At 43.6% G+C, this 60,948-nt stretch overlaps 2 protein-coding genes across 2 annotated transcripts; one reads left to right on the top strand and one right to left on the bottom strand.

Moving 5' to 3' along the window:
* Positions 1-6,214: 6,214 nt before the first annotated feature.
* LOC136652386 (vomeronasal type-2 receptor 26-like) lies at positions 6,215-28,613 on the top strand. The gene is made up of 11 exons (XM_066629322.1): positions 6,215-6,240; positions 8,120-8,411; positions 12,663-12,875; positions 14,366-14,492; positions 14,816-15,100; positions 20,594-20,750; positions 21,264-21,555; positions 24,807-25,043; positions 26,047-26,115; positions 26,772-26,826; positions 27,709-28,613. The coding sequence occupies exons 1-11, from the start codon at positions 6,215-6,217 to the stop codon at positions 28,611-28,613; spliced, it is 2,658 nt and encodes an 885-aa protein (XP_066485419.1).
* Positions 28,614-35,008: 6,395 nt separating this feature from the next.
* LOC136652385 (vomeronasal type-2 receptor 26-like) lies at positions 35,009-43,871 on the bottom strand. The gene is made up of 5 exons (XM_066629321.1): positions 43,732-43,871; positions 42,348-42,639; positions 39,461-39,673; positions 37,301-37,427; positions 35,009-35,910 (listed from the first exon to the last, which is right to left on the bottom strand). Exons 1-5 carry the CDS (start codon positions 43,869-43,871, stop codon positions 35,009-35,011), a joined length of 1,674 nt encoding a protein of 557 aa, XP_066485418.1.
* Positions 43,872-60,948: the final 17,077 nt, after the last annotated feature.

Raw genomic sequence — 60,948 nt, 5'->3', positions numbered from 1 at the left:
CTTGGGGATCATTTTGGTTTCTGTTGTTTTGTCCTTTACTGTGACCACAGGTTTGGTGATACTAAACATTCTGAAGAACTGGAACACCCCCATTGTCAAAGCCAACAACCAAAGTCTCAGCTGCATTCTTCTCAGCTCCATCCTGCTTTGCTAACTTTCTTCCCTGCTCTTCATTGGCAAGCATGGCAAGGTGTCCTGCCTCCTCCGGCAAATGGCTTTTGGCATTATTTTCTCTCTTGCTGTTTCTTCTGTGTTGGCCAAAACCATCATAGTCATTCTGGCCTTCATGGCCACACAGCCAGGCAGCAACATGAGGAAATGGCTGGGGAAAAATGTGGCCAACTCCATTGTTCTTTCCTGCTCCCTCATCCAATGGGGGATTTGCACTGCATGGCTGTCAACCTCTCCTCCATTTCCAGACACTGACATGCACTCCCATTCTGGGCAAATCATCATGGAATGAAATGAAGGGTCCATCATCATGTTCTACTGTGTAGTGGACTATGTTGGTATTCTGGCCATCACCAGCTTCTCTGTGGCTTTCTTTGCCAGAAAACTACCTAACACTTTCAATGAAGCCAAACTGATCACCTTCAGCATGTTGGTCTTTTGCAGTGTGTGGATCTTCTTCATTCCTGCTTACCTCAGCACCAAGGGGAAATATGTAGTGGCTGTGGAGGTCTTTGCCATCTTGGCCTCCAACACTGGCCTCCTGACTTGCATTTTTCTCCCCAAATGTTACATTCTTGTTCTACGAGCAGATCTCAGCTCCAAGAATCTGGTAACAGAGAAAAGAAGTTCTTACATGTGATTGTAATTGTATATAGATGCTTTGCATGTTTTTTTCCTCATTAGCATTTAAACTGCATTATTAGTAGAGCAAAAGGCTACATTTTTTAAAACTAAGTCTGGGTTCATTATGTGGAAGTGTCCATGGTGGGGTTTAGAAATCATGCCAGCAGCAATAGTTGCATCTCATATTTGGCTCCCCAGATATAATGTTAAGAATATAATAGGGACCTGGGACACAGAAGTGTGATGTTGAAGCATTGGGAGATACATCAGAGGCAGGATGGTCAGGCAACTTCAGGGTCACTTCAAAGGTACCCACAATCCTTCCTCCAGAAGAGACAGCTTCTTCTTGCAGGGGAAACAAAATCTCTCTCTTCATGTATGCGACTGAAATATAAAAGCTATGTTGATACTGTTGTAGGCATAGACATTTCTCCTTGAATGACTGGCATCAGATTCTTGTTCTGTGCCTCACTGTCAGATATGTCACAGATCTTGGAATTATCATACCAGTGGAACACAACATTTAATAACGCAGATTGCAGTGTTAGAAGATGGGGAGTGTATAGTCAGGAACATCAAATTCTGATGGAGGAGACCAACAGACCAATGTTATCATCAACCAAACTTGCTTTTCAGCTGCACAGCCCAACTTATGGAGTTATGAATATAAAAGACATACTTCTTGTCAAACTCCCTGATCTCGCCAGTGTCTCCCTTATTATGTCACCAGAGGTTCTGCCTCCCTGGAAGTGTATCAGCAGAAACATGGGAGTAGGCAATTCTTTGGAAGCAATTCAAGGTATTGTGTGACCATTTTAGAAACTCTCCCTGATGCCTTAGACCAATCAGGAGGAGTTTTGTAACATTCCTCCTGATTGGTCTAAGGCAATTCAGTGGTCTAAGGCAATTCAGGTCTAAGGGTTCAGTGACGGGGTGGGAAGTTTCAGCCAACGGGTGCTACTTTCCCCTCCTGGGGAAATGGGGTGTCATGTGACATCTCTAGGATCTCCCCCAATGCCTTGGACCAATCTGGAGGCGTTTCAGAATGGATGGGGTGGGAGGTTTTGACCAATGGGTGCTACTTTCCCCTCCTGATTTGTGGTGACATGCGACATCTCTAGGAAATTCCCCAATGCCCTGCACCAATAGGAATAGGTTTTGGACCCCTGTGTAAGATTCACTAGTCTATCAATCCCTGGGCAAAACTCTGCTCTGGATAACCCTACCAACACTTGGGGTTAGGCTGGCTGTGCAAAGGTAAAAATTTCCCTTTGCAGCACCACTCTAAGTGTAGCAGCGTGACAAAGGAGCAATGTTCCTGAAAAGATAAACTACTACAGGCAGAAAGAGAGCACACCTTCAGCTCACACTTCGGTGGGCTAAATTGTCCCTCAATGACTTTATAGCCACCACCAGGAGAATAGGCAGGCAGAAAGGTGCTCCTGGACACCAGGTGCCTCAAAGCCCCAACCTAAATTCCAATGCGGTAGCGGCATTTCAGCGACAAGTCTGGGCTTAGCCAGTCCTCAGTTTCTCAACACTCAACCAATATTTCAGGGAACATAAAAGTTTATTTAGGACCATAAAGTATGACTACATTCCATGAAAGGCTTAGGGCCCAATCCTATCCAACTTTCCAGTGCCAGTGCAGCTTCAATGCAGTCTGCGGAGAGAGAACGAACATTCCCTTACCCGGAGGGGGCCTCCGTGGCTGTCCCCCTACCACAGGATGCAGCGCATATCTCATTGGCATGGCTGCACCAGTGCTGGAAAGTGGGATCGGATTTGGCCCTTAGGCAGCAATAAAGGCATACTAAAGGACCGACATGACACAGTACAAAATAACAAACTTAAAACTCCTAACCTTAGTTGGTCTAACTTTTACAATTACTCTCAGATGGAACAAAGCCTTAAGCAAGCCAGCAGCAGTCCATCACAAACACTCTCCCATGGTGGAACAGCATAGATCCAAATACTGAGCAAGAAACCTAAGTTCAGATGTTTCACTTCTCTGCTCATTAATCTGCCAAGCCAGAGATCAGGCCTGCAGCTCTTGGTCAGGTGATATAATGCCCAGATTCACCAAACAATACCCTCTCTCAGTTGTATTACATCTTAAATTGGTGTCCTTCAGCTGGTTCAACCGTGAGGTAACTAAATGACTTCACATACCAATCTCAGGGCCCAATCCTATCCAACTTTCCTGCTCCTGTGGTGTAGCCACAATGCAGCTCCTTGGTAAGAGATCACATGTTCCCATACCTTGAGAAGGCCCCAGTGACTGCCCCTCCACCACAGGATGCAGTGCACACCCCACTGACACAACTACACCAGCACTGGAAAATTGGATAGGATTGGGCCCTCACTCTACTCCCTTGGCATACCTCTGGCCAAAAAGTTTGCAAACAGGGCAAAGTGCTTTCTATTTTCCTAAGTCAGGGTGATTTCTCACCTCTACATTCCCCATCTCAATTAACTCTTTAAAGTGAAAGCTGCCCCCCCTTCCCAAGATGGAATCAACCCTAATCTGGCCTTGCTCATTACATCCTGGAATTGATGAAGTGGCAGAGGGGCTCTTCTAAGAAGCTGGAAGGTATTTAAACAGCAGGGAAGGGCAAAACCCCCACTTCTTGAGTCAGCCCAAAATGGAAATAACCCAGGAGACTACAAATGGACAGTGTTTTGGAACAACCATCATTTTTTATAACCAGACACCAGGCAAAACGGAGCAATGCAGTGTGACTCTGGAATGGATGACTTAACTGAAAATGTGCCGAAGAGCTGGAAGAAGTGGCAATCATCATTCCAACTACTATGCAAGACATTTGTACCATGGACAGTAGTGGGATGAAGCTTCTTCCCTGAATTTTATCAGATTTTTTTAAGGGTTGCCCCATTTTGAGCACCAGGGGTGCAAAGTTAACTGTTTTGGATTTCTGTAGCTTTATCACTTTGGGCATTCACTGTTCCCCTCACCACTGAAATTAAAAATCCAAGTTTGGCATATTTTGAAAGATCAGGGACTAGACTTCATAATGTACTTTGATTCAAACTTCTCCCCAAAAGGTCAATTCCTGTAATCAGCTGTGGAACAAGACTGCTGCATTATGCCACTTTGAGACTTAAACATGTCACACTCAGTGGATTCCTATCCAGGCCTGTGTTCCTCATCTCCTCTTGTTCTTTTGGTCTGCACTGGTTATTATTCACATATACCTGTGTCAGTTGATCCTGGGAGAAGCTCAGGGAAACAGAGGTAACATTCACAGCGAATTCAGTGGAGTGTCACATATTTTGCCATGCAGATGCTGCTCTGCATTTAATTTTGAATATGAACCCCAGGAGTTCATTGATCTTCTAGCAAGGGGCTATTGCCCACCACACTGCCTGATCTCTGTAGACTGAAGTGATATCAGCAGATAAAAAATGTCAAGGTCCGCCCTCTATTCAGTGGAAGACAGTGTAAGCACACAAACCGCTACTCCTCTTGGTCAACTTGCATTTACCCAGGATACACTCCAGCAGCCACACAAAATCTTGCCTACTTTGATTCTCACAAACACTGATTATTTTTTTTCTTTCCAATTGCACTGAGAATCCAGGTCACCAGGGAACTGCTTCTGTACTCTGTAATTATCCAGATCACTGTGATTTTCTTTCTTGTAGAGCTAGTAATGGAAAAAAATAATCCAGATTTAAAACATGGATGGTTTTATTTTGAACTGACTTTTCAGATGAGTTTATTAGAAAACTTGTGTTGATCAGCAGTTCACTACACAGGCAAAGGCTTCTAAGCAGAATCCCTGGGAACATAATCCTGCTGCTTCCATGGGCCTCCTTAGCAGAGTCCTTGCAAGGTGCTTACCATAGAGATTAGTGTGGCAAGAACTGTAGTGAGGATGTGCAGCTGTGACTGGCTTTGGCTCCTCTTTGCAGCCCAGAGGCTCTTTTTGCTCTTCTTGCTGCTTCTTCTGCCTTCAGCTGCATGTTCAGAGGATTGGAATGGTAATTGCAGGATTGAAAATAATCTGCAGCAGTCAGGCGATGCTATAATCAGTGGGGTCCTATCTTTTCTACGTCCCCTAAGGTCTGCCCATGACTTTCAGAGACCACCAACTGTGGAGACAAGATTTCTTCTGTAAGTTCTGTAATCTTTGCTAGCTCTAATGCTGTCTGTCAGATGATGCTGGGGCTTGATAGTATGTGGTGAAATTTTAACCGTAGCAGCTTTTCACATGATGGATCATTTCTGAGAAAGTTGAATTTCTACCTATAATGCAGGTGGTAAAGGAACTGTATCCTCTTCACATCTTTATTGAACTGTGAAGATGACCCTGATCCAAACTCTCTTTGGGAGTATTCAGAAGTAATCTGAATGAAGTAATCAATTTTCAGAGGAAAAAGGCTGCCTATGCATTAAGAACAAAAGAAGGGCCATGCTGGATCAGATCAAAAGCAGTGTCCTCTTTCCCACAGTGATCCTGCATCTGCCCTGGGGGTCCCAGAAGCAGGAGTGAATGGCAGGAGAGACACTGCCCCCCTGGAACTAACCTTCTGAGGCACCCTGCAGCTGCAAATGCAAAGAAGCACATAGACATCGTGACTAACACTCATTCATAGACTCCCTTTCTTAAACCTTCTGCCAATCCATTTCAGTGGACGGCTCCTGGTTCCAGTAGCATGAGGGGGGGGCGGACTTCTCTTTCCTCTCTCTTCACACCTTACAAATGGTACAAGTTTCAATATTTGATCCCCATTCATTGCCCTGTCCCCCATCTGCTATACCCACATCTCTCTGGGCTTTCCTCATAAGGAAGACACTCAAACTCACAGTGCATGTTTATTACCACCATTTGTACCATTTACAGATCTGCAAATCCTTTTGCAGTTTGGTGAGCTAAACTGTACACCAGATATGGATAGTTGTCTGGATTTCCAGTATTCTGGATATGACTGCACCACTGTTTTATTCAGGGTCATTATACAATTGGAGAGACTTGGTCGTCTCTCCTAACGACCCTGTTACACTATCAAAGCACTGCATTTGGGGACTTTAAACACATGCTTCTTGCCCAGGGTACGTACTAGGCTTGCACAGTGCCTATGCAAGGCTTAGATCCTCTTGGGTTACATCGATGGCAATGCAATGTCAAGATTGACTTGATTTGTTCCCACCCACCTTCTACTTTGTTTTCTTGGAGAAGTCGCATAGCAATTTCCAAAGCAGCCACACCTGGCCTGAAGTCATTTTGTCTGCCTTGCAAAGCACTGCCCCAGACCAGGAGGTTCGTGCCCTGCAAGAAAGCAACTCTTTAGGCTTCTGACTCCCTCCACCAACCCTTTCCCAGTCAGGTGCAAAGAATGGACAATGAAGCCCTGAGCTAACCCAGTGTTGTCATTCTCTTGTGACGCATTTGACATGACCCAATCAAGTCTTCCTGGAAGGTGAGAATCCAGTCCTTTTCTTACTGTCCAATGCTCGGAAAACAGAGGATCTTGCAGTGCTTGATGGGGAAGCATCACTTCTGCTGGCACCCTTCCACTTCCACCACCAGAATCTCTGTTCTGTCCAGTGGCGTTGCTAGGGGGTTGTGGGTGGTGTGAGCCACACTGGGTGAACTGCAAGAGGGGTGACACACATTAGGTGGATGATACGATAAAATTGCAGTGGTTAGGAGTAACCCCATCATGTTATATACCGTTGGATGCGGGATTTCCAGCGGAATGAAATGCAAAAATGCAGAGTGAAATATCTCCTTTACTTCAAAAGTTATTGACAAAAAACCGGAAAACAAAAAATGCATGCAGCCCAAAGGAAAGTGAAACTGAGCCGTATCACACGATTACTCATGAGTAGATGAACTTGCCTTAGTTCTTCAGAAAGGGTATGCTGAGAGGAATCCAACAACCCCAAAATGGTCCTGATCCAATGAATGTAGCCCCCAAAAACACCTGAGAAGGAGAAACTAAGCGAAAACTGGAAAGCAAAACTAAGTCACACAGCCGCGTTTACTCGTGAGGAAGCAAACGTGTCTTGGCTGGTGATCAGGCCAGGCAAAGGGGAATGTGAGGCCACCAGAATGGTCCAGATTTGATGCAACTGGAGCTCAACAAATGCTCCAGAAGGCAACCCTCTCCCCCATAAAAAGAATGAAACAGAGGTTTGTCATGGTAAGGTGATTTTTTTCTGTTTTAGGCTGCAATCCTATCCACACTTTCCTGGGAGTAAGCCCCACTGACTATAATGGGACTTACTTCTTGGTAGACAGGCATAGGATTGGCCTCTCAGACTTGTAAAGCCAGGTGGTTCCTGACAGTAATATGCTTGAAATATAAGAACTAAAATTGAACTGGGTACTGGTTAGGGGTGAAAATCTTATTGATCCTTTTTTGGGGAGTGGGTGTTATTGCAGGCAGGCCACAGAGAAAATATACTTGGTGGAACAGGGCTGGCTTCCCTTATTTAATTATTTGTTTTACTTATTATTTATAATTATTTATTTTAATATGCTTTATGATGTGTCCTGGACAGATTGTCATTCTAAAAAGTGGGTCCCAGTGCTAAACATTTGAGAACTGCTCCAATAAGGTGTTACTAAGTTGCCCCCCTGTGAGACAACAACCTCCCCGGGGGGAGGTGACACCACTAGTGACCAAAATCACTAGAATCACAGTTTGTAATGTTATATATCATTCAATGCATAATTTCATGCAGAATGCAATGAAACAAACTGCATTGAAATATCTTTATTCTATCAAAAGGTGCAGCCAAAAAAACCAGTGGGGGCGGGGCAATGGTAGATCACCACGCCCACCACCTGGAGAGTTGCCCCACCCACTGCCTGGTGGGTGACACGTTGGCCTCCCGCACCGGGTGACATGAACCCTAGAGATGACACTACTTCTGTCTATGATGGGGAGAATAGGATTTGAGCCCAAGTGTTTTTGTTTCCCCCTATACAGCTTCTCTACTGTAGTCCATCCTGTTTCACTCTTCATCCCCCTCGCATCATGCTTTCTACTCTTGCTGTACTTTTGAATTTGCACTACTAGGGAAAGTGGATTTACTTTTCACATATCCTAACATGCTAGACCACCACAAAACACTGTGGTATGGTGAAAACTGGAGGCTGTTCAGAATGGAAAACGCCCACCACCTTCAATAATTATTGAGGCATCAGTGAGGTTCTGGAATTCTGGGAAACAACTGCCCCCTATTCTCATTGTGCTAGAGATTTTCTTTACACTGGTATAGGCGGTGCTAGTTTCAATGCAGTAGATATTATCCCTCAGTGCCTGAGCCTCAATGTCAATTTCTTTGCAGAATAGAACCCAAACATTATCAACATCTCTTCTCCTTCATTTTCACCATTGAGGAGATCAATAGGAATCCCAACCTCTTGCCCAATGTGACCCTGGGGTTTAATATCTATGACAACTTCTTCAATCACATGGTAACATACGAGGCCACCCTAGATCTCCTCTTCCAACAGCAAAGGAAGATACCTAACTACAAGTGTGGAAGCAAAGGGAATGTATTGCCTGTCATTGCAGGGCTCACTGTAGACCATGTCATTCAAATGGCCACCATTTTGAGCCTATATAAGAATCCCCAGGTATGTGCATTGGTAATCCTGTATGGATGGAGTATGATGGCTATTCAGGTATCCTTTGAGGCACTTCTAATCACTAGTGAGGGGTGGAGTCAAGGGCCAGACCGCATGGGCTGAGTGCTATGCACAGGAGCATCCACAGTCTCATCAGTGACTGGAGGGTGTTATTGGGGTTCACTGCAGTACTTTGTACCTTGTCAGAGGTGTTTTAAGGAGTTGCCTTGGAATGACAGTCCAGAATGGCGTGAATAACTGCTGGAGTGGTGACCCACCCTATCTCAGGAACCCAGAATACAACAATCAGCTCCAACCCTGAGCCCAAAGTGTGTAACTGCATGCTCTCCATAACTCTATAATCATGTACAGGTTATACACGGATTGTTGTTATACATGGATTTGACACAAAACACGAATGGCCACTGCAAATGAGAAGGAACATGCTGATGCCTGCAGAAGGGGAAAAATGCACCCCTTTACAATCAGTTTAAAAAATTGAACAGTCCTTTAACAATAGCCACCTTAATGAGAGAGAGAGAGAGAGAGGGCAGCTGGCTGACAATCCATCAATCCTTCTCTCTCCAGGTGACCCCTCCCTTCCCCCTGAGCACGTGAAAGAAAGGTGATCACTTTGCTTTGGTGAAGAGAGGGGTTGGGTGAAGCACTTGGAGGATGAATGATTGATGGATTGTCTTCTTAATGACTCCAATCTTACATCACAAAGGTCAGCAAGGCTGTTTTTAAATCACCGGAGCAAAGAAACTTTTTTTTCAAATGGATTTGCTATAGTCCGTTTTTGGCCATCCACGTGAGTGCTTGGAAACCAAACCACGTGATTAATGAGGCTCAACCTGTACTCAGTCTCCAATGGTATGCTTAAATTGTCCTTACCAGGCATCCTTCCCAATTGGTGTAGATTCAAATGAGCCCCGTTTAGAGGGCGCAAATGAGGGTATGGGGTTTGGCATTCATAAAGGTTGTTATGGAGTAGTCTTCCACTGATCTGGGTTCTGGCAGATGTCTTTTATCTTTCTTTCTTTTTCAAATCTGTGCTGCACATGTGCATCCTCTTTCCCCCAGTTTTTGCTATGCCTTTGCATACATGCTACAGCATGCTTTAAAACTGTGCCTACCTTGTGGGGTGATGTGACAAGTGTCTTTCTTCTGATGTCATCTATGCCAGTGTTTCTCCAGGTTTGTCCTCCCTGTACTGCTTTACAAGGTCCACCTATTTGAAGTGCCACTGGAAGTAACTGGCCATGACATCATGGCCAGTTACTTCTGGGTTGGGAGGCCAGATACACTGAACTGCACACCAGTAAGAGGCTCAGAGTGGACAGGAGGGCTTTTTTGTGTGCAGAAAAGCATACTTCGGGGCATTGCCTGCTGACCAAACCTTGTATCACTGTTGTGTCACGTTTGTGGTGTCACCGCTGAGCTGCAGGGGTCCAGCAGTCCTGCAAGTTCCACCAAACACCACCTCAAGTACCACTAGTGGCACATGTAACACTGGTCGAGAAACACTGATCTATGCCTTTCCCAACACAGTTCATACATATATAGGCTAGTTTCTATGGAAAATAAAATGGTAATCTGTATCTGCTGTTGGGAACATCTACATTGATTCTCATGCCTTTCTTTGGAAATACTTGCCTTTAATTTCTGCAGAATTCCAGAAATATTCATATAAGGATAACATTTAATTTATCAAACCCATTTCAAAACTGCAGAACCATTATGATCTTTCTTCTGATACAATCCATACCGTGCCCAATACAGTGGTGCCTCGCATAACGTAATTAATCCATTCCGCGAGTCCTTTCGTTATGCGAGTTTTTCGTTTTGCGAAGCGCGTTTTCCCATAGGAATGCATTGAAATTTAATTAATGCGTTCCTATGGGCAAGAAAAGTCAGAACAAAGTCAAATTTGGTTTACAAAGTGTTTATTAAGTGCTCTTTAAAGGCATACATACTGTACAGAGGATTTCAAAAACGGGGGGGATGCTGAGTGGGGAGCTTGAAGGCTGTAATCCTGTGCACACTTTTCTGGGAGCAAGCACAATGGGACTTACTTCTGAGGAGACACGCACAGGATTGTGCTCTAAGCTGGGGAGGACAGAGCAGCTGCACTCAATTGCTTGCTTTTGCCATGATCATGGGGGGAAACGTGAAGGAAATAGGGCAGTGAGAGGGTGAATGAGTGATGGGGGGGATGCTGAGTGGGGGGTTTGAAGGCTGTAATCCTGTGCACACTTTCCTGAGAGCAAGCACAAGGGGACTTACTTACATAAACTGACATGAAGATCCTCCCCTTACTAGGGTGGACGGGATCATAAACTGACATGAAGATCCTCCCCTTACTAGGGTGGACGGGATCATAAACTGACATGAAGATCCCCCCTTAAGACAAACCAAAGCAAAACAAAAAAAAATTCGTCTTGCGAAGCACGGGTCATAAAAATTCGTTGTGCGAGTTACCAAACTTCGCAAAATGCTTTCGTTCTACGAGTTTTTCGGTGCACGAGGCATTCGTTATGCGAGGTACCACTGTATATTTCTTTAGATACATTAAGTACAGTGAGAAAAAGAGCTCTGTCTGAATCACAAGTATTGCTCGAGTTTGGTGGAAGCCACAGCTTTTGAACCTCATTTATTAACACTTTCATTTGAGAACACTGTAAGTCAAGGATATTTTGCATATCAAGGATATTCAGTAAGCCAAAGGCTGAATCTTTGTGCCAAAGAGATTCTCATTTGTTTGAAAGCTGCAGAAAGTTATTTAGTAACTTTCAAATAGAATCAGTAAGCAAATCTCTGAATCTTACTACTGAAGAGAATTGCATTAGTTTTAAAGTTGCAGGAAGTTTTCCAAGCACTGATGAGTCATATATTTTTCCCATTAGCTCACTTGTGGGGCATATGAGGCTCCACCCACTGAAAAAGAAGTCCCTTCTGTCTACTGGATGGCACCCAAAGAAGGGACTCTGCCAGCAGGAATAGTCTGGCTGCTACTGCATTTTGGGTGGACATGGATTGGCCTCGTTGTTCCAGATGATGATACTGGAGAAAGCTTTCAGCAGAAGCTGGCACCATTATTTGCCCAGAATGGCATTTGTGTGGCTTCCTTGGGAAAAGTTGAAATACGGGATTTGTTTGCTATGGATAAACACATATCTAGTCTACGTAAGATGAATTCAAACCTTTTCTTGACTGAAATTAATGTAATTATTGTCCATGGGATTCCTCAAACATTGTTTGTTGTAATGATAGCCATTTTTGGAAGTGAACTTCAATTCAAGTCCATCATAGGGAAGGTTTGGATCACACCCCCTCAATGGGACTTCAGAGATGGTGCCCCTGGAGATTTCTACCATACAAGGACTTTAAATGGCACTTTATCTTTCTCAGTCTCCACAGATGCAGTTCCCAGATTCAAGAACTTCCACATGAGCTTCAAGCCAGATCCATCACTGGAACACTTTCTCTGTCATTTCTGTCAAATAACATTTAAGAATTGTAAGAGAGGCAGCCTACATGATTGCAAACAGTGTAGAGAAGAGAAGCTGCCTGCATCTTCATTTGAGACAGAAATGAGTTGGCAGAGCTACCAGGTCTACAATGCTCTTTATGCTGTAGCACATGCTTTACATGCCATAGATAGGTCCAGGAAAAGAACAGCGGTAGAGAGAGGCCAATTCAGACATGCAAGTATTGAACCTTGGCAGGTATATTCCTCACTATATTGCAAGATTTTAAGCAATTCCAAATGCTTAGTAGGGAGAAAGCTGTAACTGAGCTCAATGGGTAAAACATCTTCAGTAGTTGTAGTTGTCTGGCTCTGGTCTGTAGGCACTTTTGATGGGCCAGCTGCTCAAGCAAATCTGCATCAAACCATGGCTTGTATTAAAAACCCCTTAGCAAAGCTGTGGCAACTGTGTTTGGTTCCATTGTGGAGGAACAGGGAGATATCAAAGTTTGCTGAATCAAACCATCTACCATGACATGACCATGGACCTTATTGGAACCCTCTGATTGAGTTGGAACAAACTAAAATAATTCATAAAAAATGGAAAATGTCCATTTGCTTTTCAGCAGAGAAGAAGCTGAGAGAAATTGGCTGTACTCATTCTCATAGTTTGTGCATTTCAGTGTTGAAGAGTTTGGGGGAGTTTGGTTGGTAGTATTCTGAATGTGAGAGTATACTGTTTATACTGAAGGATTTGACTGTAAATTCTTCAATATTCTCTCCCAAATTAGTGGCACTCTTTACTCAAACATGTCCGCTTTAACAATGATGCTGGGCAGGAAATCTTGCTTGCGAATGAGGAATTATCCTTTGGATTTGATCTCATCAACTGGATCTTCTTCCCCAATCAATCCTTCCTGGCGGTCCGAGTTGGGAAGATTTCATCAGATCAACACTTTACCATCAGTGAGGAGACCATCATGTGGAATAGCAGATTTCAACAGGTAGCAATAAAATGGACAACTTGAGTTGCAGTTGCTACTACCTAGTGCCTCAGTTTTACCCCTGCTATTGTGCAACCGTGTCATGAAGTCAAGCACTGGATCCAATGATGGCAGAGGGCAATCAGGAGGCCTCCTCAAGTAAGGGAACTGTTTCTTACCTGTGCCTGGCACTGCTGGAATTAATAGCCACTGCTGGAAGTACACCTGTGAGTCCCCACAAGAATGAGTAATGGAGGAACACTCACTGCCTCCATCATGGGCAGATCCCCAATGATACCATATATGCAGCAAAAGGTCGAGATCGAAAAGTGCCTGGAGCACCCCAAGTTCAAGTCCTCTTGTACCATTAATTCTTAATGGGTATATTTTGAAATATGCATTAATACAGGTCATGTCTCATCATCCACTGTGGTTCCGTTAAGGTAAGTCAAAGGAACACTCAGTGGATACAAAATCAGTGGAAAAATAGCTTTAGAAGTCCACTCTCAGGTTTCTTGCTCCTTCAGGATTGCCCCAGAATGCATCAGTAGAGATGCCATACCACATTCAGCCACTAGATGGGATGAATAATGGAATCAAATGGAATGAAATTATTCCCTTTTATTCCATTATTCACCCCATCTGGTTGCTGAATGCGGTATAGTGTCTATAAGTGATGCATTCTGGAGTGACAAACCTGGAAGTGGGTATTTAAAGCTATTTTGCACCCTGAGAAGCTTGCAATCATTGCGGTTTAACAGCGTGAATGTAGGAAACGGGATTTTGGCCCTTTTATTTCTTGTTACAAGACATTTAAAGGTGGACCCCTGGTATTAGTGGTAAGTCAAATAAGTTGATTTGACACGGCCAGTACACTTACCAGGAGTAAAACTTGTGTGCTGGGATCTTGTGTACAGTTGAATCATGGTAGTACAAATAGCACAGTTCAATCATTTAGTAGGAACAAATATGGAAACAAGTGTAAGTGGATCCTTTTGTTATTATGCTAACAAATGGTTCGTTCTCAGTCAGAAAGTTCAAAAGAGGTGGCAGTTCTTCAGCAGGTCAAACGTGTGGTGCAACCAAGGTACGTTCATGGAATGAACATGGAACTGTCCGATAAAGCAAAGCATCTCCTTTCAATACAGGCTGATAGAAGGGTGGTGGTGGTGGTGAGGTTACTACAATTACAAATTAAATCCCACCCCTTTGAACTTGTGGATGTGAGGCCTCTTGTGATAAGTCCTACTTCTGAAACCAAAACACACTGTTCCCATACTTGAATCCAAAATATCCTTTCAGGTAATATCACAGTTATTAATATGCCTTTGCTGAAGGGCAGAAAGAGGGCTGCTTTGGATCCAAGCCAAATACTGATGCATTTGATGTTACATCTGGTCTCTCTTGAACTTTTGGATACAGCTTGATGAACAAGGAATCTTATACAGCTTTGAAGACAGAAATGCTCCAAAGCCAAACTGAACCAAAGTTATCCCATTTTCCATTCTTAGATTCCACCCCATTCAACTTGTGTCGAAAGTTGCCGTGTAGGACAGAGCAAGACAGTTCAAGAGGCCGAACCAGTTTGTTGCTATAAGTGTACTCCATGTCTGGAAGGCATGATAGCAAACCAGACCGGTAAGTCAGAGTGCACAGATCTGTGTGGAAATGTTTGCAAAAGTTTCTTGGTTCAAAGACAAGTCCATGTGCACCACATCTTGTGGCAATGGGGGGGGGGGAGGAAGGAGAGCCCCAGACATTTCTGCTAGGTAAAGGAATATTTACTCTCTTCCCCTGAGGAAGCCTCCATTGCTCTGATTCGTTTAGTTGGAACTATACCATCTTGGTAGTGCAAGTCCAAGTGAACCCAGATGCTGGATCAAGGCTAGGAAGGGGGGGGGTAGGATGTTCGCATGTCTGCTGCCATTGGTGCATGTTGATTCTCTGTTTGGCTCTTTCAGATGCTGCTCAATGTGTCAAATGCCCAGAAGATCAATATCCAAACAAGAACCAAGACCAGTGTATCCCCAAGGTTATCACTTTCCTAAGCTATGGAGAGCCCTTGGGAATGATTTTGGTTTCTGTGGCTTTGTCCTTTACTATAATTACAGTTTTGGTGATACTCATCTTTCTGAAGAACTGGGACACCCCCATTGTCAAAGCCAACAACCAGAGTCTCAGCTGCGTTCTTCTCAGCTCCATCCTGCTTTGCTACCTTTCTTCCCTGCTCTTCATTGGCAAGCTTGGCAAGGTGTCCTGCCTCCTCCGGCAACTGGCTTTTGGCATCCTTTTCTCTCTGGCTGTTTCTTCTGTGTTGGCCAAAACCATCATAGTCATTCTGGCCTTCATGGCCACACAGCCAGGCAGCAACATGAGGAAATGGCTGGGGAAAAAAGTGGCCAACTCCACTGTTCTTTCCTGCTCTCTCATCCAAGTGGGGATTTGCATTGGGTGGCTGTCAACCTCTCCTCCATTTCCAGACACTGACATGCACTCACTTTCTGGGCAAATCATCATGGGATGTAATGAAGGGTCGATCATCATGTTCTACTGTGTACTAGGCTATGTTGGTACATTGGCCATCATCAGCTTCTGTGTGGCCTTCTTTGCTAGAAAATTGCCTGACACTTTTAATGAAGCCAAACTGATCACCTTCAGCATGTTGGTCTTTTGCAGTGTGTGGATCTCCTTCATTCCTGCTTACCTCAGCACCAAGGGCAAAGCTGTGGTGGCCGTGGAGGTCTTTGCCATCTTGGCCTCCAACACTGGCCTCCTGACCTGTGTTTTTCTCCCCAAATGCTACATTATTGTTCTAAGAGCAGATCTCAACTCCAAGAATCTGATAACAGAGAGAAGGAGTCATTAAATGTGATTGTAAGAATCCGAATGTTTTGCATGCTTTTCTCTATATACGTTTATACGGTATTATTACTGGGGCACAAAGCAGCTCTTTTGTATCTCAGTCTGGGTTCATTACTTTGAAATGTGCATGTTGGGGTATAGGAATCACGTCAGAAGTAATAGTACATCTTGGAAACACCCATGGGGAACATGGCGGATTGATAGGCTAAGACAGAAGCTCCCCACAACATCTCTGCCTTGGTGCTGGGGAAGGTGATGAATCTGGGATGGTGGAGAAGCAGGGTATCCAGAAAGGCATCCATTACATCAGTTGGCAGTCAGCTGGAGAGAGGTCAGTTGGCTAGACTGGACAGGGGGTGACACCCACACAACCTGCCCCCCCACAGGCATCCGCAGCCAATGTCTAGTCACCTCTGCCAAGGCTGCACCCCCACAGCTAGCCAGGGACCACCCACAGGCCCCTCCCCCATTTGTTGCATCTGCTGGTTCCACCATGAGGTACCTGCTGCCAAGGCCTGAGGGGAGGCCACCCATGGAGCTTGCTGGGTGTTTGTGCAGCCCTCCCTGTCCCAGTGCTGACCACCAGCTGCTGCCTGGTACCGAAGGGGCTGCTGATCATTTGGGGCTCTTCAGTCTAGAAAAAAGGCACCTGAGGGGAACATACAAAATTATGCAGGGGGTGGATAGAGTGGGCATGAGGAGCCAGGCTGAGCAGGCATGCCTGGAGGCAGGCAGTGTAGCAGGCATGTGGCAGGCAGCTGTGGAAGCCAGCCGTGAGGGGCAATCAGCCAACTTGGTGCAGTGGAACAGCTGGGGCAGAGCAACGAGGCAATGGTCTAGGAGAGGTGCACTGTGTTGGGGCACATGTTAGACCTGCTGGCATCCGTGTGGGGGACCAATCACCTCCTCCCCCTCCAGGAGGCAGTGGCTTCACTTGCTGATGAGGCAGTGACTGCCCAGCCACTCTGTGCCCATGGGTGGCAGCCCTGCAATGCCTATGGACAGCTGTCTGAGCATGCTGGGGGGCAGCAGCCAGAGAGTGCTCGTGGGTGGCAGCCTGCACACACCCGTGAGCATTGGCCTGCATGTACCCACGCCCTCCAGCTGAGACCCTGCCAGAGCCGTGGGGCTAGTGTGTGAAGGTCCCGTGTCAGCTGCTTGCCCAAGCACATGTGGCTGCTGCCTGGGGCACACTATTGGGGTGTATGCTGGGGGCAGGCGGCTAGCCCACTGGCTCTCCATGCCACACACATTCATACCCTCTTCCTGGCAGTGGCACTGCAGGGTGCCAGGGATGCCTGACTTTGCTCACCTGAGGGCACTGCGCAGGCACACCCTGGGCACTATGCTGGTGCCACACCTGTTCCCTCTTTGCCTTTTCCCTCCTTCACCACCCATGTTTGCACCAGCCGGCTGCCTCAGCCCCTTTGAATGCAGTGCAACTGTCAGCTGTGGATGTGGCCTATGCTGTGCCGGCACACCTAGGCCACTACCTTTGGGGTAGGTTAGGATTGCGCTGTATGTGTTCTTGTGTGTGATTTTATATGTGCATTAATATGCTCACATGGAGGAAAACGAAACTTTCTTGTGTGCTGGGGTCTTGTGTAGTGGCCAGTGGTAGAGTTCAGTAGTTCAGTGGGAGCAAATGTGGAGACAAGTATAAATGGATCCTTTAGTTATTAGGCTATTCGCTCTCAGTCAGAGAGTTCCAAAGCAGTGGGAGTTCTTCAATAGGTGAAGAGTCAATGTGTCAATGTGTGGTGCAACTGAAGTGTGTTCATGGAATGAACACGGAACCCCCGCCGCCCTTTGGACCTTGGATCTCAGACCACTTGTCGTAAGCCCTGCTTTGGAATCCAAAATACCCAGCACCCTGTTCCCATAATTAAATCCAAAATATCCCTTCAAGCAATATCACTGTAACATGCACATCCAAGATATACCTTTTCTGAAGAGCATAAAAAGGGCAGCTTTGGATCCAAGTTAAATATTGATGCATTTGATCTTACATCTGGACTCTCTTTTGATCTTTTGGATACTGCTTGATGAACAAGAAATCTTCTTATACAGCTTAGAGGACAGAAATGCTCTAATGCCAAACTGAACCAAAGTTACCCCATTTTCCATTCTTAGATGCTGTCCCATTCAACATGTGTCAAAAGCTGCCATGTGGACAGTGCAAGAGAGTGCAAGAGGGCAAACCAGTTTGTTGCTATGAATGTACTCCACTTCGGGAGTGGATGCACAATGGCAGGTTGATTTAATGGACATGCAACAGTTTTGCATGCAACAGTTCAAATACTACAAGAGTTTCATTTTAACAGTAGTGGACATACTGTCTAAATTTTCTTGGGCTAGAAGCCTAAAAGACAGAACAGGTAGAGGAGTGCCTTCTGCTTTTCCACACATCTTTAAGCAGGGGCACATACTCCGCAAGCTGCAAACAAATTCTGGTAAAGAGTTTCTAAACAACACTGTGAGAGGACTACTAAAAAATACATGGCATCCACCACTTGGTCACCAGTAATGGAGTCAAAACAGTTACTTTGTGGCAATTTAATGAATCTTTGAAAATTAAAAAAAAGATTTCTTAAGGTTATAATGGTGATTGAACAGTAGTGCTCCCCAAAGATAACAGCTTGTTTAACCCTTGATGCATACAGCCTAATCTGCCCTGTCAGTTTTGCGAACCACCAAAAATGGGGTCAAGATCCACAGTTTGGGAACCGCTGCTTTACAGGAACACCTGAGTGGGAAAATGTACTTACTCATTGCACCGATCTGATTTTTGTACCACAGACAGTAGAGGGATGAAGTTTCTTTCCTGAATTTTATCAGATTTTTTGGGTCACCCCATTTTGAGCACCGGGGGGGGGGGCAAAGTTGACTGTTTTGGATTTCTGCAACTCTGTCACTTTGAGCATTCAGTGTCATCGTCCCCCGCCGCTGAAATAAAGAATCCAAATTTGGCATATTTTGAAAGTTCAGGGACTAGACTTTGTAACGTACTTTGATTAGATCATCTCACCGAAAGGTAAATTCCGATAATCAGCTGTGGAACTGTTGCATTTTTGCCACTTTGGGACTTAAACATGTCACACTCCATGGATTCCTATTCAGGCCTGTGTGGAGTGTCACATATTTTGCCATGCAGATGCTGCTATGGATTTAATTTTTCATATGAACCCTGGGAGTTCAGTGATCTTCTAAGAAGGGCCCCACACTGTCTGGTCTAAGTGCTTGGGGTGGTGGTTCTGTTACGTGAAAATCCCCTTTTTCCTTTTAAGTTGTGATCTTTATATCTGGTTATGTATTATGGATGAAAACTCATGTAGGCCAAACCTCAAAACACAGGACACACTTCCCCCAGCACACTTTTCCAAAACCCAGGTAAAAGTCACAAGTTTACACAACCTCTAGCAATGCAAAAGTGCCTCCTGCTCCAATCACGGTTATGCAAACCCATTAAACCTCAACACACAGGACAATCAAGTCAAGTCAAGCTCACAATGATGACAAGGAGTCTGGCATAGCTCCTATAGTTGTAGCTTAATCACTCCGTACTCGAGTGAGTACCGTACTCGAACAGCCAGCTACCCCCTTTCACAGGAAGCCAGCCTTTGCTGATAGCTGATTTCTGGACCCTTCCACTGTTTTACATACTCCACGTGTCCCACTGTGTACTGAGCATGCGCATCTAGGACAGCTCTAGGCCACATCCGGGTCATTCAGGTCAGCAAAAAGCCTTTTAAGAGAGAACTTCACCATGTGCTCTCTCTGGCTGCCCTCCCAAGGCAGAGGTCCTCCATAGGACTCTCCACCCCTCCACCCAACTGCTTCTCAGGACAGGTATCTTGCATCTGGAATCTTTTCCTTCTTTCCCCCTCCCTTTTTTCTCCCCTTCTCTCCCCATCTTAGTTAGCAACTGGGTTAGGCAGATTAGGGACCCCTAAAATCCTTCCCTACAACCTATCCTTTTCTAATTTCTTCGGATGCACCAAATACACGGCACATGCAACCACCATAAAGCTAGGTATACAGGATCCAAGTACTAGGAACCAAGAAACATATACTTACCATCTTCCATGTGCATTATGTATACCTGTGTGTTTTTGCAATAAAAATATAATCCTATTGAAAGTTATCTTTCTCTCAGTCTATTTTCAAGCTAAAAGGGAATTTCTTTGCATTACTCTGTCTTGTTATCTAGCCTGCGATCCTGAAGTTTCCAAAAGGGTAATATAATAATTCCCCTTAAAACATAACAGCCCTTTTTGGTAACAGTTTCAGACAGAAAATGTCTTCCCTCTGTTCAGTGGAGGAGGGTGTAGGTGGACTAATCACCCCCCATTATTGCTCTTGGTCAACTTGCTTTCACCCAGGATGTGCTCTCTCTCTCTCTCTCTCTCTCTCTCTCTCTCTCTCTCTCTCTCTCAACCCCACAACATCTTGGCTACTTTGATTCTCGCAAACATAGATGCTTTTCAAGTTGCACTGAGAATGCAGGTCACCAGGGAACTACTTCTCTACACTGCAATTATCTAGATCACTGTGATTTACTTTCTTGTACAGCAAGTAATGGAAAAATAATCCAGATTTAAAACATGGATGGTTTGTAAGAAGACTAGTGTTGCTCCATTGTGGTTAGGGATGAATCAGGTGTATCGTCTTTAGTTCATCACACAGGCATGTGTGAAAGCAGAATCTCTGGGAACACAATCCTGCTGCTTCTCCTTAGCAGAGTCCTTGCAAGGTGCCTGCCACAGAGAGCAGTGTGGCAGGAACTGTAGTGAGGATGTGCAGCTGTGACTGGCTTAGGCTCCTCTTTGCAGCCCGGTGGCTTTTTCTGCTCTTCGTGCTGCTTCTTCTGCCTTCAGCTGTGTGTTCAGAGGATATGTATGCTGACTGCAAGATTGAATATAATCTGCAGAGGTCAGGCGATGCTATAATTGGTGGGGTCCTATCTTTTCTACATCCTGAAAGGTCTGCCAATGACTTTCAGAGACCACTATCAATAGCGTCAAGAGATTTTATGTAAGTTCTGTAAGCTTTGTAATCTATAATGCTGTTTTTCAGGATTCGGGCCCAAGTGTTTTTGTTCACCCCCTTTGTATAGAGCTTCTCTATTGTAGTCCACCAGTTTTACTCTTCCTCCTTCATTCCCCCTGAACCATGCCTTGTGCTCTTCCTATACATTTCTGGGTTTCCACTACCAGGAAACCCACTACCCACTAAGAATTTCCACTACCAGGGAAAGTGGTTTGACTTGTCACCATATCTTGTCCAACTTTTGAAAGCAGAATTAGATCATCACATAGCACTGGGGTACTGTGAAAATGGGAGGTGGTTCAGAATGGAAAATACTCACTTCCTTCAAGAATTATTGAGGCTTCAGCGTGGAGTGGTTGAGGTTGTGGAATTCTGGGCAACCTCTTCTCATTGTGCTTGAGATTTTCAGTATAAGGTATACTGGTATAGGTTGTGCTATTGCCAATGCAGTAGACATTATCTCTCAGCGCCTTTGCCTCAATGTCAATCTCATTACAGAGTAATGTTTAAAAATTATCAGCATCTTCTCTCCTTCATTTTCACCATTGATGAGATCAATAGGAACCCCAACCTCTTGCCCAATGTGACCCTGGGGTATAATATCTATGACAACTTTTTCAATGAAATGGCAGCATATGAGCCCACCATAGATCTACTATTCAATCAGCAAAGGACTATACCTAACTACAAGTGTGGAAAGAAAGGGAATGTCTTGCCTCTCATTGCAGGGCTCACTGTTGATTACACCATTCAAATGGCCACCTTTTTGAGCCTCTATAAGATTCCACAGGTATGTATAATTGTATTCCTGTAGGGATGGAGTATGACTGCTATTCAGTCATGGGGACTCACACCAGATCTTTGCCCCAGTGCCCCACAAACATGGCATTAGTGAATGGCATTGGTGCATTGCTGCCTGTTAGTTTAATGTGTGAAGACTCTGACAATCACCTTGTCAAAGGTATTTTAAGGTGTTGCCTTGGAATGGCAGTCCAGATGGCTTGAACAACTGCTGGAGTAGTGATCCATCACTTCTCAGGAACCCAGAATACAACTCTCAGCTCCTACCCTCCATCCTGTTCCCAAGGTGTGTAACTGTGTACTCTCTATAATCCTTTATAATTATGAACACAGTCTCTAACAGTGTGCTGAAATTATCCTTACCAACCATTCTTCACAATTAATGCTGATCCAAATGAGCCCCATTTAGAGGGAGCAAAAGAGTGTATGGCATGATCTTTCTTTCTTTCTTTCTTTCTTTCTTTCTTTCTTTCTTTCTTTCTTTCTTTCTTTCTTTCTTTCTAAAATCTGTGCTGCTCCAGTGCAACCTGTTCCCTCCAGTTTTTCCAGTGCTTTTGCAAACATCAGCAGAAGCAGCACTGGGGGTTTTGGGGAAACATTTATCTCATCCGGAAGAGGAGGCCATCCAGATTATGATCCTTTTAACATTCCTGTAGAAGAAATAGTTTTAAAAAAGAAAAAAAAGAAGAAGCTTCTTTTTGGTGTGTAAATTCCGTCCTGCTTAAGAAATGGAGTTTACTCTATGCTTAGTCTCATAAGGGCCCAGGGCTTCAAGATTCATGTGTGTTGGACATAGGTGTCTAAGATTTTTTTGTGTCATTCTTCATCGAGCCAGTTTTCTAACTAGTAAGAAAATGTCCCCTTTACAATCCGTAATTAGGATATTCTAAGCAAATGTACTTAGACTTATCACGACGGACAGAATTCTAAGTACAGGTGTGCACCCCTTAATGATGTTCTGCAGCTGGGACTGCATATCCGGTGACCATGTGTGGTCACTGTCGGGGACATACATCCCAACTCTCTGCTCTGCTCTCCTTGCCCCCGGCGGGTTGTCTGAGCCTCCCAGAGAAAGCACATGTCCGTGTGCTGTCTCTGCAAGGCTCATACTGAGGGAAATCACGTCTCTCAAGCAATTTCTGGCTTCCTCTGTGAAAACGGAAGTCGTGCAAGGGACACAATTTTCATCAGTCTGAGCCTTTCAGAGGCAGTGCACGGACTGAGCTGGGAGGCTCAGACAACCATCCAGAGGGTAGGGGAGAGAAGCGGAGTATTCTCTTCCCTGAGGAGGGTTTGCATTACATCAAGCACTGCTTGACGACATGGATCAAGGTCCCAATCCCTGTCATTAAGCGGTGCACAACTGTGTTGATATGTACCTATTAAAAGGTTCAGGAATGTAAAACTAAGGGGACATTTTACTGGTAGCATGCTACACCATGCTTTCAAACTGTGCAAAGCTTTGCTTGTGGGGTGATGTGACAAGTGTCTTTTGATATGATCTATGCCTTTCCCAACACAGTTAATATGTAGACTAATTTGTATGTCTAGAATAAAAATGGGAATCTGTTGGGAGCATCTACCTTGATTCACATGACTCTGGAAATACTTGCCCTTGCTTGTTGCAAACTTCCAGAAATATCTATACAAAGATAACATTTAAGTTTTCAAACCCATTTCAATACGTAACAGTTATTATCATTCCTTTGATACAATTGCAGCGACTTTAAACTTTTTTTCATCTCATGGCACCCTGAGAAGGCACTAAAATTGTCACGGCACACGATTTGTTTTTCAACAATTGACAAGGCACAATGTGCTGCTGCTGGTGGAGGGTCTCACATCACCCACTGGCCCTACTAATAAATGATTACACCCCAAATTCTCATGGCACACCTGTGGACCATTTGTGGCATGCCAATGTGCCAAGGCATGCTGGTTGAAAATTGCTGCCATCGAGTGTACAAAATAGTTCTTCTGTTGTTGTTGTTACTTGCGTTCAACTCTTTGTGACCCCCTAGACCACAGCACGCCAGGCCCCCCTGCCTACCACTAATTTTCGGAGTGTGTCCAAATTCATGTTCATTGCCCCCGTGACACTATCTAACCATCTCATCCTCTGCCGTCCCCTTCTCCTTTTGCCTTCAATGTTTCCCAGCATCAGGGTCTTTTCTAAAGAGTCCTCCCTTCTCATGAGATGTCCAAAGTATTTAAGCTTCAGCTTCATCACCTGTCCTTGCAATGAACAGTCAGGGTTGATTTCCTGTAGGATCGACTGATTTCATCTCCTTGCAGTGCTGGGGACTCTCAATAGTTTTCTCCAGCACCATAATTCAAAAGCATCTATTCTTCAGCACTCAGCCCTCCTTATGGTCCAACTCTCACAGCAATACTTCTTTCTTTTTCATATTTCTTAGATTTATGAATTGCAGTGGAAAAAACAGCTCTGCCTGAATCACAGGTATTAATCATCAGTAAAACTCAAGTTTGGTTGGGGTTGCAACTTTTCTCCCACATTATTAATGTTTTCAATTGAGAATACTGTATGTCAAAGCACATCTCAATCTTACTAGTGAAGAGAGTTACCTTAGTTTCAAACTTACAGGACGTTTTTCAAGCACTGAAGAGTCATATTTTTTTTCCCATTAGCTCACTTGTGGGACATTTGAGGCTCCACTCATTGGAAAACATGTCCCTTCTGTCTACTGGATGGCACCCAGGGAAGGGACTCTGCATGCAGGAATAGTCTGGCTACTGCTGCATTTCAGATGGACATGGATTGGCCTCATTGTGTCCAATGATGATCCTGGAGAAAGCTTTCTGCAGAAGCTGGCACCACTGCTTGCCCAGAGTGGCATTTGTGTGGCTTTCTTGGAAAGAACTGGAATAATTGATTATTCTGATCTTGATTGCAGTATACATAACATATATTCAAGTGGTTTCTTGAGAGAAGTGAATGTGGTTATTTTCCATGGAGATTATAACTCTTTCCTGGTTTTAATTCTAATCAGTTTTGAAAAGGAACTTCACCTCTGGTCCCATAAAGGGAAAGTTTGGATCACACTCCCTAAATGGGACTTCATCAGTGATCGTGGCCCTGGACCTTCCCACTGTACAGGAATTTTCAATGGCACTTTATCTTTCTCCGTCTCCACAAACGCAGTTCCCAGATTCAAAGACTTCCTCCAGAGCTTCAAGCTGAATCCGTCACTGGCAAATTTTCTCTGCCTTTTCTTTCAGCAAACATTTCAGTGTTGTGGAAATGGAAACGTAGATGATTGTAAACACTGCACAGGAGAAGAGAAGCTGGAGAGCCTGCCTGCATCTTGGTTTGAGATGGAAATGAGTGGCCAGAGCTACCAAGTCTACAATGCTCTTTATGCTGTGGCACATGCTTTACATGCCATCTATATGTCCAGGAAAAGAAGAGTGGTAGACGGAGGAGAATTCAAACATGCAAACGTTGAACCTTGGCAGGTATACTCCGTATAGCATTGCATTGCACTGCATGATTTTTAGGCCATCCCAATTGCTTACTAGCTCAGTGTGTAGGGGCCTTCCCCTGGAGGGGCCTGGAACAGGCTTGTTCCTCCCCAGGGAGGCCTCAGATTGGCTAGAGGGAGAGGGGGTTCCAGCACCCTTGTCCTCCTCCCTAGCAGAGCTGCCAAACCTGGCCTAGGAGCAGGAGCTGTTGACCTCAGAGCTCCCTGCTTCACACTGACTGCCTCTCATCCCTGGCCTCCCTGTTTTATGGAGCAAGCCTGCCCCCTTTGGCCCCTCCCCTTCCTCCAGGTGGGGCAGAAAAGGCCTTTCCTGTTCCTGGCTTGTTTCCTTCTGTGTTCCTTGTTTGCCCTGCCAGCCCCCTCTGACTGGTTGAGGTGAGCCAACCCGCTTTGCCCCCTTTGGGGGCAGTGAAGCCTCCCTACCCTGGGCAGGGGGTGCCTGCTTCCAGGTAAGTCAGGGGGTAGGGCATCTGGGAGGAGCCCCGACACAGTGGCATGACTCAGTGTTACTGAGCACAGTGGCATGACTTTTGGGTTGTTGTACTTCCTCATTGTGATCCGCATGCACATTTGATGGGCTCCTAGCTCTAACTAAGCAAAACTGTCTCTAGCCATGGCTTTAATGGAAAACCTATTAGGAAAGATGTGGGCACAATGTTTGGTTGAATAGTGGAGAAACAGGGAAACATCAAAATTTGTTGAACATCAAACCATTTGTCATTTCATGACCATAAATCTCATTATAACTTTCTATGTAGAGAAACAGAGTGAAAAATTAATTAAAAAAGGGAAATATCTGTTTGCTGGTCAGCTAAGCAGAAGCTGAGAGAAACTGACTGTACTGATTCTCATTGTTTTCTGCACTTTGGTTTTGAAATGTTTGGGGGAGTGGAGTTGATAGTATACTGGATGCTAGAATATAAAATACATACTGAAGGGTTTGACTATAACTTCTTCAATATTCTCTCCCAAATTAGTTGCACCCTTTAATCAAACATGTCTGCTTTAACAATGATGCTGAGGAGGAAGTCTGGTTTGAAAAAGAGGTATTATCATTTGGATAAGATCTCATCAACTGGATCCTTTTCCCTAATCAATCCTTCCTGAAGGTCCGAGTTGGAAAGATTTCATCAGATCAACACTTTACCATCTGTGAGGAGAGCATTGTGTGGAATAGCAGATTTCAGCAGGTAGAAATAAAATACACAACTTGTGTCCCAGGTGCTACTATGTAGTGCCCTAACTTTACCCTGCTATTGGTGCCAATGGGCAGCTGTGTCATGAAGCCTTGCACTGCATCATGAGAGAGGGCAATAAGGAGGCCTCCTCAAGTAAGGGAACTATTCCTTACCTGTGCCTGAGACTGCTGGAACTACCCATGTGAGGGACAACAGGAATGATTAATGGAGGAACACTCACTACCTCCATCCTGGGCAGATGCCCTATGACACAATGCTTGCAGCAAAAGACAGAAAATCACTAGGAACACCCCAAGTTCAAGTTGTCTTATACTGCTAATTGTTCTTGGGTGTGATTTTTAAATATGCATTAATATACTGAGCTAGAGTAAAATTGCCTTGTGTTATGAGGTCCTGTGTTGTGGCCAGTGGTACAGTTCAATCGTTTAGTGGGAATAAACATGGAGACAAGTGTAAACAAATCCTTCTGTTGTTTTGCTAACAAATGATTCGCTCTAATTCAGGAAGTTCCAAAGCAGTGGCAGTTCTTCAGCAGGTCAAATGTGTGGTGCAACGGAGGTGAGTTCATAGAATGAACATGGAATTGTCCAATACAGCAAGACAGTTCCTTTCAAGACAGGCTGATAGAAGGATGATGGTGGTGAGGATGGGTGGTGATGAGGTTACAACACTTACAAATTAAATCCCTCCCCTTTGGACTTGTGGATCTGAGGCCTCTTGTCTTAAGTCCAGCTTCTGAAACCAAAGCACCCTGTTCCCATATTTAAATCCAAAATATCCTTTTAGGCAATATCACAGTAACATACACATCCAAGACATTCCTTTTCTGAAGGGCAGAAAGAGGGCAGATTTGGATTCAAGTCAAATACAAATGAATTTGATCTTACATCTGGGCTCTCTTTTCAACTTTCTTATACGGGTTTGAGGACAGAAATGGTCCAATGCCAAACTGAACCAAAGTTACCCCATTTTTTTCATTCTTAGATTCCGCCCAATTCAACATATGTCCAAAGCTGCCATGTTGGACAGAGCAAGAGAGTTCAAGAGGGCAAACCAATTTGTTGTTATGAGTGTACTCCATGCTCAGAAGACATGATAGCGAACCAGACTGGTAAGCCAGAGGGCACAGATCTGTGTGGAAATGTTTGCAAAAATTTCTTGGGTCAAAGACAAGTCTTCAAGTACACTGCAACTTGTGGCATGGGGGAGGGGAGGGAGGGACGGGACAGCCCCAGATATCTCATCTAGGTAAAAGGTCATTTATGCTTTCCCCTGGTGAAGGATTTGTTGTCCTGATTGGTTTACTTTGACCTACACCATCAATTTTGCTGGTGCAAGTCCAAGTGGACCTCGATGCTGGAACATGGCCAGGAAGGGGGGTAGGACGTGGGCATTCCTGCTGCCACTGATGCATGCTGATTCTTTACTTGGCTCTTTCAGATGCAGTTCAATGTGTCCAATGCCCAGAAGATCAATATCCACACAAAAACCAAGACCAGTGTATCCCCAAGGTCATCACCTTCCTAAACTATGGCGAGCCCTTGGGAATCGTTTTGGTTTCTGTGGCTTTGTCCTTTACTGTGATCACAGGTTTGGTGATAATAATATTTCTAAAGAACTGGAACACCCCCATTGTCAAAGCCAACAACCAGAGTCTCACCTGTGTTCTTCTTGGTGCCATCCTGCTTTGCTACCTTTCCTCCCTACTCTTCATTGGGAAGCCTGACAAGGTGTCCTGCCTTCTTCGGCAATCAGTTTTTCGCATCATTTTTTCTGTGGCTGTTTCTTGTGTGTTGGCCAAAACCATCACTGTAATCTTGGCCTTCATGGCCACTCAACCAGGCAACAACATGAGGAAATGGCTGGGGAAAAAAGTGACCAACTCCATTGTCCTTTCCTGCTCCCTCATTCAAGTGGGGATTTGCATTGGGTGGCTGTCAACCTCCCCTCCATTTCCAGACACTGACATGCGCTCCCATTCTGGGCAAATCATCATGGAATGTAATGAAGGTTCCATCATCATGTTCTACTCTGTTCTGGGCTATGTTGGTATTCTGGCCATCATCAGCTTCTCTGTGGCTTTCTTTGCCAGAAAACTACCTGACACGTTCAATGAAGCCAAACTGATCACCTTCAGCATGTTGGTCTTTTGCAGTGTGTGGATCTCCTTCATTCCTGCTTACCTCAGCACCAAGGGCAAAGCTGTGGTGGCTGTGGGGGTCTTTGCCATCTTGTCCTCCAACACTGGCCTCCTGATCTGTATTTTTCTCCCCAAATGCTCCCTTATTATTCTAAGAGCAGATCTCAACTCCAAGAATCTGCTAAGAGAGAGAAGAAGTTATTAAATGTGATTGTAAGAGTCTAGTTGTTTGTATGTTTTTCTATATATAGGCATGCACAGACTGCATTTATGATGGTGGTCAAAGCACAATAAAGATGCTCTCAATGAGGCAATTGCATCTCCCAGCCTGCTGTTTTCACAGCAGAACTACTGAAATATAAAGGCTACGCTGGTATTGTAGCAAGTACAGATATTGCTCCTTGAATGAGATAAATGTTATGTGTAACATGTAACATGGTAATTGTTGAGATATATGTTATGTGTAAACATAACATTTATCTCAACAATTTAAAAATGAATAACTATAATGATCTTTCATTTGATACAATCCACAGAGTGTGCAGAATATTTATCTTTAGTTATATAAAGTACACTAAAAAAAACTGCACAGTAATACATGTGATTACAGTAATCACATGTATTACTCATTACAGTCAACTCAAGTTGAGTTGAAGCCAGAGCTTTTGTAAGATTGCAACCCTCATTTATACGGATGACATTGTTTTATTATCTTTGAATAGGAAAGGGCTTAAGAGAATCCTAAATAAGCTGCAAGATTTCAGTGATTCGGAGCAATTGAAGGTGATTCAGTGATTCGGAGCAATTGAAGGTGAATTACGCCAAATCCAAAATAGTGGTTTTTGGCAAGCGTTCACCAAAATTTAGTTGGACTTTGGGTGATCGCAAGATTGAACAAGTTCCTGCCTTTAAATATTTGGTGTATTCTTCGACGAAAGAAACAGCTGGAAATTCCAACTTCAGAACATCAAAACATTAGCGCAAAAATCAGGTTATGCCTTATTAAAATTTTTCCATTCTAGAGGAGGCAACTTGGTAATTCCAGCTTTAAAGGTTTTCTCGGGGAGAGTAATTTCCCAGATGTTGTATGGTATAGCGATCTGGGGTATTAAACAGAATAATATATATATCCCAGAAGTGGCTCAGAATAAATTTTTGAGGCACATTTTGGCTGTTCCATCATCTACTCCGGCAGCTTTTCTTAGAATGGAGACAGGTATGGTATCTATAAAGGCCAGGGCTGCCATAGCTATAATTTCTTATTACAAGAGAGTCCTGGACATACTGGACATACTGGAAAATTGTCTTCCTAAACTCTGTTTGGCCAAGCAGTGGAGAAGAGGAGGCTGGGCCACTCTGGTGCAAATGCTCCTAAAATCTAAAGCTCTTTCTACTGACATCTTTGTCTTTTCTGAAATAAAACAAATGCTGAGGGAATGGATGTTTAAACTGGATAATGATCAGGACTTGGAGATAGTAAGATCTTCAAATTTTTCCCAGTTGTACTGTTTTCTGAAGCCAAGTCACTCAAGAGTGCAATATTTATATTCACTTACCTTTGCCTCCTTGAGAATGGCGTTCACTGAACTGCGTTTTCAAACTATGCCAACTGCAGTTCTAGATGGCAGATATATATCCATTCCCAGGCATTTGAGGCTTTGTATTAGTGGAGCAGGACAGATTGAAGATATTGTACATTACCTGCTTCATTGTCAGCTTTATCAAAAGCATAGGGTAAGATTTTTGGAGCCTATTTTGGCTACCCTTCAAGGGGAGATCACACTTATGAAATTGTATTGGTTACTTTCCGATTGTGACCCATCAGTCACCTGTAGTGTGGCGTTGTTTGCTAAAGCTGCCAGAACTATTCGTGGCAACTACCTGGGGGAAATAGCAGTAGATTGTAAAAGAGATTCCTTAACATGATGGGTGCAGGTGCCTTTTGTGCCTGATTTTGATCTAATTTTATCATTTTATTATTGTTTGCATCTTGATGTATTTCTAGATTTACATTTTTTATCTTATTGTGATGGCTATTAGCTAATACAATTTTTGACTTTGTTATGTTTACATGAATATTTTTGAATGTCTGAGACAATGGAAGGCAAATATTTCAAAAAATGGCATGCATAACAGTGTAGGTTGTTCTGACACTATATATAGATCTTTGCTTTATACATTCAGAAACTTCTATAGCAGAGGTTTTCAAACTTATAGCACCTCCGGTGAGGTGCCCACTTTTTAGAATGAGAATCTTTCAGATTCCACTGAAGTGATGTCATGACTGGAAGTGACATCATCAAGCAGGAAAATTTTTAACAATCCAAGGCTTTAATCCTATCCACATTTACCCAGGAATAAGTCCCATTTACTATCATTGTTAAAAGCATATACATAGTAACCTGTTAAAAGCACGTATCTGTAACTTTTCCCCAAAGGTAGTCACCAAGGTAGCATCAAGTCTAATGTAATAAAAATAAATATTGAAATGAATGGGGACCCACCTGAAATTGCTTCATGACCCACCTAGTGGGTCCTGACCCACAGTTTGAGAAACATTGATCTATAGGGATGGAGGTAACAAAACTGTCATGTTCAACACTGACCAGTCAGGGCCCTTTATCTGTCACCCTATGTCAACGTTTACAATCTAGATTCAAATACCTTAAAATGGATGTTCTCCAAGTTCAATACCATGATGCTAACTAGACCTAGGCAGCTCTTTAGGACAGTGGAAAATTTCAGTCCCATTATCACAAAATGGCAATGGTAGTAGTCAGAGGCCCACTCACGATGCCAGCTACCTCTGGTGGTGAAAGTAATCTAACAGCAGGGACAAAGCTGGGAAGAATAGGTTTGGGCGGGGGAGGAATGGGGAAATGTCAGGGTGGGCAGGAGGTGGAATGGTGTGGAACATGGCAGTTACTTGTGATATTTGCATCTTCATCCTCAACCCATTCCATCCCTCTTTCCCTTCCCTGTATCCATCTTAGAGCTACACCAGCAATATGACTACTGTAGATATACGGTGACCCGTAGGAAGTGCGGTAGTTACCCCCAGGTAAGGGAACAAATGTTCCTTTACAAAAAGGAAGACCCTATTCTGTACCCCAATGTGGTCCATTGACACAGTTGCATCAGTGCAGGGAGGGTGTTAGTATTTAGCTCCCTGACTGTGAAACCCAAATACTGGAAGCACACCATGTGATGCGTGGCAGATGGTAGAGAAAGAAAGAAATGCATTATAGAGAGAAGAGCTTACGTATGAGAGCTTTCGATTTGTTTCAACTTCAGTTCTGAGAATACAAGGAAGCCTTCTGATAGCCGTTTTTTCTTCTAGCCATACTAATTAGCCTACATATTATCTGAACTGGGAAAGGCATAGGTTATGTCATGTCAGAAGAAATACATCACCCCACAATCCAAGGTATGCACATTCGGAAGCTTTCTGTATTTTGTGTGGTATGTTACCAGTGAAATGTCTCATTAGCTTTGCATTGCTGAACCTTATAATAGGTAGCTATTAGTACTTATAGCCCAATCTTAAGCAACTTTCCAGTGCTGATGCAGCTGCAATATAGCCCCAAGCTAAGGGAGCATACGCTTCCTTGCACTGCGGAGGCCTCTATGATTGCCCTCCCCCCACCTCTGGATGCAGCGAACCCTCTGCTGATATGACTGCATCAGTGCTAGAAAGTTGCTTAGGATGGGGATGTCGGTATTCTGTCACTCATGATCAGTCTGAGTTCATTTGCTTAGAACAGTGATTTTCAACCAGTGTACAATGGCACACGGATATGCCACAAATGGTCTGCAGGTGTGCCTCAGGAGTTGGGGGGAGGGCCATTTATAATTAGAGCTATTGGGGGATGTGAGTCCCCCACCATCAGCATGGTGTGCTTGTCAGTTATTAAAATACCGACGGTGTGCCTTGACGATTTTAACACCTTGTCAGTGTGCTGTGAAATGGAAAAGGTTGAAAATCACTGGCTTAGAATATCCTACATACAGACTGTAATGTGGGCATTTTCTTAGAAAACTGACTTGATGAAGAATGACAAAAAAAAAAGAACTTTAATACATATTTACCCAAGACATGTGCAGTCTTGGGCCCTTGTGTGCCCTCAGCATGGCAGGAAGTCCCCCTCTCATACAGAATAGCAGCAAAAAGAAGTTGATTTTTCACCATTTTTCCCCTTTAGTAAAGGAATGCTACTAGGACCATCATATGGATGATCTCCCCTTTCTTGCTGAGATAAATGTTTCCCCAGAGTTGCTTCTGCTGCTGGGGGAACGCGACACCATAAAATTTTTATGAAAGTGTATCCCCTGCATTCATTTATGCAACATTTATAAATGGGGGGCAGGAGGTCTGGTCTAGAGGGTAGAGCCTCCATTTGCCTGAAGATTAACATCCACAAGGTCGGCAGTTCGAGGCCACCGGCACCGTGCGACCTTGAAGCAGCTGGCAAGCTGCAGCTGAGCTGTTCCATCTGCTCGGAGCGTGGGAGGATGGAGGCCAGAATGTTAAACCAGATCGGAGCGTAACATCTTGAATGTGGTGGTTCTTGAAAGAGAGAACCTTCTTTCAATTTGTAAAAATCCCTGCGTGGATTTAATAAGCCTGCCTGTGTAAACCGCCTTGAATAAAGTCTTGAATAAAGACCAAGAAAGGCGGTATATAAATACTGTATATTATTATTATTATTATTGCATTCCTCCAGTTTGAGGTTGGGGTTCCTTTGTGAATGCCAAATGCCATCTCCTCTTTGGCTCCCTCAAAATTGGGCTCATTTTGATTCACACTAATTGTGAAAGATGTCTGATAAGGACACAGCATGTGATTAGAGGCTGCAGACATGATTATTCAGGGCTATGGATAGCACACAATGACACAGTTTGGGGGTGGGAGGGAGGATAGGGACAGAGAGTTGTATTCTGGGTTCCTGAGATGCAACAGTTTGCCACTACAGCAGTTGTCCAAGCCATTCTGGACTGTTATTCCAACAGATCTCTGTAAACATGGTCAAAGTCTTCTTCACACATTTCACTCCCACATACTGTACCAGTGCCATGTTCCTGGGGCTCTGGGGCTCAAAATTGTGCCATGTTCTTGGGGCTCTGGGGCTCAAAATTGTGCAGTGAGCCCCAATAACATCCTTCAGTCACTGATGAGACTGTGAGGGCTCCTTCAGATGGCTGTGAGTCCAGAGCCCATGCTTTCTGGTCTCTGATTCCACACCTCACAAGTGATTAGGATCGCCTCAATGGACAAGGCAGACAAAGAGCTGAAATGTAACTATTTTATTCAAAGTCAATTGAAATCAGAATGAAGCAATATGACAGATTGAAAGGTGGGTAGTACAAGTACAAACAGATGAATGGGAAATGTCTAAGCTTGGCTGGATAGAACAAGGAAAAGTTGTTTTTTTTAATCAAATGGATGCAACACCCAGAAACATCCAACAGATGGAGCTGGGACGCTACTAAAAACTCTGAGCCTGCAGACCTCCCACCATGTTAAACTGGAGAAATTTGCTTAGCAGCATCACTCGGCAGACAGAGCAAAGCCAAGTCTCTTAGCAGGCAAAGGAAAAAAAATCCCTTAATGCAATAAAGTGAGTCCCTAGCTTAAGCCACTTACATTGCTCAAGGAAGCCTCAAGCCCTGCACTTGCAGGTGTCCAGTGGGTGCTCCTCTTTGAGCACCCAACTAATGGGTCACTCAAGAATAGTAAAGGAGACATACTTCTCATTAAACTCCCTAAAGAAGCACATACCTTCTTGGCAGGGCCCCTCTTCTGTCCATTCAACCATCCAGCAGAGCTTCCGATAAAACAGTTCACCCACACAAACCACTCCAACCAAGGAAATAATCAACTCCCCCTTAGGATTCAGGTTACAAGAATTGGGCATCTCAATCTTGCCTCCATAACAACCTTAACCACCATCATTCCCCTGTCACAGGCTTCCAAAACTCTCCTCACCCACTCTCAAAGGGGCTTGGGCTCCTTCCACCCACTTTCACCACCTCTCACAAGGGCTCAGGCATCAAACAACCCTCTCTCCCTCTCACAGAAGCTCAGGTCTTATTTCCTGTTCTAGTCCTGAATCGCTTTCTTGATTCTACAAACAGTGGGACCAGTGGTTATGAACTCTGCTGCTGCTGCTATTTTGATCTCCCTCTACCTGATTCTATTAGGCTGGTGCACTTCCTCTCCATCAAACAAACAATAATTTGGGAAGAGACAAGCTGGTTCTAATGCTAAATGGACAATGATACAGGCAATAATGACAAATTTACATGCTGCCACTGCAAAACCTATAATTTTTTCCCCTCTCCTTTTTTCACATTGGATAAAGGGCTGATGGTGAAACCAGCTGCTGGTGTCTGCTGCTTTTCAGGCATGATTCCAGGGCTAAGAGCCAAGGATCAAGATCTGTTGGTACCTGACTTTTTGGCTCATGCCAAAAGCTCACACCTCTGGTCAAGCCAGAGGCCCTTATACCTGCAAAGGAGAAAGCTGGAACACAGTCAGGCTCTCTGCTGTTCCTCTTTTTCCCCAGTCAACCTCACGTGTTCCCTGTCTATCCATCAAATTTAATTACTTCTCTCTTTTAGCAGATTCTTGGAGATGAGATCTGCTCTTAGAACAAGAATGTAGCATTTGGGGAGAAAAATGCAAGTCAGCAGGCCAGTGTTGGAGGCCAAGATGGCGAAGACCTCCACTGCCACTACATACTTCCCCTTGGTGCTAAGGTAAGCAGGAATGAAGGAGATCCACACACTGCAAAAGACCAACATGCTGAAGGTGATCAGTTTTGCTTCATTGAAGGAATCAGGCAGTTTTCTAGCAAAGAAAGCCACAGAGAAACTGATGATGGCCAGAATACCAACATAGCCCAGTACAGAGTAGAACATGATGATGGACCCTTCATTACATTCCATGATGATTTGCCCAGAATGGGAGTGCAAGTCAGTGTCTGGAAATGGAGGAGAGGTTGACAGCCACCCAATGCAAATCCCCACTTGAATGAGGGAGCAGGAAAGGACAATGGAGTTGGCCACTCTTTTCCCCAGCCATTTCCTCATGTTGCTTCCTGGCTGTGTGGCCATGAAGGCCAGAATGACTATGATTGTTTTGGCCAACACAGAAGAAACAGCCAGAGAGAAAAGGATGCCAAAAGTCAGTTGCCGGAGGAGGCAGGACACCTTGCCAGGCTTGCCGACGAAGAGCAGGAAAGAAAGGTAGCAAAGCAGGATGGAGCTGAGAAGAACGCAGCTGAGACTCCGGTTGTTGGCTTTGACAATGGGGGTGTTCCAGTTCTTCAAAAAGATGAGTATCACCAAAACTGTGATCACACTAAAGGACAAAGCCACAGAAACCAAAATGGTCCCCAAGGAATCTTCGTAACTAAGGAAGGTGATGACCTTGGGGATGCACTGGTCTTGGTTCTTGTTTGGATATTGATCTTCTGGGCATTTGACACAATGAACTGCATCTGAAGGAACCAAACAGAGAGTCATCATGTCTCTTATTTCATGTAGTTCTTGGTTCCTTATAAAGGCAGAGAACACAAGATGCCATTCTGGAAAGGAATTATTTACTTTTCCTTTTTGGCAGCCTTCATTTGCTGGTTCAAATCCTGGAGAGGCACCAGCAGGATTACATGTGTACAACTGTAAGGTGAATTGCCTTTATATTTTTTTAGACCTGAGCCACCGATTAATTGTTGTAACCAGAGACACAGTCTTTCCACTAGTCTACTGAAACACTGTTGTGGTTTTATAGCACAATCCTATGAGTGTCTTACACTGCAGGAACTCTCCTTCCAGCAGCATAATTTCTTTTATAGCTGTCAGCAAATCTGACATGCTGTTTTGCACAACCAGGCCACCACCACCAGCAGTGAATGGCCACAGCAAGTGGTCTGTCCATATCTCCTCTCAGATGTAAGTCATTGTGGGGGGAGGGACAGAGGGGGACCAGAATAGGGAGGAACGGGTAAGGGGTCAGTGTGGAAAGGAAATGGATTGAACTTGGGAATGGGGTTAGTAACACCAGCAGAAGTGCTGCCAATATCCCATCCCACTTCCTGGCCTTGATCCTGGGTCCACTTGAACTTTCCTGGGTCCACTTGGACTTTTGCTAAATCACTGAAACGGATCCAAATAGAAACAAGCAGTTAGTGACAGCTTCCTCCAGGCAAGGGAACAAATCTCCCACTACCTAGAGGTGGCGCAAGTCCAAGGAGATCCATAGGGGTCGGCGATCCTTACCCAGAGGTAAGGAGAAATGTCTGCTTCTCCCAAGGATCTGCCAGTAGTCCCCCAGCATGCTCAGGACGCAGTGGTCGCCATTTTGGCCTCACTGCTCCTCTGGGCACGGGGCAGCTCAGGATTGGGTTGTACATATGCCACACTGAGCTCCTAGGAGAAAGGGCAGCATAAAAATGTGAAGAATAAATAAAAGTGATTTTAACGTACTTCCTCTGGGCTATGTGATCGACCCAACTCCCCAGCTTGGTATGCAATTCCAGCTCTGTCAGAGTGGGCTATAAATGTCATCATGAATTTTTGAAATAGAAATAAAAATAAACTGAAAGGCAACAGCAGGGTAAGGCCTTTGTAAAAAGCATTTCCCATCTCCACAACATACATCCAGATCTCCAGAATGGAGAATGGTCATACAGGTCTATGCACCTTCAGCTTCCTGGCACAGGACTGATCTGATTTAGTTCACATGCAAATGACCTTAAGCTCTCTAAAGTCTTCTGTGACTAGGAGATGACCAGTAAGAAATAATTCCAATGTTCATGGAAGAGAAGACTTGTGTTTAGGCAAAGAAACATTTGCAAACATTTCCACGCAGTTCTGTGCACTTGGACTTACCGGTCTGGTTTACGATCATGCCTTCCGGACAAGGAATACACTCATAGCAACACACTGCTTTTCCCTCTTGAACTCTCTTGCTCTGTCCAGCATGGCAGCTTTGGACACATGTTGAACGGGGAGGAATCTAAGAATGGAAAATGGGGACACCTATTTGCCATTGGGATAGTTCTCTCCTTAAAGCTGCAGAGAAGGTTTCCTTCTTAGTGCGCTATCATACCATTCAAAAGAGAGCCCAAATGAAATAGCAAAGACACCATTATTTGGCTGGGATCCAAAGTGGCTCTCTTGCTGCTCTTCACCTGCTGTAGTCAAAAAGGTATGTCTTGAATGAACATGTTAGTGTGATACTGCCTGAAAGGTTATTTTAAATGGAAACATGAGAACAGGTTGCTGGGTGTCTGCCAAGAAAGGATGACTCAAGCAAGTAATTTTTTTTGGGGGGGGGGCGCGGCGGCACCAGCAATTCTATCCAATTTTCCAGTACTGATGCAGCCACAATGCAGCCTCAAGGGAAGGAAGCAAAGGCCCCTTATCTTTAGGAGACCTCCATGACTGCCCCCCGCCCCACTGTAAGATATAACACACACCCCGATGGCATGGCAGCATCAGCTCAGGAACATTGGATAGGACTGTGTCCTCAGTTTCAGAAGCAGTATTTATTATGAGAAGCCACAGATCCACAGGTCAAAGGGGGGATTACTTTTTATCAGAAGTACAGTAAATACCACCACCACTACCATCACTCTATCAGCCTGGCTTGTGAGGAGCTGCCTGCTTCACTGAAAAATTCCATGTTCATTCTATGAACACACCTCGGTTGCACCACAGATTTGATCTGCTGAATGACTTCCACCCCCTGGGTACTTCCGGACTTGGAGCAAATAATGGTAGCAAAACATGCTTCATACTTGTCTCCATTTTACTTCCCACTGAACTATTGAAATACACCACTGACCACTATGCAAGATCCCAGCAACAAGATAGTTGTCCTCCGCGTGTGCATATTAATATGTTTTTAAAAGCATGCCCAATAAAAATTAGTGGTATAAGAGGATGTGAACTTGGGCTATTGGGTTTCCAACCCGTTTTCAGCCTTTACTTCCTTGCTTTCTTACAAGGTAGATCTCATGTGGAGGCAGGATACTGTGGGATGCTGCTTTCTTTGCCACTGTAGATCTACAGGAGGAGGTATACTATGGCATCTCTTTGCTGCATGTATGGTAGCATCTGAGCATCTGGTCCTCCATTATTCCTGTGGGTCCTTTGGGGTGTCATTCCACCGGTGGCCATTCCTTGGACTTATTCCCGTCCCTGCCCCCACTTGGTTCACTCTGGCATTGCTTCTCTGACCACTGGTGTTGGGGCTCAGTAGCTTGTAGTGACCAGTTCTATGAGCATTGGGCCAATGTCACTCCACCCCATTCTTGGTGGGTTGTGTCAGGGTTTCCATGGACAGCAATAGGGTTATTGGAAGGGCTGCAAAACTGTAGAGTTGACTGGGCTCTTGTTTCTCTTCCTCCTTTCATTGGGATTGGCTTGGGATTGGCAACGGACATCACAACAGCCCAGCAGTGGCATTGGTTCAAATTTGGCATTGCACGGTTTGTTAATCAATAATGTGGCCTCTGTCTCTTCATGTTGATGGTTCTCCAACAGCATTGCCACAAGACATGGACACTAGCAATTGTGACTCTTAACTTTCCAATCTTATCCCTTGACTGCAGGCTGGAAGCAATGTGGGGTGATTTGTAGCTTTGCAAAATATGACCTGCTGTTGTGTGCTGTGGGGTCACTACCACAAAAGGTCGGAAGTGCAATCCATGTAATAGCAGCTCTCCTGTTTCCCTCAGTGCTGCTAAGTTGGTGCAGGAGTAAGGGATATCAGTGGCAATGGTACCACTGATAGTTTATGCTCCCCCCATCTGGCATAAATTCACACCCCCATGGATCCATTCACACTTGCACTATCCTGCAGATATCAATAGATTCATAAGGCACCAGGAGGTTTACCTTGAGGTAAGGTTTCCATATCCTCCCCCCATCATTGGATGCAGCTCATGCCTTGATGACATGGCTGCGTTGGCACCACTGGCAGGGGATAGAACTGAGACTCTAGTTAGTAGTACCTGTGACTCATGTTGTGCATTTTATTGCTACCTGCTTAAATCTGCTATTCCACACGATGGCATCATCACTGATGGTAAAGTGTTGATCTGATGAAATCTTCCCAACTCGGACCTTCAGGAAGGATTGATTGGGAAAAAGGGCAGTGTTGATAAGATCAAATCCAAAGGATAATTCCTCATTCGCAAGCGAGACCTCCTGCCCAGCGTCATTGTTGAAACGGACATGTTTGATAAAAGAGTGCCACTAATTTGGGAAAGAATATTGAAGTTAGAGTCAAATCCTTCAGTGGATTCTGCCATTCAGTAGTGCACAAACTGTAAGAATCAATATAGCAGATTTCTCTCAGCTTACTGGCATCTGAGAATTTTTCATTTTTTCTCAATTTTTGTACTTGGTTTTGTACTCTACATAGGAGGTTGCAAAGAGATCTGTGGAGATGCCAGGGTGGATGATTTCATTCAGTAAACTTTTATATCTCAATTTTCCCACACTATGGAACCCAACATTGTAATCACAGGTTTCCTAGGAGGTTTTTCATAAAGGCCATAACTTGATACAGATTTGCTTAGTGAGAGCACAAAGCCCATTTGATGTGCCCACATACTAGAACCAGGAAATGCAACCACTCAGAATACTCAGAAATCATGCCCATTGAGCTCAGTCACAGTTTTCTCCCTAGCAAGCACTTGGGGTTGCATACAAATCATACAATGCAATGAGGAATATACCTGCCAAGGTTCAATGTTTACATGTTTGAAATGGCCTCTGTCTAACATTGTTCTTTTCCTGGACACATATATGGCATGGAAAGCATGTGCTACAGCATAAAGAGCATTGTAAACCTGGTAGCTCTGCCAACTCATTTCCATCGGAAACAAATGTCTGGGCACGTTCTCCAATGATTCTTGTCCTGTACAGTGTTTACAATCATCTAGGTTTAGATTCCCACAACAATGAAATGTGTGTTCATAGAAAGAACAGAGAAAACGTGCCAGTGATTGATCTGGCTTGAAGCTCCGGAGGAAGTCCCTGAATCTGGGAACTTCATTTGTGGAGATGAAGAAAGATAAAGTGCCATGGAAAGTCCTTGCATTGTAGGAAGATCCAGAGGCAATTTTATTGATGAAGTCGCTTTGAGGGTGTGTGATCCAAACTTTTCCCATATAGATCTTGAGTTTTTCATTTTCATGAAAGGTTAATACTAAAGCCAACGAAGACTGAATAGCCCCCTGGACAAAAACTACATTGACTTCAGTCAAGAAAAGACTTGAGTTTATCTTATTTATAATGTGATTGTATTGGTGAATATTCAATTGTTTTATTATTCCAGTTCTTTCCAAGAAAGCCACACAAATGCCACTCTGGGCAAGCGATGGTGTCAGCTTCTGCAGAAAGCTTTCTCCAGTATCATCATCTGACACAAAGAGGCCAATCCATGTCCATCTGAAATGCTGCAGTAGCTGGACTATTCCTGCACACAGAGTCCCTTCTTTGGGTGCCATCCAGTAGACAGAAGGGAATTTTTTTCCAATGAGTGGAGCCTCATATGTCCTACAAGTGAGCTAATGGGGGGAAAAATATGACTCATCAGTGCTTTGAAAACTTCCTGCAACTTTCAAACCAATAAGAATCTCTTCAGTACTAAGATGCAAACTTCTGCTTATTGATGATATTTTATATGTACTGAACAAACAGTATTCCCAACTGAAATCATTAATAAGAGACAATGGAAAGCAAATATTTCAATTGCTTTCAAGATGGCATGCATATCATGGTAGATGCTGCTGAAATTAGATATAGATATAGATCTTTGCTTTAAACATTCAGAAACTTTATAGGGATAGCTGTAACAAAAAAGTCATGTTTACCACTGTCCAGTCAGTGTGCTTTATATGTCATCCTATGTTAAAATTTACAATCTAGGTCTCAAATACCTTAAAATGGATATTATGCACCATGATCCTAACTAGGCCTAGGGAGTCCTTTAGGACACTGGAAAAGTTCAGTCCTATTACCACAGATGGCCCACTCTGAATGCCAGCTGCCTGTGGAGGTGAAGGTAATCCAACAGTGGGAGGAATAGGTTTGGGAGGGGGAGGAATGGGGAAATGTCAGGGAGGGTAGGAGATGGAATGGTGTGGAACATGACAGTTTCTGATGACGTATCCTCAGCCCATTCCATTCCTCTTATTTATATATTAATTACATTTTTATAACACCCTTCCTCCAAAGCGCTCAGGGCGGTTCCTCTTATTTAATAATAATAATCTTGCAATAGCTCAAGGCCTATAAACGGCCTTTTCTTAACATTTAGAAAACAGACTTGCTGAAGAATGACAAAGAATGATCTTCAACACATATATACCCTAGACATGTGCAGTCTTGAACCCTTGGCCCCTTGTGTGCCCTCAGCATTGAAGGAAGACCCTCTTTCATGCAGAATAGACTTTATACTCCAATAAGATGCTGATTTTTCACCATTTATTCCCTTTTGCAAAGGAATGCTTAAAGGACCATCATCTGAATGATCTCCCCTTTCTGGGTGAGATAAATATTTCTCCAATGCGTTTGGTGCTGCTTCTGCTGGTGTTTGCAAAAGCACAGCAAAATTGGAGGTATTGACATTGAGGTAGAGATAAGGTCTACCATATTATGACTAACACCACCAGTCCAATGCACATTTAACTACCACACACTATACCAGTGCCATGTTCTTGGGTCACTGCTGCAAAATCGTGCACTGAGCCCCCAAAACACACTTCCGTCACTGATGAGACCGTGGATGCTTCTTCTGATAGCTATGAACCCACAACCCATACATTCAGGCCCCTGCTTCTACCCCTCACCAGTGGAGTGCCTCAAAGGATACCTGAATAGCAGTCATACTCCACCTAAACAGGAATACAAGTGCACATACCTGGGGATACTTAAAGACGCTCAAGATGGTGGCCATTTGAATGGCATAGTCTACAGTGAGCCCTGCAATGACAGGCAAGATATTCCTTTTTTTTCCACACTTGTAGTTAAGTGTATTCCTTTGCTGATTGTAGAGTAGATCTAGGGTTGCCTCATATGTTGCCATTTTATTGAAAAAGTTGTCATAAATGTTAAACCCCAGGGTCACATTGGGCAAGAGGTTGGGGTTCCCATTTATCTCATCAATGGTGAAAATGAAGGAGAAGATTTGCTGATAATCATTAAAGATTATTCTGTAATGAGATTGGCATTGTGGCTAAGGCATTGAGAGATAATGTCTACTGCACTGGCAATAGCACAACCTACATCAGTATACCTTATACCTTATATTGAAAATCTGAAGCACAGTGAGAAAAGGAGGCATGTATTGCTCATTGTGCCCTTAATCTGCTCCTTTGTTATACTTTTTCTCCTGCTCATTTTCCACACCTTCAACCACTCTACCACTGACGCCACAATAATTATCAAAGGAGGTGGTTGTTTTCCACTCTGAACAGACGCAGTTTCTCACAATGCTATAGTGATGTGTGAAGGTTCAGCTTAGCTTCCAAAAGCATGAAAGTATATGATCAAAAATCCTGTGTTGGAAGTCCAAGGACATAGGGAAAGTGGAGGCATTCTCCAGGATAAGGGAACAAAAGTTCACTGTCTGCTACTGCCCCCCGCCATAAGATGCAGCAGATATTCTGTTGGCACAGCTACAACGGTATGGGGGGGCAGTTAGATAGTACTGGACTGTATGTATGTATGTATGTATGAATGTATGTATGTATGAAGGACCGTTCTGTCAATGACTGTTAGTCATGTTGTCTATGTGCTAGATTCCAGTTTCAGGGGCAGAGTGCCTTGGAAGGCTAGTAGCAGGTGAGCAAAATCTCTCCTGCTTTTCACTCCTGCTCGTGGGATTCCAAAGGGTGGGTGTTGGATCTCTGTGGGAAAGAAATTACTGGATTAGAAGAACCTTTGTTCTGATCCAGCAGGGCTGTTCTTATGTTCTTAAGATATATGCAGCCTTTTTATCTGAAAATTATATAATTATATATAATTATATCACTTAAATTATATAACAAATTCCTCCAGAATTTAAACTCTGAATACTCCTGAAGATTCTTTCAGTTCAGGGTCATCATTATAGCTCAGTGATGATGTGAGGAGGATACAATTCCTTTGTGAAATAAATTATAAAAAGAAATTCAACTTTGTCAATCACTTTTGATCACTTCTCTTCCATGACGCGAAAAGCTGCTCATGTGGAGATTCCACTGCATGTATGAAACCCTGGGCATGACCTGGCAAAAGCAACTAGAAAAGATTACAAAACTTACGCACGACCACTTGCTTCCATAGGTGGTGGTCTCTGAAAGTCAATGACAGGCCTTAAGGGTTGTACAAAAGATAGGACCCCACCAATGATAGCATCTCCTGACCTACGAAGATTGTTTTCATCCTCACAGTCAGCATACATATCCTCTGAACATAGAGGTGGAGTAAAAAGCAGCAGCAAGAAGAGCAAAATTAGCCATAGGTTTGAAAATAGATGGGGTGTAAGCTTGGAACAGCTGTACAGCTGCATTCTTTCGATAGTACTTGGAGCCTCAAAAAAGCAGAACTGTGTTCCTGAAGATTCTGCTCGAAAGCTTTTCCCTGTGTGGTGAACTAAAGACAATATGCCTGATTCATCCCTACCCCCAATTGAAGAAACACATGACTGCTGACTGAGGCTGCTGAAAAAGACAGTTCAAAATAAAACCATCCATGTTTTAAATCTAGATTATTTTTCCATTATTAACAAATCACAGTGATCTAGATGATTACAGAATAATATGTACTTCCCTGGTGACCTGAACACGCAGTGTAACTCAAAAAAACATCTGTGTTTGTGAGAATCTGACTAGGCAAGATTTGGTGTTCCTATAGTCTCCTCTAGGATTCCGTAAAGGAGGGAGAGCATGAAATCAGGATGACCAAGAGGAGTATAGCCTAGTGGTTAGTGCACCTACACCCCTCCCTACTGCAGTGAACAGAGTGGATGCCGTGATAGTTTATATCTGCTGACACCATGCCAGGCTACAGAGATTGGGGGGGGGCAAGATCACGAAAACCTGGGCTTCACGCTAAAAATTAAATCCATAGCAGCATCTGCATGGCAAAATATGGAACAATCCATTGAATTGGCAGGGGAAATTAACAAGGCAGGCAAAGGGCTGAAATGTAACTAGTTTATTCAAAGTCTAATGAAATCAGAATGAAGCAATAGGACAGACTGAAAGGTGGGTAGTACAAATACAAGCAGATGGATGGGAAATATCCAAGCTTGTCTGGAAAGCACAAAGAAAAGTTGATTTTTAAAACAAAAGGATGCAGCACCCAGAAACATCCAGCAGGTAGAGCTGGGATGCTACTCAAAACTCTGAGCCTGCAGACCTTCCACCATGTTAAACTGGGGAAGTTTGTTTAGCCATTCAGCCATCCAGCAGAGCATCCAATATTCACCCACCCAGACCACTCAAACCAAGGTAACCATCAACTCCCCCTTTGGGATTTAGGTTGTAGGAATTAGAGCCCAATCCTTAGCTGCCCAGGGTGCGCGGCTGCAGCAGCCCCGATAGTGGCTGCCGCCACAACCTGTGTGCCCAAGGCAGCTGCCGGCAGCACTTCGGGAGAAGGGAACTTTTGTTGCCTTACCCTGGGTAAGCAAAATAGCCCTGCAACAGGGCTACTCAATTCATCACTGACCAAAAGGGCAGCACTGAGGTAAAAGCCTCCGTGTTGGATGGCAAGCCCAACACGGAGGATTTGGATCTGTTGCAGCAAAGCTCCACTGGTTCGGCCTCCCTCGCTCCCCGCTCCCTCCCCCTGGTACTCCTCCCCCCGCCTTCTCCTTGCCTTCCACCTCCCCATCATACCTCCTCCCTGCCCTCTCCCACCCTCTGCCTGCCTCCCCTCACCCCGCAATGCTTCTTCTTTCCCACCTCCCCCCATGCCCCCACTTACCTTTCCACTGCTCATTGGTCCATGCAACCACCGAGCAGCAGAGGCCGGGTGCCAGGCCAGCACTGGGCTAGCACCGGTGTTCGCCCGGCATTATGGCACATTTGCAACAATGTGCTGGCAGTAAGCTGGCTTGCAGAGCTCAGTATTGGGCTCTTAGGCATCTCAGTCTTGCTTCCATAACAACATTAGCCTACACCAACCCCCTGAAACAGGTTCAGGTTTCCAACTCCACCTCCCTCACAGGGTCTTAGGTTACTTCCACGCACTTTCACCCCATCTCACAGGGTCTTAGGCATCAACAACCCCTCACTCCTCTCTCATAGGGGTTCAGGTCTTACTCTGTGTTCAAGACCTAAATCTCTTTCTTGCTTCTACAAACAATCGATCCAGTGGTCATGAATGCTTCTGCTGCTATTTTGATCTCCTTCAGCCTGATTCTGTTAGGCTGGTGCAGCTCCTCTCCATCAAACAATCAGTAATTTGGTAAGAGACAAGCTGGTTCTAATGCTGGATGGACAACGATACAGGCAGAAATGTCATGCTGCTAATCCCACTTCTGTAATTTTTTCACCTTTTCTCTCTTCACATTGGGTAGAGGGTTGATGGTGAAACCCGCTGCTGGTGTCTACTGCTTTTCAGGCATGAATTCAGGTCAAAGAACCAAGAATCAAGAGCTTTTGGCCCCTGGCTCTTCCAACTCATGCCAAAAGCTCACAGCTCTGGTCAAGCCAGAGGCCCTTATCCCTGCAAAGGAGAAAGTTAGTATTAAATATACATACTTCATTTTAAACTATCTTTGACAGCGGAAGTCCCGCCCCTCTTTACCGGAAATCCTGCCCCCTGAGGGGGTTAAACTGACCACTCAAACAACAGCCCCATGACATTTGACCACTAGGAAGGAGTTTAGTAGCGCCCCGACATTTGGTTTGGCGGGAAAAGAAGCCTGCCAATGAATTGTAGTAAAGGGGGTGAAGAGACCCCTCAAACAACTTTCCCTGTCCCCACCGACCACTAGGGAGGGTTTTTGTGGCACCCCAGTATTTGGTTTGGTGGGAAATGGAGCCCGCCAATAAAGTGTTGGGAATGGGTTCATGTGACCCCTCAAAAACTTCCCCCACCCCCACAACCAGAAGGAAGGGCTTTTGTGGCACCAGAGTATTTGGTTTGGCGGGAAAAGGAGCCGGCCAATGATGTGCAGGAAAGGGGTTCATGTGACCCCTCGAAGAACTCGCTGCATCACCGCCGACCAATAGGAGAAGCTTTTGTAGCTCTTGGACCACTGAAGGGCCCCAATGGGGAAAAGAGGGAATGGGAACAGGCCTGGGCATGCCACTTGTATTTAAGATCCTGGCCTTCGGGGGAGGGAGAAAGCTGTTCAGCCTGCTGCAGCCATGCCATCCCCTCTGAAAAGCACATCTGCTTTGCCTTCTGGGGTGGAGACTCCCCAGAAGCCCCCCGAGTGTGAAACCCATGCTCGGCAAATGATCAAGTTGGAGAGCCCCTAAGAAGAGCCGGAGACCGTACAGCAGCCTTCTGGGCTGGAGACCCCACCCACTTCACCTGCCAGGATGGAGACTCCCCAGAAGCCCTCCGCTTGTGAAAGCCACGCTCGGCAGCTGTTCAAGATGGAGAGCCCCGAAGACCCAGAGACCCCGGTCAGACCAACTGATTCTCAAACCCTGCCACGAGCACTTATGAAGAAGCAGAAATGCAAATGTGATGATGATGAAACCTCAGACGTGTTACCAATTCCATCTCTGAACCTGGTTTACTAATTGGCAATGGAAGATGCGCCCGTACCTCATGAAACTGAAGCAGAGAATAAGCCAGCGCCAAAGGTAACTCTGTGTGCATGCGTGTACACGTGTTGTGTGCGCACGTGTCTGTGTGTTGACTAACTTGTAAAAAATAAAAAATGGTAAAAAATACTTATTTGTGTTTTTTTCTGTAGGCTACCCCACCGGCTGAAAAGCAAGACACTTACAAAACTTTATGTAACATCCTGGGGGTTCTCCCGCTGGACAGACATAACAATCTGACATCACAAACAAGGAAAAGAACCACAAAAACTGTGCTGAGAGCAAGCCTGTGTATGCCATTGTGAAGTTTTGTGTGACCAAGTACCTAGAAGTCTCATGCAAAGGTTGCAGAATCTGAGCCCCTGGTCAAGAAGTTCATAAATGTTTTGATTGGACTCATGAATTTATTAGAGAGAAATTGTGTAGGCTTATGAAAAAATTAAATATTGCTTGCATTGTCCATACCAGTGTGTGTATAGTGTTTTCACTGGGGTGTCTGGAAATTAAGCAAGATTTCCCAGAATACCTGATGAGCATGCTGGAGCAATTACAAAATAATTCTGAACCCCACAAAGCAGTTGAAAAGCTAATAAGATTGAAGATTGTGTTTTTTTATTCTCTGTTGAAAGAGTAGTCAGGGCAAAATCATTTTGGTTCTATCGGAGCAGAGGGGGGGGGTTGCTTATTAATGTGTCCGTATGGAAATAAAATAAAATACAGGTCTTGCATGTTAGGGAAATGAAGATAATGGATTATGCTTATATTGAATGTAGAAGTATTTTAATACTAGTACAGAGTAGACAAGGGTGTGGGAGTGTGAGGGGTTGCTTATTAATGAGATGTATGGAAATAAAATAAAATCTTTACAGGACTTGTGTGTGTGTGTTGCTTACAATGAATTTAGAAGTATAGAGAGAAGACATGGTGATGTGAAATAAAAGCACACATATGAGATTCATGTGATGTATGGAAAGAAAATCAAAATCTTTACAAGACTTGTGTGTGTGTGTTGCTTACAATGAATTTAGAAGTATAGAGAGAAGACATGGTGATGTGAAATAAAAACACCCATATGAGATTCATGTGATGTATGGAAAGAAAATCAAAATCTTTACAAGACTTGTGTGTGTGTTTGTTGCTTACAGAGGATTTTATTAAGGATTATTTCATCTGAATTTAGAAGTACAAAGTAGACATGGGTTTGGGCCATGGGAGAACAAACAAAAGGGCCATGGAAACACAGCTGACCTGTTTTAGGATATCTTTATCCATTTGTGTAAACAAAACACTAAATCTGATTAACAACTTTGAGTAAATGACCAGGCTGGCATGGGAAAATGTTTTTGATGGGATACAAGGTATTTTCCCATTTGTGTAAACAAAACTCAGTAACTGATCACACACAAACTTTTCCAGATAGGGAAAAACAACATTTGGTATTTGATCAATCCCTGACCTGTTACAGGATATCTTTACTCACATGTGTAAACAATAGCAGCTTTGGTAAATTATCAGGGTGACATGGGATCAGAATCTGGTCTGTTACAACCTATTTTTCCAGATGGGGAAAACAGCATTTTGGTAATTGATCAATCCATGACATGGGAATCAGATTTTGGGAATGTAACATTCTATTTTTCCATATGAGTAGTAGGCGGTACATACTTTATGTCAAAACTAACTTTGACAGCTGGTCCCGCCCCTTTTTACCAAAAATCCCGCCCATTAAGGGGGTTCAAGTGACCCCTCAAACAACTTTCCCCACTGCCCCCCACCACTGGGGAGGGCTTTTGGGGCACCCCGACATTTGGTTTGGCGGGAAAAGGAGCCCGCCAATAAAGTGTTGGAAAGCAGTTCATGTGACCCCTCAAACAAGGTTCCCCATTCCCCTCAACCACTAGGGAGGAGTTTTGTAGCACCCCGACATTTGGTTTGGCTGGAAAAGGAGCCCACCAATTAAGTGTGGGAAAGGGGGTTCATGTGACCCCTCAAACAAGTTCGCCCATTCCCCTCAACCACTAGGGAGGGGTTTTGTAGCACCCTGACATTTGGTTTGGCGGGAAAAGGAGCCCGCCAATGAAGTGTGGGAAAGGGGTTCATGTGACCATTCAAACCACTCGCCCCATCGCTGCCGACCAATAGGCACAGGTTTCATAGCTCTCGGACCACCGTGTGGAGCCAATGGGAAAAAAGGGGGGAGTGGGAACAGGTCCGGACATGTCCTTGTATTTAAGGCCCAGGGCCTTTGGGGGGAGGTAGAAACCTGTTCAGCCTTTGCTGTTGCTGCTGTTTCTGCCATGGCCTCCCCTCTGAAAAGCTCACCCGCCTCGCCTTCTGAGATGGAGTCTCCCCATTTGGAGTGCGAATCCCCTTCTGGGGAGGAGAGTGAAAATCACACTATGGTGGTGGTCATGATGGAGAGCCCCGAAGAAGAGAAGGAGAACGTGCTGCCTTCTGAGGGGGGGGGGGAGACCCCGGTCAGACCCGTGGATTCTCAAAACTACGTTCCCAAACTGCTCAAGATGGAGAACTGCGATGAGCCGGAGACCCCAGACAGACCCACTGATTCTCAAAGCCTACTGCAGGCACCTATAAAGAAGAAGCAAAAATGTAGGCGCTATGAGGATGACGAGGAGGATGAGGAGGTTGACGTGTTACCGTTTCCATCTTTGAACCTGGTTTACCAATTTGCAATGGAAGAACCACCTGTACCTAGAGAAACTGAAGCAGAGGTAAATCATTGTGCTTGAGTGCTTACGTGAGTGTGTTGCCTGAAATGTAAAATCAAAAATACTTATTTGTGTTTTTTTTTCTGTAGGCTATTCCAAAGAAGGATGTGAAGCAAGACGCTTTCAAAACATTATGGAGCATTTTAGGGGTTCTCCCGCTGGACAGACAGAACAAAAATCTGACATCACAAACACGACAAAGAATCACGAAAAGTTTGCTGAGGGCAAATTTGTTCACCATTGTGAAGTATTGTGTATCAAAATTTCTTGAGGTGTCCTGTGAGGGATGTCGAATGAAGGCCCCAAACCAGGACGCCCACGTTTGCTTGGACTGGACTCAGGAGTTTATTCGAGACATGCTATGCAGGGTTATGAAGAAATTGGACATAGGAAGTCTGTTGCACACGTGTATCTGTATTGCATTTTCATTAGGTTGTCTTGAGATCAAGCAGGAATTTCCTGAATACGTTATGTCATTACTGGATCATGTATATAAATTTGAATCTGAACCCCATAAAATAGCCGCTAAATTGCTTCAACCGCAAGATCATGTTTTTCTTTTTTCTGTTGAAAGAGTGGTCAAAGCGAAATCTTTTTGGTTTTATCTGATGTAATATTAATGGAATAATAATGGAGTGGAATGGAATATTAATATATGGATCTTGCATGACTAGGGAAAAAAAGTAGAGAGAGAATGCTTATTAAAAATGTGTATGTTTAGGAATATATTATAGATCTTGCATGACTAGGGAAATGATGCTTTCAATTGAATTTTAGAAGTAGAGAGAAGACATGGGGGTGAGAGAGGGATTGCTTATTAAAATGTGCATGTTTAGGATTAAAAATTATATTTTTTATATGAACTTTTGACTGTTCTGTTGCTTACAGGGGGATTAATTCAAATTAATTCATGTACTCTGTGTGTCAGACTCCAAAAAAATGCTATCTCTATTCAGGATGGTGATGGTCAGGCTTTTCACTCTGCATGTGCTCTGGGCATTCTGAGTAAAACTTCCACCTCTCTCTCTGCTATGGATTCTGTGTGTGGCTCTGTGTTTCAGACTCCAAAAAAAAAAAAAAAAAAAAAAGAAAGAGAGAAATGCTGGCTTATTCAGGGAATGTGCTTTTTTCAAGTACTGTGTGTGTCAGACTCCAAAAAATTGCTGGCTTATTCAGGGAATATGCTTTTTCATGTACTCTGTTTTGAAATTTGATCATTTTGATTGAATGCAACATTTTTTCATCAGTGAAAGGGGGTATGCGCCCTAAAGGAAAAAATCTGAATTGAGTTTTTCTTTGTATTACAATTTTAGAGAGATTTGTGAATATGTCAGAGGATGAAGATGGTATTTCACAACCATCTGATGGTAAAAATAATCTTAAAATAATCAGTATCCTATTAATTTTTAAAAGTACAAAATTCAAATCTTTCTCTCCTGTTTAAATTTCTCCAGTTCTTTTTCTGGGTGCCCTAAATGAATCAAAGTAATTCATTACTAACCAAAAGTAATTCTAACCAAAGTAACCAAAGTAATTCTTACTTACAATTCTTCTTTGGTTAGCTTAATTCAAAGCTAACCAAAGTAATTCTTACTGGAATTCTTATTTTCCTTTTTAGATAAATACTGAGCAAACAAAAAATATGGTTCTATAATGTATTTTTCAGATTCACCTACTCAAGCATGTCCTATTCTATCAGGGGGGACCCCTGGTACGAAAAAAGAGGGGTCTAAAATATTTAATTGGCTAATCAAGTCTGTTTTTTAATACTGGTTTTCCACTTTTTTTCAGGATGTAAGCAAAAGGCATTTACTTTTCGTAAAGGTAAGTTGTAACTATGTTTAAAAAAGTTCCCAGAGTTCCTTAAAAAATCAGAAACATGACCCTACTTTTCTTTTCTTTTTAAAGTAACTGGTGGAGGACCTTCAAGTATCAGATCCCCCCCCCCCGCAAAAAAAAAAAAAATTCTGGTGTATTATACTTTACCTCTTAATTTTTAAAATCAAAACTGACTCCCCTACAAAAACCGTAAATAATTTTTCTGTTTTTATTTCTTTTGAAGGAGATTCACCCAACATCTTCAAGAGAGGTAATGAATTTGATTTTTGCCCCATCAATTCCACTTTTATAACCATACAGTGTAAAAAATAAAATTGGTTATTTCAGGTGTAGGAAATCCCGCTGCTGCTGTTGCAGCGAGAACCAGTCTCAGTCAGAAGCTTGCTCTTACAGTGAGATGTAATGATGGTATAAACCTCTTCAAGAGAGGTAATGAACCTGATTAATAACAAAAAATGTTTTGGAATTTCTACAATAAAAAAATTAAAAAGATTTTCCTGTTTTTTTTAGTTGCTGAAGGTTCAGCAAAATCCAGCACAGGCCTAGGGGAAGGTAATCCCTGACCTCTTTTATTTTCTATGGATGTCAGTTTTTTTTAAAAAAAAAGAAATGATTTTAAAATCTGGTTTTTTTTTCACAAGCAGGAAATTCAGCCCCTGTGCAAAAACAATCAACATCTGCTAATGTGGTCCAAAAAAATTATCCCATGACAGCAAGCAGTCTCCCCAGTCAGTAAAAGAAATTATTATTTTTCCTTCTAGGGATCGCCACAGTACAAATTAAATAATTATTATTAATAATGCTAATAAAATGCTTATTTTAGTTTTGCAGTCTACCCAGTCAATAAAAGAAAATTATGTTTTTTCCTTCTAGGAGGTGTCACACCTACTGGCAGACCACTCCCTGACAGAAAGTGCGGTGCCTTGCCTGGCAGTGATACCGAAGATTTTGTTGCGGATGTTCGTAAGAAAAAACAAACGAAAACCAGAAACATCGACAAGGAAGAATGTTTAGAAATGGGGCGTATATTGAATCATTGTATGAATGCTGTTAATGAAAAGGAAAGAAAACTGACAGCTCAGATTAACTATTAGAATTCAGAGTTAAAAAAATACTGGTGTTCATTGTTTCAGGGGTGGGGGCTTAATAAAAAGATGCTTGTTTCTTTTCAAGAAAATATTAAAAACTTCCACAACTAACCTGAGAGTCTGCAGGGGGACCTGAGCCAGACAGCACACAACTCTCCACTTGCTATAGGGGTGAACCAAGTTGGTGTGGGCTTCCCACACATCCCACAGGACTCCTCTGATTCAGAGGGTTCTGATGATTATTCTGATGCAGGGCAGAGGGAGCTTTCACACATACCCCAAGGGTCCCCTGTTCCTGCTGATGCAGCACCTGTGGAAGCTGATGCTATGGAAGAAGAGCATTATGATAGTGTCTATTCCTCCAATGCACACCCAGGGTCCCTGATTTCTGATAGCGGCTATTCCACCATGAGCACTACAGGGGGTGGAAGAGGAGTAGGTCCAGCTGAGAGTCTACCTGGAAAGGGAGGGGCGTTGGGAATGGCATGCTCCAAGACTCCCTGTCTCCAGATACACTTTTTCCTTCCGCTTTGTAAACTTGGAGCACTTACGTCACCCCTTGTTGGTGGAACAAGCCATTACCAACAGTGTTCAGCAATGTCTCGATGAGTTACATGAGTATTTAGAGGAGTCTGATTTAGTTCAATTGCGTTTATAGGGAGGGGGGTTAAATAACCCTTTCTTCTCCTTGAGGAGACACAGGAGAGCTCTGGACGCTGCCTCATTTTTTGCTAACATCGGTAATCTAATTCAGAGCAACACAGAAGTTCACCTCAATGGTCTGCTGCATCTCATTGTTTCTGTTATCAGAAACAGAGGTGGGTGGGGGCAAAGACTCATAAGCACTATCCTTTAATTGTCATAATAACTAAGCAATTGGCATAATAACTAAGAACCTAGAGGAAGAAAAAAGAGGAAATGTTCAGAGAGCAAGCTGTCTTAAGAAGAGGAAGAATTTAGGGATTGAATTCAAGAATAACAGAATGAAAAAAGAGAAAGAAAAACAGAGAGGGGCCAGGAAACTCAACAGATTAAAGAAGAAAAAGAAGAAAATGAAGAAGTGGAAGAACCAGTCGGAGGAGTAAGAGGGAACACCAATAAGATAGAGTAAAAGGAAGCAATAAGAAGAAGGTCAAAATGGTTGAATAATAAGTAGAAATTTTTTTTAAAATCATATTAAATCAAAATAGATGTAAATTAAAATTTGAAATATCAACATTGCAGAAATTAAGTGGTATTAAGATAAATATTTTATTAATTATATTAAATTAAAGTAGATGAAAATGGAATTTGGAATATAAGTATTTTGAAAATTAAAGTGGTAAACATATGAAAATAATTAGATGAATGTGCAAGTTTGGAATATAAGTGTTGTGTAAACTAAAATGGTATTAAGATAAATAAAAGGGTTATTTTTTAAAAGAGAAGGTAAATAAAATATATTATAGATGTCAATTTATTTTGGAGAAAATATTAAACCTGTATTTTGGGTTAATAAATATGTGGTGAATAGGCGTAGTATAATACCATTGTAATTCGAGATATTTGTTTTTAGATGTGATATTGGAAATTAACTATCAGAGATTTTATTTTAGAGGTTAGTTTAGTGGTAAGAAGAGTCTATAAGTAAAAAATTTGAAGCCTTTTCTGACTGGATATGGAAAATGATATATAATATTTTATAAGAGATATTGAAGGCATAATACCATTGTAATTGGAGACATTCTTTTTAGATGTGATATTAGAAATTAAGAATTAGATAAGAAAGATTTTATTTTAGAGACTAGTTTAGTGGTAAGAAGAATGTATCAGTAAAAATCTGAAGCTTTTTTATGATGGGATAGATAAGGTTAGAGGAAAAATATGGATTGATTAGTTAAATTATTAACCAGTAGGTTAATGAATATGATAATTTTTGTATTGATGAATAATTCTGTTTGGATTAATGTTTGTTGTAATTGATGGCCACCACCTTGTGTGTAACCTATGTAGTCCTAGCCCTAAGTCTATCCAATATTCCTTACCTGTACATGTAATAAATAAATAAAGCATTGTAGGGGGGGGAAGCAAGAGAAGTGCGTGGGGGCATAGACTCATAAGCACTTTCCTTTATAGCAAGTCCCTAGAAAAGAAAAAGTGCAACCTTGTGGACCTGAATAATGGGGACAGCAACCTGTGTTTTTGGGGGCGTCTCTTATCTGTCATGGCTGGCAGGAGGTTTACTGATTATCAATTATTACAGGGTGCAAGATGGTTGTATGAGTCAGTAGGGATTGGCCCTGATAAAAAACTACTGTTATCAGACCTGGGGAGATTTGAGAGGTATTTACAAGTGAATATAGGGGTTGTCATGCATGGTGATAAAGGCTGGGAAATCTTTAGAACAGATCCCCCTATACACGACCAGTCCTACTTTCTGCTGTTATACGATGACCATTATTATGGAATTCTAAACACGAAAGAATTTTTTGGATCTAGAAATTACTGTTCCCTCTGTGGGACTCCTTATGCTCACACACACAACTGCAGCTTTCGCTGCAGTTTATGTTTACGGAGACAGTGTATCAGGGTGGTAGAGGTCATGTGTAGAAGCTGTAAACTGATATGACCTTCTCAGAGCTGTTTAAACATCCATAAAAAATTAGCGGCCATAAAGGAGATTGACTGTCTCTCTAAAATACTGTGTGAAGAATGTGGAGGTTATGTTTCTAAGGGACACTTATGTAAGCCGTGAACATGCTTGCAGTGTCTTTATCAAGCTATACCAGGCCATCTCTGTAACATTCTCCGTCTTAGGAAACTCGAACTATCGTACAACTATATCTTTTATGACTTTGAATGTACGCAGGAGACAGGCATTCACATTCCCAATTATATATATGCGATGGGAACAGCCGAAGGGGCAACTTGGGAGTTCAAGGGCGAAGGCTGTCTTACAGACTACATGACAACCTTTATCTCCCCAGATTTCAAAGAATTCACATTTTTGGCAAACAATGCGAAGGGCTATGACAGTTACTTTATCTTAAACCAGCTGGTGAAGGAAAAGATGGAGGTGAATCTTAGTGTACAGGGAGGTAAGCTTATGCGTGTGACCGTAAAAAGATTAAAAATTCGGATTATAGACAGCTTAAAATTCCTCCACATGAAGCTTGGAAAGCTTCCCAAGTTTTTCGGGTTTGAGGGCTGCAAAGGTTATTTTCCCCACTTTTTTAATACTGCTGAGAACTGGGATTACCGAGGGCCTCTCCCCCACCCAAAATTTTACGGGTATGACACCATGATGCCCGATGAGAAAAAAGATTTTCTCGCATGCTATGAGGAAAATAAGAACAACAATTTTGATCTCCAGAAAGAGCTAGTGCATTACTGCCAGCAGGATGTAAAAATACTGAAGAAGGCATGATGTTTGCAGGGATAAAATCCAGAGAATGACTATATCGGAGAAGAGGGAGAGGTTAGACCCGTTTCAATACCTAACCATCGCTAGTGTTGCTATGGCCATGTTTAGATACATGTTTTTATATAGTGGGACCATAGCTATTCTTCCATGGGACAACTACCTCCTGAGAGGAAAAAGATTTTCCTCCCCAGCTATACAATTGTGGATGTATCTGGAGCATAAAGAATCTATCGATATCAGACATGCTCTGAAAGTGAGAGAATTTTGGGCTTGGCGGTAGCTGTAAGCAAAGCTTTGGCATGCCCCAGCCATACCCCTGGGGTGACTCTCACTTTCTTTACAAACGCTGCCAAAATCTTCAACTTGTAGAATATGTTGGCATCGTCAGTCATCAAGCAGAACCTATCTTTGCTCCGGGTGAGTTTAATTTTCATGTCCATGCCATTTAACAGTAGTTTTTCTTGAAAAAGAGGTCGCGTGGAGATGCCCCAGGAATTATATTTTTCTGCTTTCAGCAGTCAGACCCTCTCTTTTAATAAACCCCTGGTTGTGCCCATCCAGGTCCGATGAGTCGTTTTCACCAGGAGTATTTTTGTAAAACAGCCCTGCAGAGAACTGGCTGGATAGCGTGTCTTTGCCGTAGTTTTACACAGACTCGATGAAAGCCCTATAGGGGTAGCAGTTGTTACTGTGACTGATGAGTCTGTCTCCCAGGGTCACGTCCAGCTGACTAAAAATGGAAGCGATCAGGTCATTCAACAATACCCCTTTGGCCAGCCTGTCGATGTTGCTGCCATCTTCTTTTACAATTTTGCACCTCAGGTATAGTAAAGTATTGTTTAAATCCATATAATCCTCCCCATTTCCAGCGATGAAAAACTCCAACGATGAAGACTCTGTCACCGCCGTCAATGGAGGCACCTACACATAAATGCTTCCTTCAATGCTGGTCTGCATAGGGGCTATTTGGAACAGGTCTAGTTCGGATTTTGTACACTCTTCTGTGCACCTGTGAATAAAGGCCATGATCGTTTTAAAATATGTCTCTAGAGAGGGCTCTCTTTCTACACCTCAGTCTCTCAGCTTTTCTCTTCTACGCCGTCCTGTGAATTTTAGCCCTTCTTTTAAGGGGCCGGGGTGGGCCTGTCAGCAGCGCTCGTGATGCTTTTTGTTTAACCACTTTCCTTCTCTTCATGTACATCAGTCCCAACCCCCTTTGTGGAATAGCTTTACTCAAAACGGTGTGAGAAACGTTCCCAACCAGCTCTCGGGTAATATTGCGGGCAGCTAATTTTATGTGTGGCTTAATAATCTCTAATCCCCTCCTCAAAAGGGGAACCGCCTTTCGAAAAAGACTTTGGAATATGCCTCCGACCCCTGTCCCATACATAACAGGCGCTCCATGAAATCCTTGAAGGCCTTGCCCAGCCTGCACCCTATAATAGTTGCTATAAAGTGCTGGATCCCCGTAAAGATTTAGAGGGATCATGTTTTAAAATAACCTGATTTTCCAGGGACGTAAGTGCAGTTTCACAACCATTTGCCAAAACGAAATGACACATTTTTGTTCTGGTCTGTCTTTATCTCCACTGTGATGGTGTCTATATGGTCCCTGTTTATTACCACATAATGCGGTCTATCATAAGTGATTGTGACTCGTTCACCATTCTCCCCGCAAATAGGAACACATCGCAACAGAGGCACTTAAAACTCCCCCACAACCTGGTGGTCTATAATGTCTGTGTAAACACACAGGGTGCTAAACCCTCCTGTAATATACGCAGTGAAGGTTGATTTTCTGGTGGCTGAGCTTGTGTCCAACCCTAATATATGAGACAGTACTGCTTCTGCTTCAATTTTGTGAAGCGGGGGGGCATTAAGATAGACCTTCCTATCCACAGAATCCACAGAATCTTGGACAGAGATGTATCAGGCGGTGGATTTATATGGCTAGTTATTACCTTGTTCATATTATCCAGTATGTCAGGTACTGACGCGTAATAACCCCTCTGTAGAGTGAATAGCCATTCTGTCCTTCCATCATCAATTTGAAACTTTACACTCAGACCAGGGTCTTAAATACATGGCTGTTGCCGGGCATGCCCGGACATGTTCCTGAAAGTCATTTCCTATTGGTTCATTCCACCCTCCCTCCCCACCATGCACCCACTCCTCCCCTCAAAAAAGCAGACATTGTGGGTCTTCCATTTCTTTTTCTTTTTTTTTTAAAACAGACATTTGCTTTGTAAGGCAGAATGGTTTCTTACATTTCCTTCACTTGTCACAAACACTTAGACAGCAGTGGCATCTTGCAAGAAACTTTTGATACTTTTTTTTGAAACCAGGGGGTGTACATACTCAAGGTAAGTGTAGGCCTCCTCACTTATCATTCACTCAAGCCACTCCAGGGGATCAGAAAAGGCATTCATGCTAGCGAACAGGCTTAAAATATAATCAACTGTTGTGGCGGTCACATGCAAAAACCGTAAACTATAAGCTATATTAATCATAGTGTTCAGAATTGCCTGCAAGTAGATGCTTTTACACACAACTTTGAAGAAACTTATTCTATCAAAATTATCCCAATCTCCGCATTTGTGGGCTTCCTCATCCTTGGATTTAATTTTACAACCAATGCAGCAGTCAAGTAAATACCCCCTATAGCAGTGCTTAAAAATCACATACAACGTAGGTCTGATTAGTGATTTCATAGCGCCTGAGCGGCAATATGTGCTGAAATGCTCCACAGGGGTCTTCTGAAGGCCTAAAATATTACGGAAACTTGTACAGCCTTCTTGATTTCCTGGAACTTTCTGGGTCATTGGAGATGCGGGACATTCATTCTCCTCTGAGGATTCCTTTAAAAAAATATAAAAACAAACTTAATTTCTAATATTTCTGTCTTTTCTAACCCATTAATACAACAATAATGAGTATCAAACATGTCTGTAAAAAAAATTTACCAGTGCAATCTTGATCGCCGCTGCCTCAGGAAACTCGGTCACTGTGTGCAAAAGCACAAACCAAATATCCTGGTGCCACAAAAACCCTTCCTTCCAGTCGGGGATGGGATAGTTATTTGAGGGGTCACTTGACCCCCTTTCCTATACTTCATTGGCAGGCTCCTTTTCCCGCCAAGCCAAATGTCGGGGCAATACAAAACTCCTCCCTAGTCATCGATAGTCATGGGGACCATTGTTTGAGGGGTCACTTGAACCCCCTCAGGGGCATGATTTCTGGTAAAGAGGGGTGTGACTTCTGCTGTCAAAGATAGTTTGAAATGAAGTATGTATATTTACTACTAAAGTTAGAACACAGTCAGGATCTCTGCTGTCGCTCTCTTATCCGACTGCTCCTCAGGTGTTCCCTGCCTTACAAACACATTTAATAACTTCTCTCTGTCAGCAGATTCTTGGAGTAGAGATCTGCTCTTAGAACAAGAATGAAGCATTTGTGGAGAAAAATGCAGGTCTGGAGGCCAGTGTTAGAGGTAAAGATGCCAAAGACCTACACGGCCACCACAGCTTTGCCCTTCATGCTGAGGTAAGCAGGAATGAGGGAGATCCACACACTGCAAATGACCAGCATGCTGCAGGTGATCAATTTGGCTTCATTGAAGGCATCAGGAAGTTTGCAAAGAAAGACACAGAGAAGCTGTTGATGGCCAGAATACCAACATAGCCCAGTACAGAGTAGAACGTGATGACTGACACTTCATTACATTCCACAATGATTTGCACAGAATGGGAGTGCATGTCATAGTCTGGAAATGGAGGAGAGGTTGACAGCCACCCAATGCAAATCCCCACTTAAATGAGGGAGCAGGAAAGGACAATGGAGTTGGCCACTCTTTTCCCCAGCCTTTTCCTCATGTTGCTTCCTGGCTGTGTGGCCATGAAGGCCAGGAAGACTGTGATGCTTTTGGCCAACACAGAAGAAATAGCCAGAGAGAAAAGGATGCCAAAAGTCAGTTGCCGGAGGAGGCAGAACACCTTGCCAGGCTTGCTAATGAAGAGCAGGGAAGAAATGTAGCAAAGCAGGATGGAGCGGAGAAGAATGCAGCTGAGACTCTGGTTGTTGGCTTTGACAATGGGGGTGTTCTGGTTATTCAAGAAGATTAGAATCAACAAACCAGTGATCACAGTAAAGGACAAAACCACAGAAACCAAAATGATTCCCAAGGGCTCTCCCATGTCAAACCCTATCCACCCACCCATATGAAGCTACTTACATCTGCTCCAGTGAATTTGCTGGTGCAAATCCAGGCAGCTTGTGTGAGGTCAATTGAGCCTCTAATTGGGGTTAGGATTCAGTGTGGGTTGCCGTGCCCAGTTCCACACCCCTCTTGGGTTCAGTTCTCCTTTCGGTCTGCCTCCCCTCCCCCCCAAAAAGGAATGCCTCTGCACCCATCTCAGTGATGCTCTCTCAGCACACTCTCCTGCTCCCTGCACTGGCCTGCCTGGGTTGACACAAACCTCCCTCCTTCTGTTGGTGCAAAGCTCTGGATAGGCCTCTGGGAACTGGAACTACCAGCTCTCGAGTATCCACAAATATGCTTTACTGCATTTTTGCACACCAGTGGTTTCTCCCTATACCTCACACTGGAAAGTCAGTGTGGGGGGGCAAGAGGGGGCAGAATAGTGAGAATCAGGAAGGAGGTTGACACAGGAGTGAAGTTGGAGGCTGGGAA

Source organism: Tiliqua scincoides, chromosome 5 (assembly GCF_035046505.1).
Source record: "Tiliqua scincoides isolate rTilSci1 chromosome 5, rTilSci1.hap2, whole genome shotgun sequence".
In the NCBI taxonomy this organism is placed as follows: domain Eukaryota; kingdom Metazoa; phylum Chordata; class Lepidosauria; order Squamata; family Scincidae; genus Tiliqua; species Tiliqua scincoides.
The sequence above is the reverse complement of the archived record's forward strand: the minus strand, read 5'-3'. Positions and strand labels throughout refer to the sequence as shown.

Bases quoted from the DNA above. Each gene is read 5' to 3' on its own strand.
- LOC136652386 (XM_066629322.1), top strand. From the start codon at position 6,215: ATGACCCAATCAAGTCTTCCTGGAAG. The intron at 26,116-26,771 runs GTATTATCATTT...GCTCTAATTCAG, and splicing joins AAGTCTGGTTTGAAAAAGAG to GAAGTTCCAAAGCAGTGGCA. The intron at 26,827-27,708 runs GTGAGTTCATAG...TGGCTCTTTCAG, and splicing joins AAATGTGTGGTGCAACGGAG to ATGCAGTTCAATGTGTCCAA.
- LOC136652385 (XM_066629321.1), bottom strand. From the start codon at position 43,871: ATGTATGCTGACTGTGAGGATGAAAACAATCTTCGTAGGTCAGGAGAT. The intron at 39,674-42,347 runs GTATGTGCACTT...TTCCCAAATTAG, and splicing joins GCGTCTTTAAGTATCCCCAG to TGGCACTCTTTTATCAAACA. The intron at 35,911-37,300 runs GTAAGTCCAAGT...TGGTTCCTTCAG, and splicing joins CATGATCGTAAACCAGACCG to ATGCAGTTCATTGTGTCAAA.